This window comes from Eriocheir sinensis, chromosome 63, assembly GCF_024679095.1.
Source record: "Eriocheir sinensis breed Jianghai 21 chromosome 63, ASM2467909v1, whole genome shotgun sequence".
Classification (NCBI taxonomy): domain Eukaryota; kingdom Metazoa; phylum Arthropoda; class Malacostraca; order Decapoda; family Varunidae; genus Eriocheir; species Eriocheir sinensis.
The window spans coordinates 139,619-207,930 of NC_066571.1; the positions used below are offsets into that span (position 1 = coordinate 139,619).

Sequence of the window (68,312 nt, forward strand, 5' to 3'; positions counted from 1 at the left end):
CTCTGGCACGTGCCATGGAGTTTGAGTCCTTTGTTAGGTCTAGCTTGTCAAGCTTCAGGGACGACTCGACTTCTGGCTTTAGGGCACGAAAGGGCGCTGTCAGCGACACAGACAGGTTCCAAGGAACGTGCTGGTACTGCGAGAAGGTTGGGCACAAGGAGAACGAATGCTATAAGAGGAAGAAGGAATATGAAGGTGGCGCTAAGAAGAAGCCCAGGGAAGGACCCAAGTGCTGGACCTGTGGAGAAAAGGGGCACTGGAAGAATGAGTGTCGGAAGAATGTGCCCCCAACGAGGGACCAACACTCGGGAAACTAAGAAGGACTGGTTCACGGGGGCAACGACCAGTCTGTCCTGTACATGCCCCGAAGATATCAGTGTGCAGGAGAACCACCATGACAAGCTGCCAAGTGGAGGGCAAGGTTGACGGAGAATTGTGGCCTGTGGTCGTCGACACAGGCTCGGAACGCACATTGGTGCGGCCTGACGTGGTGAGTCATCGTCGGCTTCCTGAGACGCTGTATCGACTGTGCGGAGTCACAGGACACTACGCAGAGCTCAGAGGCCCAGTGGACGTGAAGTTTGAGCTCGGAGAAAAGGAAGAGTTCCTCTCTGTGTACGTGGCAGACATGGACGACCCCTGCATCCTAGGTATGGATTATCTTGTCTCCCACAGGTGCGAGCTGGACTTCCGCGCTAAGCATCTGACTGTAGGAGGAAGGAGGGTGCCACTGACGACTGTGAACAAGGAGGACCTGCCAGTGACGGTCAAGCGCACCACCATTATTCCTCCGAGGTCGGAGATGCTGTTACCCTGTCAAATTACGGGTGCCCCCCCGGCTAGCCTGTGTGTGGTAGAGAGTGGAAGTCGATGCCCGGTAGAAAACGGGGTGATTGTAGGCAGTACTTTGGTTGACCCTGCTGCAGCGGAAGTGCCTGTCGTCGTGGCCAATGTCTCCTTCAGCCCAAAGAAAAGAAAACAAGGGACCATGGTGGGGTTGTGCCAAGAGATCGACCAGAAACCAAGAACCTGTGTCTGCAGGAGAACCCTGACGAAGCTCCAGGAGGAGCTGCCCGACTACCTGCGCGACCTGTTTGACAGGAGCTCCAAGTGTCTAGAGGAGCCCCAAGTGGAACAGCTCAGGGAGCTTCTCGTGAGGAATGCATATGTGTTTTCCACAGGAGACCTGGACTTGGGGTGTACGGACCTGGTAGAGCACCACATCGACACAGGTAGCCACCGCCCAGTGAAGCAAGCTCCTCGAAGGATGGCACCAGCCCGTCGCAAGGAGATGGATGAGGTGATGGATGTTCTCCGTCAACAGGGGTTAATCGAGCGGTCCAGCAGCCCGTGTGCGTCTGCTGTAGTGCTCGTCAGGAAAAAGGACGGTTCCCTCAGGTGCTGCGTGGACTACCGAGCCCTCAACGATCTCACCATCAAGGATTCATACCCACTCCCACGGATCGACGACACGCTCGACGCTTTGGTGGGCTCCAAGTGGTTTTCAACACTGGATATGAAGTCTGGGTATCACCAAGTCAAAATGGCGGAACAGGACAAAGAGAAAACAGCCTTCTCCTACGGTCAAGGCCTGTGGCACCTCCTGACGAAGAAGGGGCGCAAGTTTGAGTGGACAGCGGAAACTCAGGTTGCCTTTGAGAAGTTCAAGGAGGCCCTCATCAGCTCGCCCGTACTCACCTACCCAGACCCCTCTAAGCCTTTTATACTGGATTGTGATGCCAGTGATGAGGGGATTGGTGGAGTGCTGTCCCAGGCATGTGCCGACATGGAACGGGTTGTGGCCTACTTCAGCAAGAAGCTCACCCCAGCCGAGAAAAACTATTGCGTGACCCGGAAAGAACTCCTGGCAGTAGTCAAGAGCCTTGACTTTTTCCATGCTTACCTGTACGGTGCAACTTTCACCATCCGCACGGATCACGCTGCATTGCGGTGGTTGAAGTCACTGAAAAACCCTGAGGGTCAGCTTGCTCGCTGGATTGGTAAACTAGAGCAACATCACTACACTATTGTGCATCGATCTGGGCTAACACACGGTAACACGGACAGCTTGAGCCGGCGCCCCTGCCAACCTGAGTGTCAACATTGCCTCCAGAGGGAAAGCGTCCAGAATATGTGCCGCCGCACTACAGTGGAACAGACAGCGGAGGTGCCATGGGAAGACTTATGAAAACTGCAGCGGGAGGACCGAGATTTGAGACCAATTATGGAGTGGCTGAGTCAATCGTCAACGCGACCTGGGTGGGAAGTAATCTCGAGAGAAAGCCCTACCACCAAGAATTACTGGACTCAGTGGGACACTCTTCGGATGGACAACGGGGTGTTGCAGCGACGCTGGGTCTCTCATGATGGTCTTGACCACTACTGGTCCACGGTGCTACCTATGAAGTCCCGGGAAGGCGTCTTGAAAGAAATGCACGACAGCATCACCAGCGGACACCGTGGGGTAAAGAAGACACTGAGTCGCCTGCGGCAAAGGTTCTACTGGGGTGGCATGAGGAAGGACGTGGAAGAATGGTGTCACACGTGTGAGGTGTACTGTGCAAAGAAGGGCCCCAAGAAGCGTCACCGTGCCCCATTGCAACTATACCAGGTTGGAGCCCCCATGGAACGGGTGGCAGTGGATATAGCAGGACCCTTGCCTCTGACGACGAACGGAAATAGGTACATCTGCGTCACAGTGGATTACTTCACCAAGTGGCCGGAAGCCTACGCCATCCCTGACCAGGAAGCCACTACCATCGCTAAGGTATTGGTGGAGGAATTTTTCTGTCGCTTCGGTGTGCCTAACGAGCTCCATTCCGACCAGGGAAGGAATTTTGAGTCAACAGTCCTTGCTGAGTGCTGCAAGCTCCTGGGTATCAAGAAGACCCGGACCACCCCTCTGCACCCACAGTCAGATGGAATGGTGGAGAGGTTTAATTGGACGTTGGGCCAGGAGTTGGCCAAGCAGTGCAACAATGATCAGTCTTCATGGGATCAGAAGCTGCCTGCGCTTTTCATGGCCTACAGGTCTGCCGCCCACGAGACTACGGGGTATTCACCGGCAAAGCTGATGTTTGGACGTGAGCTGCGATTGCCGGTGGACCTACTGACAGGAAGGCCTCCTGGGGAAAGCCTTCCAAGGGACGCCTCCAGTTTTGCCCGTCAACTAGAGGAACGGGTGGAAGAGGTGCACCATCAAGTCCGAGGTGCCTTGAAGTTCTCCGGGGAGGCCATGAAGCGCGGTTACAATATGAGGGCAAGCCACGTTGACTTCAAGGAAGGAGACCAAGTCTGGCTTTACAACCCGCAGAGGAAGAAAGGACAGTCTCCGAAGTTACAGAGCCCCTGGGAAGGCCCTTACACTGTGCTAGAACGCCTCTCCGACGTGACTTACCGAATCCGGAGAACGGAAAGGACCAAGCCGAAAGTTGTCCACGTCAACCGCCTATGGAGGTACCACGGTCCGGGAAACTACACCTGGAACAACTACAGACACCCAGCAGCCGACGAAAACGCAAGGGACGTCCAGGACCGAGAGGAGGTCGACGACGACATAGGCCTTCTGGACCTTTCAGCCGAGGGAGATAACCTCCCGGCTTCGGCAGATGTTCCAGGGACACCCCAAGAAGCGGACGACGACGAGGCGCACCAGGAGATAGACGCGCAGGAGACACCGAGCAGAAGACAGAGACAACGCAGGCGTCCACAGCGATACGACGATTATTATGTTTTTGATTAATTCTCTTATGTTTGTATATAGTTAAGTGTGTGATCGGGACGATCACAATTAAGAGGGGGGGATAGTGTTGTGCTGGAAGCTTCCCCCGGCGTCCATGGGGCTCTAGAAGGCTCCGGGAAGAGCGAGCAAGGGGGCGGGGAGCAAAGCCTCGTCCGCGCCCCGCGGGGCGCGGCCAGGCGCCAGGCGGGAAGTGTTGCCGACTCGCACATACTTTTGCTACATGATCTTGTATGATCTAAAATATACTGTAACATTCTAGACTGTACTGTTCTGGATATATATAGGAGAAGAGGGCGAGAGGAGAGCAGTCCCAGTCATAGTAAGCTAGTGGTAAGTGAAGAGTCAGAGTGAAGTGTACTACTGAGGAAGAATATTAAACTACGGGAGCGGTGCAAAGTGTTTACATATCTCCCTCCCACGGAGTCTCCTGACGGCGACACGGAACCCAAGTAACACGTTCGGCATAACAATATATACTCTTGAACATCGGCACGAATCACCAGCGACTGCGGGTTACGTCTCCAGGCAATGCTAGCCACTAGAAACATACACCACAACACGAAATCTCGGAGTAACACAAAGTTGGCGGCCTGCTGACTGCATCGTGACGTCACGACCAATCAGCACCCGTTTTCAGGTCACGTGATTTTTCCTCAACTCTTATCCATCTTTATCACATTTACTATTTTACATGAAGAAAAAAATAGCACCATAGCTGAATTTAGGGCCTATTTTATCCATACAGACAGAATTTGAAATAAATATGTTGACCGGAAACATGTCCATTCTGGCGAGAGGTACTTTTGGGGCAGGAGGCGTGAACGTGGCAACATCAGCTGCGTGCTGCTTTCAGATCAAAGCTGAAAACGTTGAGGACAACGTTGAGTGAACTCGGGGCAATACTCATATGATGATTGATATTCTGAAACAGCACCCCTGCATCTGGCAGGTGAAAAATAAACGTTACAAGAATAACAATGACTGGCGAGGCGGTGCAAGAGTCGCCTCGTGAGGCCTAGTGTGGACGCAGCTTTAGAGTCGATCGATTACGTCACTAAAGTAACATAGCCTAGTAAAATTCACATACATGAATTACTCTAGTTAGTAGGTAAAGCCTTTGATTATATAAAAAATGCGTTTGTCCCTCACCAGGTACAGCGGTTAGTCGGTTTAACTGGATTAATGGTGTGAGCGCCAAGTAAATAAAGCGACTTTGCGCCTGCGCGTTTCGTTCACGATACCTTACCAGGATTAAATAAATCAACGATCAATAATTATCGCTCAATATTATAAATAAATACGCTCATTGAAGAAACTATTTAGCAACTTGTATAAAAAAAAATTGTAAGAAGTGAGTAGTGAGGTTTCAAAATGTTTGTAGTCAGTTGTTGCCATGACAACGTTGAGCACAATTTTTTTTATATGATCGGTGATCGGAAGTTAGTTTGTGAAGTTCTGATCTCCACAGTCCGATTACCTTTTACAAAGATGATCCAGTCTTTGCATTCCGATCGCCAATTGCTGTACCGATCAGATCGGAAGATCGGACGATCGGATTGATGATCGGATATATATATATATATATATATATATATATATATATATATATATATATATATATATATATATATATATATATATATATATATATATATATACATATATACATATATATATATATATATATATATATATATATATATATATATATATATATATATATATATATATATATATAGAGAGAGAGAGAGAGAGAGAGAGAGAGAGAGAGAGAGAGAGAGTTCCTTTTGTTGGCTATAATAATTCCAAGATATTTTATTTCTTTTACTACTTTTTTTTCTTGCACTTGTTCTGGTTGTTCTTTCATGTTCCATATCAGTACGTTACTGGTTCTTTTCATTATTGTAAAACGATTTACTAATGGGGTAAAGAAAAATATATTTGTTTTTATGTTTTATTAGGTATTATCTACACTTTATCAATTTGTTATTTTAGAAAAAAAATAAGGTGTAGAAAGCAATTTCTAAGTATATATATATATATATATATGTATATATATATATATAGATAGAGAGAGAGAGAGAGAGAGAGAGAGAGAGAGAGAGAGAGAGAGAGACACTTAGAAAATGCTTTCTACACCTTATTTTTTTCTAAAATAACAAATTGATAAAGTGTAGATAATACCTAATAAAACATTAAAAAAAAAAAATCTTTACCCATTAGTTTTCTTAGGTATTATCTACACTCTATCAATTTGTTGGTTTAGAAAAATATATATATATATATATATATATATATATATATATATATATATATATATATATATATATATATATATATATATATATATATATATATATATATATATATATATATATATATATATATATATATATATATATATATATATATATATATATATATATATATATATATATATATATATATATATATATATATATATATCAGTGGTGGGGACCGATCACTTTTTTGCTGTTCCGATCCCTGATCATCCGATCAATTTGGGCAGCTGATCCGATTCCGATCATCCGATCATTTTTTTAAGTGCTAATGTTCCGATCACCATTCCGATCATCCGATCATTAAAACTTATAATAATTACTATTATTTTTTTAAATAATAATTACAAGAAACACCTATTTTAATCGTTCTGTAAGTAATAATTTCAAATAAGTAATAACTTAATTATTTGCTTATAAATATCTTTACTTTTCCTCTTTCTTTTTGGTATATAGGACATGGTAAAGAAAAATTGTTAACTTCTTATTTTAGGCGTTTATTTAAGTTTACTCTTTCTATTCAATTTCTGAAAGTTTGAGAAAGGACTTATGTGCGCTATTTTAACTTTTGTTTGAAGTTGATTTAGATTTTTGACAAACATTTTTCAACTTTTTAATATTTTATCATCGATATCTAGGAAATATTTTTTACTATTCAATAATAAACGAGCGTTTTGATCATTAATCTCCTATCCTTCCTGATTAAATAGCTTTCAGAATAAAATATATTGGTCCATAAATAAATTAGTTACCAGAAGAACATAAGCAACAAGGTTTTGATTTTAAGTGAGCCGGTGTTGTGTCATCTGCCATCCACGTATCCTAAGACATCCCATCTTGATCTGCGCATGCGTGGAACCCGATGTTTACAAACACAGTGTTGATATCGTAGTTTGTCCAGGCAAGATGGCTGCAAGACAACACGGCAGCTTTTATGGGAAAATGGCCAAATTCAAGAATGACATGGACCCCATAATTCAGATAGCCTACCATTAAATGGAGAGAATCTGAGAAACATGACCATCAATCAGAAGAGAGTGTAGGTTATCTCATTTATCACATTTACCGACATACAAGGGGTGTAAGTTATCTCATTTATCACATTTACCGACATACAAGGGGTGTAGGTTATCTCATTTATCACATTTACTGACATACAAGGGGTGTAGGTTATCTAATATATCACATATACCGACATACAAGGGGTGTAGGTTATCTCATTTATCGCATTTACCGACATACAAGGGGTGTAGGTTATCTCATTTATCACATTTACCGACATACAAGGGGTGTAGGTTATCTCATTTATCACATTTACCGACATACAAGGGGTGTAGATTATCTCATTTATCACTTTTACCGACATACAAAGGGTGCAAGTTATCTCATTTATCACATTTACTGACATACAAGGTTTCAGGTTAACTCATTTATCACATCTACCGACGTACAAGGGGTTTAGGGTATCTCATTTTTCACATTTACTGACATACAAGGATAGGCGGTGGCTGAGTGATTAGCGTGCGGGGCCAGCATTCATCACGCCATGGACAATGTCGATTCGAATCCCCACGCAACCACCTGGTATTTTTTAGTCACCGCCGAGTGGCTTAAGACTACTCACAGGCTGTCCAGAAGACCACCAATCATCCCGGATTCTAGAAGAAACCGTACAAGCGAATAAAAAATGAGTTCCAGGGGGCAGCATGAGCCGTGCATAACTAGCGCCACTATAAAAATGGCCTGCGCCATGGGTCGACCAACAGGCCACTGAAGAAAGCCTACCGGCGCTATAGGCTGAGATGTAAACAAAAAACAAAGTTACCTCAATTATCACATTTACCGACATACAACGGGTGTAGGGTACCTCATTTATCACATATACCAACATACAAGGGGTGTAGGGTACCTCATTTGTCACATTTACCGACACTCAATATGGGTGTATGGTATCTTATTAATCACATTTACCGAGATACGAGGGGTGTAGGTTATGTCATTTATCACATTTACCGACATACAAGGGGTGCAGGTTATCTCATAAATCACATTTACCGACATACAAGGGGTGTAGGTTATGTCATTTATCACATTTACCGACATACAAGGGGTGCAGGTTATCTCATAAATCACATTTACCGAGATACAAAGGTTGTAGGTTATCTCATAAATCACATTTACCGAGATACAAGGGGTGCAGGTTATCTCATTTATCACATCTACCGACATACAAGGGGTGTAAGTTATCTCATTTATCACATATACCGACATACAAGGGGTGCAGGTTATCTCATTTATCACATTTACCGACATACAAGGGGTGTAGGTTATCTCATTTATCACATTTACCGACATACAAGGGGTGCAGGTTATCTCATAAATCACATTTACCAAGATACAAGGGTTGTAGGTTATCTCTTTTATCACATTTACCGACATTTAAGGGGTGCAGGTTATCTCATTTATCACATCTACCTACATACAAGGGGTGTAAGTTATCTCATTTATCACATATACCGACATACAAGGGGTGCAGGTTATCTCATTTATCACATTTACCGACATACAAGGGCTGCAGGTTATATCATTTATCACATTTACCGACATACAAGGGGAGCAGGTTATCTCATTTATCACATATACCGACATACAAGGGGTGTAGGTTATCTCATTTATCACATTTATCGACATACAAGGGGTGTAGGTTATCTCATTTATCACATTTACCGACATACAAGGGGTGTAGGTTATCTCATTTATCACATTTACCGACATACAAGGGGTGTAGGTTATCTCATTTATCACATTTACCGACATACAAAGGGTGCAGGTTATCTCATTTATAACATATACCGACATACAAGGGGTGCAGGTTATCTCATTTATCACATTTACCGACATACAAGGGGTGTAGGTTATCTCATTTATGACATTTACCGACATACAAGGGGTGTAGGTTATCTCATTTATCACTTTTACCGACATACAAAGGGTGCAGGTTATCTCATTTATCACATATACCGACATACAAGGGGTGCAGGTTATCTCATTTATCACATCTACCGACATACAATGGGAGCAGGTTGTCTCATTTATCACATTTACCGACATACCTCATTTACCTCATTTACTGACATACATAGGGTGCAGGAAGAAACTTTCATATTTCAGCCAATTTTCAAATTCAAAACATACGTCGATATTTACTTTTAAAAAGAAAACCAAACAAACTCAGGTGGAACATATCGCGATAAGCAGTCGACAAAGACACGGTACCGTGTCGCAATTCATCCACCCTTTGTTTGTAAACAAATCCCGAGGCGGTGGCCGAACTGGTAGCGTACTGGGCCCACATTCACCGCGTGATGGACAACGCGGGTTCGAATCCCCACGCTACCACTCGGATTTTTCAGTCACCACCGAGTGGCTTAAAACTACCCACATGCTGTCCTGAAGACTACCCATCAACCCGGACTCTAGAGGAAGCCGTCCAAGCGAATCAAGAACGAGTTCCGGGGGGCAGCATGAGCCAATGCAAGATGGCGCCACTATAAACACTCGCCTGCGCCAGAACGGGCTGGGCCGACCATCAGGCCCCACCTGGAAGAAGCCTTGGGCCGACCATCAGGCCCCACCTGGAAGAAGCCTTGGGCCGACCGTCAGGCCCCACCGGGAAGATGCCTACCGGCGCAATAGGCAACAACGTAAAAAAAAAAAAAAAAAAAAAAAAATGCGTAGATTGGATGGGATGTCTTAGGATACGTGGATGGCAGATGACACCACACCGGTTAGGACACGTAGCAATGGGTTTAAGTTGGATAAGTTCAGGTTCAACAAAGACATAGGTAAGAATTGGTTTACCAACAGTGGTGGATGAGTAAAACTGACGTAGAAGTCATGTGGTGAGCGCCAACACGATAGATACATTCAAAAAGAGGTTAGATAAATTCATGGATGGGAGGGGTATGGGGCGTTAGTTTGGTGCCGTGGTATATATATATATATATATATATATATATATATATATATATATATATATATATATATATATATATATATATATATATATATATATATATATATATATATATATATATATATATATATATATATATATATATATATATATATATATATATATATATATATATATATATATATATATATATTTTAATCCAAAGCTGGATGTTGCGCCTACGTACTCAACGACATAACTTGCTCTCGTGCCCACGAACTTGACTCTTCAGAATTTTCCACCATCTGGGTAAGACTTCATTGTCATTCTACTACTAAATACATCTGTGCTGTTATCTCTCACCTAACTCTACTAACTATGTAAAATTCTTTGACTATTTGAACTCTTAAGTGGAGCACATCTTGACCCACTTTCCCTTTGCTGAAATCTCCATCTTGGGAGATTTTAATGTTCACCACCAGCTTTGGCTTTCATCCTCTTTCACTGACCAGCCTGGTGAACAAGCCTACAACTTTGCTTTCCTCAATGACCTAGAGCAGTTGGTTCAACACTCTACACGTATTCCCGACCGTCTTGGAGACCTGCCCAACATACTAGATCTCTTCCTTACCTCTAACCCTTCTACTCACTCTGTCAAACTGTTCTCTCCGTTGGGCTCCTCCGATCACAACCTTATTTCTGTATCTTGTCCTATCGCTCCTGTACACCCTCTGGACCCACCGAAGAGGCGATGCTTCTGGCATTTTGCTTCAGCTCGGTGGGACGACCTGAGGATGTACTTTTCCGATTTACCGTGGAATGATTACTGCTTCCAGGATAGAGACCCCTCTGTGTGTGCCCTGCGCATCACAGAGGTGACTGTCTCTGGAATGGAGACATACATTCCACGTATTTTCTCTACTCCTCATGCTAAAAAGCCTTGGTTTAATCACGCTTGTTCTCGTGCTGTCAAAGATAGAGAGGCAGCTCACAAAAGGTACCAGAGCCTTCGAACTCCCGCTAACCATGTCCTTTAGATTTCTGCCCGGAATCGTGCCAAATCTATTCTCCGACTTACCAAAAACTCCTTCATTGATAGAAAATGCCAACACCTTGCTTTTTCTAATTTTTCCCGTGACTTCTGGTATCTAGCCAAAAACATCTCCACCAGCTTCACTTCTTCATCTTTCCCTCCTCTCCTTAGTCCTGACGGCAACAATGCCGTCTCATCTATCTCTAAGGCTGAACTCTTCTCTCAAACTTTCTCTAAAAACTCCACTCTGGACTCATCCCCCCTCTGACTCCTTTATGCCTGTTATTAAGATTCTTAAGAGTGATGTTTTCTATGCTCCCTATGGCCTCAATCCTCAGAAGGCTTATGGACCTGATGGAGTGCCTCCTATTGTCCTTAAAAACTGTGCTTCCGTGCTGACACCCTGCCTGGTCAAACTCTTTCGCCTCTGCCTGTCAACATCTACCTTTCCTTCCTGCTGGAAGTATGCCTTCATACAGCCTGTGTCTAAGAAGGGTGACCGTTTCAATCCCTCAAACTACCGTCCTATAGCTTTGCTTTCTTGTCTATCTAAAGCTTTTGAATCTATCCTTAACCGGAAGATTCAAAAGCACCTTTCCACTTCTGACCTTCTATCTGATCGCCAGTATGGGTTCCGCAAGGGGCGTTCTACTGGTGATCTCCTTGCCTTCCTAACTGATTCTTGGTCATCCTTTCTTAGCCGTTTCGGTGAAACCTTTGCTATTGCGCTGGACAAATCAAAAGCCTTTGATAGGGTCTGGCACAAATCTTTGCTTTCCAAACTACCCTCCTACGGTTTCTATCCTTCTCTCTGTGCCTTTATCTCCAGTTTCCTCTCTGACCGTTCTATTTCTACTGTGGTAGACGGTCGCTGTTCTTCCCCTAAACCCATTAATAGTGGTGTTCCGCAGGGTTCTGTCCTATCTCCCACTCCCTTTCTGTTGTTCATTGATGATCTTCTTTCCAAAACAAACTGTCCTATCCATTCTTACGCCGATGACTCTACTCTGCATTATTCAACTTCTTTTAATAGAAGACCCACCCTACAGAAACTAAATGATTCCAGGCTGGAGGCGGCAGAACGCTTAGCCTCAGACCTTACTATTGTTTCCGATTGGGTCAAAAAGAACTTGGGGTCCTTCAATGCCTCAAAAACACAGTTTCTCCACCTATCCACTCGACACAGTCTTCCAAACAACTATCCCCTATTCTTTGACAACACTCAGCTATCATGCACCTTCTTCAACACTAAACATCCTCGGTCTATCCTTAACTCAAGATCTCAACTGGAAACTTCATATCTCTTCTCTTACTAAATCAGCTTCCTCGAGGCTAGGCGTTCTGTACCGTCTCCGCCAGTTCTTCTCCCCCGCACAGTTGCTATCCATTTACAGGGGCCTTGTCCGCCCTCGTATGGAGTATGCATCTCACGTGTGGGGGAGCTCCACTCACACAGCTCTCTTGGACAGAGTGGAGTCTAAAGCCTCGGTCACACATTCACGTATCAAGCCCACGTATGCTCACGTATGTGATTTTTGGCCCATACGTGGCCATACGCGGGGTTTGTTGCCGTTATCAACTGGATACGTGTCAGGAGCCGATGTACATAAAGCTTGCACGGTCAACATAGGGACGCCATAACGTAAGAACGAGGTAATGCGTATTAAGCCTACGCACTGCGCAAGCATGACGTGACGCATACCCGAATTGCCACGGCAAGAGGCCACACCCCCACAAGTAGTGCGTGGCAGAACACGTAACACCCACGTACGTATACTGTATGTGTAACGTGGTGCGTTACGACCCTGCGTCATCTTCACGTTATCCCCACGTACGTCGGTGGGTAAACGTGAGAGGTACGTACATAAGGGCCGTGCTGCACACCTGTGACTGCGGTTCCCGTCAACATCTACCTGCAGCAAGAAGTACTTCCCTCCTGCTGAATCAACATGGAGAACATTGAAGACATCCTTGCCCTTATAACACCAGCAAACAGCTATAACACATAATTAATGGAGGCCATCCTGGAATATGTGCACGCCATGGTACTGGTGTTAGTTGTGAAGGTCCACCTTGCAAGTGAAAAAACAGAAAAAAAGAGGAGGCCGAGGAGGGTTGGGCTTGGCCGTACCTGCAAAGAAGAGTGGAGCTAGGCCACTATGACAACCTGATGGAGGAGTTGGCAACCGAAAGTCCAGAACTGTACAGGAATTTTACCCGGATTGACAAGGACCTCTTCAGTGAAATAGCTGAACTTGTCACACCCCACATTCAGAAACAACGCACATTCTGAGAGAATCCCTTGAGCCAGGCCTGCGTGTGGCTACCACCCTACGTTTCTTCGCCACGGGTGACTCATACAAGAGTCTGTAATACTCATTCCGATTAGCCCACAACATCATTAGTTACATTGTACCAGAGACCTGCAGGGCTATTGTTGCTGTCTACGGAGATGAGGAACTGCAGGTGCCACAAACACCAGAGGCTTGGAAGCAGGTTGCCCGCGGGTTGTTGGAGGTTTGGGTGACCCTGAAGCTAAAGAAGCCCCCTTCCGTGATCTCTTGGTGGTGTTCTTAGGCATAGTTGAAAGCAGTGGCGATGAGGTCTACTGACGAGGGCGCCGGCGGGGGTGAGAGGCGGTGGTGGTGGCTTCGAGGTATATGCTGTTGCTAGTCCGAGAGAGGAACTGAAGCCGCAAGCCCGCCGCACGGCGTATATACATCATGCACAACGTTGCAACATCGTCGTGGGTACCCGAGGAGCGGTGCTGGTGCCACGGATGCTCCTGCACAGCTTGAGGACCCACGCATTGCGTTGCGGGAACAGGGGAGCAGCGTGGAACCACGTGTAAGCGCCCCGCAAGCATGCCGTAAGCGCCACGTATGCGCCACGTTGTACGTGTGGAGCCACGTAAAATGGCGGTTGACGTGAGCAGTCACGTATCTTTTGAACATGTCAAAAGATGCGTGGCTCCCCACGCACGCTCGGGTGGTGCGTAGCGACCCCCCGTCTCCGCCCCGTATGCCCACGTACGTAAATACGCATTACGGGACATTTACGTAGTACTTACGTAAGCGGTTACCGACTACCAATTTCTGTTTGTGCGTGGACGTACGTGGCTTGATACGTGAATGTGTGACCGAGGCATAAGGCTCTTCGTCTCATCAGATCTCCTCCTCCTACTAATAGTCTTCTACCTCTTAAATTTCGCCGCCATGTTGCCTCTCTTTCTATCTTCTATCGACATTTTCATGCTGACGGCTCTTCCGAACTTGCTAACTGGATGCCTCCCCCCCTTCCGCGGCCTCGTCACACACGACTTTCTACTCAAGCTCATCCCTTTACTGTCCAAATCCATTACGCAAGAGTTAACCAGCATCTTCACTCTTTCATCCCTCACGCTGGTAAACTTTGGAACAATCTTCCTTCATCTGTATTTCCTCCTGCCTACGACTTGAACTCTTTCAAGAGGAGGGTATCAGGACACCTCTCCTCCCGAAATTGACCTCTCTTTCGGCCACTCCTCTAACTCTTTTTAGGAGCAGTGAGTATCGGGCTTTTTTTTAACATTTGTTACCTTTTTTATGCCCTTGAACTGCCACCTCGGCTCTATAGATATATATATATATATATATATATATATATATATATATATATATATATATATATATATATATATATATATATATATATATATATATATATCCTTAGAAAATGCTTTCTACACCTTATTTTTTTTCTAAAATAACAAATTGATATAGTGTAGATAATACCTAATAAAACATAAAAACAAATATATTTTCTTTACCCCATTAGTAAATCATTTTACAATAATGAAAATAACCAGTAACGTACTGATATGGAACATGAAAGAAGAACCAGAACAAGTGCAAGAAATAAGAGTAGTAAAAGAAATAAAATATCTTGAAATTATTATAGAAAACAAAAGGAACATGTATGAAAGACAAATCTGTGAACATAAATAATTAAGGCTCAAAAGGTGTCCAACATAACATATTCCATCATCGCAAGAAGCTGTAATAAATTGTTAATTGGGAAAACTTTCTGGAAAAGTGTCGCTACCATCTGTGCTATATGGAAACAGAATTATAAACTACACAGAATCAGACATAGATCGAGAACCTATATAAAATAGAAAACAAAGTGTATAGACAGATCTTAAGCTCCAAATACACTGCCGAATTTTGGCCACGAACTTGACGCCGAATAAGTTCGTGAAAAAACTCGGCGACCGGTTCGCCTACATGACCAAGATTCTTACAGTTTGTGACCATTCGGCGACGTGTCGGCGAATGCTCAAGACAATTCGGGGACAATTCGGAGACATGTCGCCGACTATTCGGCGTCCATGTCGCCGAGCTCAAAATCTAAAATTTTAACGTTTTTTTTGTCGCGGAATAACTGGTGACATGTCTCCGAATTGTCTTTGCATGTCCCCGAAGTGTCGGCAACATGTCGGGGACAATTCTCCGACAATGCCAAGATTTCTGACAGCTGATCATCTGATGCTCATGTGGCATACAAAAGCACGGGAGTCCGCGCCTACCACATGGACTACTACAACCCCCGGGGAGCAGTGACCTGGCAGGACAGTATTGTGGGCGAGTAAATACCGTGTGTGATGATATGTGGTAATATGTATGATAGTATGTGTAATAAAATGTATAAATGTGACTTGTTTTTGTTTTGCCCTCCTACAAATATTTTAGAATGAATGAATGTTTACGTAATATTAATAAACAAACCAGTAACTGAAAGAAGAAATAAATTTAAATAACTGAAAATGAAACAAAGGTTAAATAATGGCTGAATAATGATATTAAGAAATAAATAAAGTAATAAATAGTAAATTAATTATGAAATAATTAATTATGATAGGTAGATAGATAGACCCCCGTGTACACCTCCCACCGCGACCCGTTTGCCGTGTCGTGATTAATTTGCCGAATATTCGGGGACATGTCCCCGAATAGTCTTGGCCATTCGGCGACATGTCGGAGACATGTCCCCAAATAGTCGGCGACATGTCGGCGACAAATTTGCCAATAAAATTAAAATTTCAACGGTCAAAATTCGGCGACAATTCGCCGAACACCGTAAATCGGACGCCGAATTGTCTGCGACATGTCGGCGACATTTCGGCGACAATTCGGCGTCCATTTTGCATTCGTGCACATTCGGCGAACGGCCACGAATTTTTCACGCAACATGAAACTTTCGTGGCGGTCGTGACCAACTGTCAAAAGTCGCGCGGTGGACGCAGACATGTCCCCTAACGGCCAAGAACAGGCAAGAAAGATGCCGAACTTGTCCGCGACACAGGATGACTTGCATATTCGCGTACATTCGTGAGCCAGAATTCGGCAGTGTATTTGGGGCTTTAGGAGGACAGAATTGTATACACATATGTGTGCACTGAGGGGAGAGATAGGAACATCACTGATGAAAACAAGAATTATGAAAGATAATTAAGTTATACTTATTAAAGCACATAAAAGATGGAAAAAAATGAGCTGAAAACTGTAGTAAGAAAAATGGAAGGAAAAGGAAAATATAAATGGATATATAGTAGGCTAACTAAATAAATATATAATGGAACTCAAATTAACAAATGGAATATAGACAATAACAAGAGAACAGGTAAAGGAACTGACAATTAAGGAAGTGGGACAACGAAAAATGGAATTTGGAAGTGGCAAATGAAACAAGTTTGAGTAGAGAGCCGGTATGATTCGGACAGTGGGATGGTCCGGCCATCACACTTATTGTAAAGTGTATGGGACTGAGTGCCGCGAGATTTTGTGTGAATGTGCAAAACTTTGTTGCCTTGGCCCACAAAGGGACAACCACGCCCTCAGAGCTGTTATTTTCGATGCAATTCCTATTTTATGTTTTTCTGCATCTCGTATGTAATATTTTCAGGGTGTATCATAAGCTCTCGCTTCAAAAACGTGCCAATTAGCGAGATGTAAATTATTTCGGTGACGGAGCGATGCACGGCGAAGGTATTGCCGTATAACATAATCACCCAGCTCTCGTGCTGGAAAAGGAGTGTGACCACACATTTGCTTTTTTATAGTCGTGATGATTCGGACGGTTGATTTTTTCATGATTTTTATAAAACTTATATGAATTTAAACATTATAGGTGTTGCAACGGTTATATAAAGGTTAATTTGGTTGATTTATATTCAGATATTATGCTTGTGAGAAGAGAAGGAAGCCATAATACCAAAAATTTTGAGATGTTTCTTGTAGTTCTCCTTTTATTTATTTCCCCTCTAAATATTGAGAGGATACTTTGTCCTTATATAAATGTTTTGTAGAAGATATAATCTTGTTTATTAGCTAATCAAACTTAAGTTATATTAATATTATGACGAGTATCATGAGTGTCCGTACCATCCCACCTCCCAGGCCGAACCATCACCACGGGTGGGGATGGTTCGGACGATTTAGAAACTTGTCTTTCACCACCTACATCTGAAAACTGGAAATAGCTACGAGTGTCATATTAGCAGCCTAAAGAGCCAAAGGATGGAGGAACATTTTGAGATCAACAAAATATATATATATTACACTATTACTTAAACTTCTTTTTCTAAAAATATTTTTCTAAAAAGTGTCCGAATCATACCGGCTCTCCTATATACATACAATTAATGGAAAGAATCAATTAATAGAAGAGGAAATATACGACAACTTCTTTCATCAGTGACATGCATTGTTGAAGGCAGACACACAAACAGACAGTCAGAGTGCAAGCTGTGGAGCAGAGATGGAGAACATTATTCATTTTGTGCTACGTACCCTGTATATGGTGCTCGTTTCTGCAAGACACAAGAAGAAGAGCGATAGAACTGCAACTTGCAACCGTACCAGGAAGCCGAATTAAGATGAAATAATTGAAAGATTTCTATTCGAAGACGATCGAAAGACTGAAGGAGAAAAAAAAAAATACTACACCGGCAAGAGAGAAAAGATTAGAAGAGTGATCTCTGCAGTATATTCTACTTTAAGGACTAGTATTTACTCTATCTCTATATTCATTTCCATCTAGTGCTTGGGCAATGTTCTCCGTCCCCACATTTTTTCTTATTGTCCAGGGGGAGGCCGACAGGTACCGCCCCCCTCCCTTGTTGTGCTTTCCTTCCTACCATTGTATCTTTTTAGTTTCATGGTGCTACCTACACATGTACTAATAGTTGTATAATCACACACTGTCCTGCCTGGGGATTGGGATGGCATGTTCCTCCCTTCTCCCTTGTTGTTTATCTGCAACAATAAACTATCAATCAATCAATCATCAATCAATAGGAGGTGCCGTTGTAAAGGCAATACCTCCGACACCATCACATCACATCAGTGTGACATGACTGTGAGTACCCTGGGGGCTGGGGGGAACCCCGGGGCCCTGCGTGGGGAGGGCGGTAGAGGAGGCACCGCAGGGCACGAAGGAGGGAACCTCAGGGAAGGTGGCACTGGGTGGCGGTGAGCCCCGACCCGCGGACAGTAGGGCACCCTTTCCGGGGCGCGGCCCACAGCTCGCTGCTGTCTCAATAATTACACCCAAGCTTGCACCGTGCACGTTTACCTATTACAAACTTACCGCTTACGTAGTGCCCGTTTACCTATTACAAGCTTACGTAGTGTAGGTTTACCTATTATAAGCTTAAGTAGTGCAGGTTTACCTTCTACAAGCTTACGTAGTGCAGTTTTACCTTTTACAAGCTTACGTAGTGCAGTTTTACCTAATACAAGCTTACATAGTGCAGGTTTACCTATTACAAGCTTATGTTGTGCAGGTTTACCTATTACAAGCTTATGTAGTGCAGGTTTACCTACTACAAGCTTATGTAGTGCAGGCTTACCTATTACAAGCTTATGTAGTGCAGGCTTACCTATTACAAGCTTATGTAGTACAGGTTTACCCAGTACAAGCTTACCTACTATAAGCTTATGCAGGTTTACCTATTACAAGCTTTTGGGGGTTCAGATGAAGGGTTGGTAATATTTCAGAATCACACACAAACTTAGTTATTAGCTTACCCATATAAGCTTTATGGGACTCGGGTGATGGCTTGGTATTATTTCAGAATCACATCCAAGCTCAACCATTTCAGGTTCACCTATATCAAGCTTTTTGTGACTCCGGTGACTGCTCAGGGATTGTTGAGGGAAGGGCAGCCTGCTAATTTTGAGACCCTGACTATTGCTGTATATGTTTTTTATTACGGAGAAAGTTTATTTTCCGGAAACCACTGAATGGTTGACTTTTCAATGCCTGATGTGCACCCGCCGCTGCCCCGTCCTGTCCCGGGCTGTGTATTTCCACCAGCCCACACCACATGCCTAATAAATGTAAATTAACCTAACTTAGCGTAACCTGCAAGGCCCCCCCTCACCCCCCACCCTGTGTTTTCACATTATACATCATTATATCAAAATTATTTCTGTTTTCTGAAAGTTATTCATTACTGCACTGCATTCAGGGAACAAAAGAATCCGTAATATAAGTACGTATTAGCTGCACAAGAGATGGCTACCCCTTCCTCAACATTAGCCCAAGCTTACCTGTTTTAAGCTTACTTATATCCATCTTACCTATAACAATCTTACCTATTGCAGTTGTGTGTTAGGTTAAGACTTCCCTCACCAATCATTCCAGTCACCACGCTGGCACTGTTACCGCCGTCCTGTTACCGCCAGTGACATCAGTGGCTCAGTGTGAAGCTTATCACACGTATTTATCCTTAAAAATTAAGCCTAACAAAAGTAACCAAAGTAAATCTTACCTAACCTGACCTGACCTGACTTTATTAGCTATGTGGTAAAATTTCAGAAGTACACCCGTCTCCCTGCAGTATACCTCCACCCGTGTCATTGCGAAGGACACCTTTGTGGTGTTCTTTTGCACTAATTGCCGCTGCCTGTTTTTTTTTTTTTTCATTTGATAGTTTTTCATTCCTGTGAGTGCTCTGAGGCATCATTTGGGTATTACTCCAGAAGTACATCCAAGCTTCCCTACTTCACTTGCATGGGAGTTAAGACTCAAATCAGCTGTCACATTCAGTTATTTGGGTCATGCTGTTACCGTTTTTTTCTTCCTCTTAATAGTAAATTTATGGCAGAATATTGTAAAAAATTAAACATAACAAAACTAACCCAAACTAATCGGTAAAATTCCAGAATAACACCCGTCCCACTATGAAGGATGTCTTTGTGTGGTATTTACATCCTCTATTGCTGCTTCCCATTTTTTATTTTATTGTTTTTTGGTTTGTTTGAGTGTTTTGATCCATCGTTTGTTGCAGAGATGAATAATAGCCATAGTAAGACCATGTTAATCTTGACCCTCGACTCTACGGCCACCATGTTGTGCGCAGGCCACTCTGGCCTGAATGTTGTCAAGTTAGGCTAGATTTCTTTTGGTTAGGTCAGGTTAGGTTTGATTTGGTTTGGTTAGTTTTGTTACGTTTAGTGTTTTCCGATAAATATGTGTGATAGGCTTCACGCTGTGCTGTTGTTGTCACTGGCGACGGCTGCGGTGGTGAGCCAGAGGGTTATGCCGCCTGCAGCTACGCGGGTTCCCACACACATTTCATGGCTCTTTTCACAGTTGCTTTTTCTTTCTCTTCACTCTTTCCTATTGTTTTCCAGGTGGTTTAAAGTTAAGTAGAAAATATGTATGACAGCAGATCAAGTAGGAAATGAGATATTGGCATGTGAATACAGTAATGCCAATCTTGACCACATTGTCATGGCCATGTTACGGTTATTATTCACACGACAGCAAACACTGCCTCAAAACACTCCCCTTAACTTGAAAAAACTACCAAATGGAAGAAAACTCTGAAAACAGGAAACTGCAGTAAAGGAAGTGTTTACCCTCGGTGCAAATTAAGAATTTTGGGCACTCAGCACACGGCCGTGTTGCTTGCCGTCTGAACCATAAGAACGTAAGGAGTTTGCAAGAGGCCAATTGGCTTACACAAGGAAGCTTCTGTAATCCTAACCCTACCTTACCTCACTATCCATGAATTTATCCAACCTCTTCTTGAATGCATCTATGGTATTGGGTCCTTGACTGAGTTGACCTGCCATCTGGTGGCCCTGCTGGAGCCTCTGCCAGAGCAAAGCGCTGCGGCGTGCTGGGGTCCAGCGAGGCTTAATTGGCATTTTTCTGTAACTAACAAAATATCAGAGTTGTAATGGTCACTCATGTTTACACCAATAAATCTGAGTGCTGTACATTATTCATGTCGTTGTAATGAACACTGTTGGCAAAATAAGAGCATTCATCAATATATCCTACAACACTCTATCCCGTGGTTAATAGGAATGTATCAGTGCAGCCTCTTGGGTAAATATTTCCGTCATGCAAGAAAGAGAAGTCAAACAAGTCTGGCATGGTGTCATGCTCTCAAAATTTTAAAGCACTAGTGGAAGGAAGTGTTGAAAATTTTGCCACTCAACATTCCTCCAGCTGGCATGCCACTGTCTTAACATGATGCATTCCTCTGTCCCTCCAATCAGAGCATGGGAGGTTGTTTGCACTGCTGATAAACATATCGTACGCTGCCAACAACAAATATTATATTTATTTCTTATTTTTAATTTAAATCATAATACATGTATCTTTAGCATCTTATAATATTACATTTACTATATGGAATTATAAAGGCACAACATAGAGCATGTGACGATTGTTTATGCGGGAAAAAATATATTTAAATTTCCTATTTCTTGCATTTCCCCCATTTCTTAACCCTTTCACTCCGGCGACGCCGACGTCGGCGTCCGACAGGCGTCCGACAACGTCACCGTATGGAAAGGGTTAGTCCTCTTCTAAATCTCTTAATCCTCTTCCATTTCCTCTTAATCCAGTAGGGGGTGGCTTGGATAAGCGGTGGCTGAGTGGTAGCGTGCTGGGCCCACGTTCACCATGTGATGGACGATGCGAGTTCGAATCCCCACGCTACCACCTTGGATTTTTCAGTCACCGCTGAGTGGCTTAAAACTACTCACATGCTGTCCTGAAGACCACCCATCAACCCAGACTCTAAAGGAAACTGTCCAAGTGAATCAAGAACGAGTTCCGGGGCCCAGCATGAGCCAAGAGAAAATGGCGTCACTATAAACACTTGCCTGCGCCATGACGGGCTGGGGCCGACTACCATCCAGGCCCCTCAAGCAAGTCTACCAGCGCTATAGGCATAGATGTAAAAGAAAAAAAAAACTTAAGAGGAAATGGAAGTGGATTAAGAGGAATCTAGAGGAGGATTGAGAGGTTTAGAAGAGGATTAATCCTCTTCCATTTCCTCTTGACCCTTTCCATACTGTGACACTGACGTCTGCATCATGGATGGAAAGGGTTAAATACTACTAGTAAGTCAAGTGTCTATATCGTAGCTATGAGAAAAATATGTGATATCTAAATAATAGCAAAAAACTATTAAGAAATTTTTTTTGAACGTACGTTGCATGCATATTAATTTTGGTATTTCCACCAGGCCCACCAGATGACAAGTAGTGTTGTTCAGTGAAAGACCCAATGGCACCCACAACATGACTGCAAAGTCTATTCCATTCATCCACCACTCTGTTGGTAAACCAATTCTTGCCTATGTCTTTGTTGAATCTGAATTTATCTAACTTAAAACCATTGCTAAGTGTCCTACCTGGATTTACAACCAAACCCTTTTTTTTACATCTCGGCCTGCAGCACCAGTAGGCTTTTTTTTTCAGGGGCCTGGTGGTCGGCCCAAGCCTGTCACGGCGCAGGCAATTTTTATAGTGGCACCAGTTGCCAGTTATGCTTGGCTCCTGCTGCCCTCCGGAACTCATTCTTGATTCACTTGGACAGTTTCTTCTAGAGTCCGGGTTGATGGATGGTCTTTTGGACAGCATGTGGGTAGTCTTAGGCCACTCAGCGGTGACTGAAAAATCCCAGGTGTTAGTGTGGGGATTCAAACTGACGTTGTCCATGGCGCTGTGAATGCTAGGCCCACACGCTAACCACTCAGCCACCGCCATCCCATTTAGCTACATCCCCTTTATTAAAGCCCTTCATCCATTAATAAACTTCAATCAGGTCTCCTCACAACCTCCGCCTTTCTAGAGAGTGTAGATTTGAATTCTTCAGTCTGTCCTCATAAGGCAAGTTTCTCACCCCTTGAATCATTTTTGTCATTCTTCTCTGTACAGATTCTAACATCTTGATGTCCATTCTATAGTAGGATGACAAAAGCTGAGCTGCATAATTGTGATGAGGTCTAACTAGTGTAAGTAAAGTTTGAGGATGATTTCAGCGCTCCTACTGCTTACGCTCCTTGAGATGAAACCCAGTACCCTGTTTGCACGATTTTTGCCTGAATGCATTGAGCCCTAGGATGTAGGTCAGCGCCACTAAGACTCCTAAGTCTCTCTCATACCCAGACCTGCTTAGAGGAGTGTCATTTAAGAAGTAATTGTGTGAATAGTTATTCCTACCTACACTCAGAATACTACACTTCCCAACATTAAATTCCATCTGCCACTTCCCTGCCCAATCATATAGTCTGTTAAGCTCACCCTGGAGAATGCTAGCGTCCTGGTCTGATTGAATTACTCTACCGATCTTGGTATCATCTGCAAACTTACTGACATCACTGCTAATTCCTGTGTCCAAATCATTGACGTAAATGATAAAAAGCAGTGGACTCAGCACTGACCCCTGCCGGACTCCACTCGTAACACTGCCCCATTCAGATTTTTTACCATTGATTAGCACTCTCTGCTTCCAACCACAAAGCCAAGCCCCAGTCCAATTCAAAACTGTCCCATCTATGCCGTGAGCCTGTAGTTTTAGTAATAGCCAGTGATAGGGACTTTGTGGAATGCTTTAATGCAGGGGTTCCCAAACCAGGGGTCGGGACCCCAAGTGGGGTCGGAATGCTCATTATGTGGGGTCATAAAGAGGTCATGGGGTTGATGGGGTCGCTGAGGTACCCCCAAGGCCTGGGAGTACGAAATATCCAAGTAGGGATTATGAGACCATGTCAAATTCATTGCTGTATAGTACTTTCATTGAGAAAAAATAACAAGTCATATAATAAATTATAATTGCTTCAAGCAGCCTTACACGAACCACGACTGACCGTTGAATCCCCCCTCTCCCTCACTCCCTTACAACCCTCCCCCGAGTCAACTGATATTACATCACAACCGCAACTTCTGATCTTCGGAAGATTTCTAAAGGAGAGCTCTGTCATTGAGGAACTGCTTGCTTGCAAATCACTCGAAACTACAACAAAACGTTAGGATATATTTAATGCTATAGATAAGTTCTTCACTGAAAACAACCTGGACTGGAGTAAAGTAATTGAATGTAGCATGGATGGTGCCCCATCAATGATGGGTAAGAATATTGAAGTGCGTGGAATTCTATCAAGAAAACACCCTCACATTAAAATAAACCACTGTATCATCCATCGTCAGAGTTTGGCTCCAAAAGACATGTCTCCGAACTTCGCTGATGTGATGCAGGTAGTCATTTCTATTGTCAATTATGTGAAGGTCAGGGACCTGAATTCTCGCATGTTCAAACAGTTGTGCATCACTGAAAATTCTAATCACCACACTCTGCTAATGCACACTGCTGTCAGGTGGCTGGCACGAGGAAAAACTTTGGAAAAGGTTTTCATTCTTTGCCGTGAAGTGGCCACATCCTTGCAAGATCAGGGGCACTAGAATTATTGTTATTTTCGTGATCCACACTTTCTTGCTCGCCTTGCACTTCTGACTGACGTTTTTGAGCACATTAATAAGTTCAACACTGAACTTCAAGGAACAGAGAAATGGGTGTTTGACCTTCAGGGTACAATAAAGGCTTTTGTCAGCAAACTGCAGATACTACAAGAAGCTGAAGCTGATAGTTACTCTCATTTCCATCACTACTTGGAATTTACAGCTACAAAGGATATTGACTTTGATGAAGCACTGGATCTCACAGTAGAGAAACAGGATTTACTTAATTATTTGCAGAATCTGAGAATGAATATGAATGCTAGATTCCCAAAGTTGCTAACCGAGTCTTTTGATTTTGTGCAATTTCCATTCAAAACTGATGCAAAACAGTGTGGTTCTATTGCACTTGAAATGGCAGAGTAGCATGTTATGTAGTGTTTTTAGTATCACCAGTTTGTAATTGCCAAATTTGAGAATTCCATTTTGATTACCTTTCTTTTGTAAGTAAAATCTAAATATGTTTTATGTGTTAATTTCTCCTTTACATAAATACCATCATGTGACCAAAAATTCACAATAGTGCTGTAAAAGTAGAAGTAAACATAAACACTTGGGATATTTATATATATATATATATATATATATATATATATATATATATATATATATATATATATATATATATATATATATATATATATATATATACATACTTGGGGTCGCACTGAACAGTTTAAAGTGCTGAATGGGGTCGTGCTAGGAAAAGCTTGGGAACCCCTGCTTTAATGAGATCTAGATATAGTATGTCATAGTTTTCATCTCTGTCAACTGCCTTGATTACTTTAGTGTAGAAGGCAAACAGGTTAGTAATGCAAGACCTACCTTCGGGAACCCATGCTGTGAGTCATGAATGGACATGTTTCCGGTTCTGGGAAGAGCCTAGAAATGCATTGTGCCACATACCAATGATAACCTTAATGCAGGATTCACTGGCACAGACAAAAATATCTTCCCTGGAGTATTTTTGTCCGTACTCCTGCACATTGGCATGAAGCACCAACGCCTTTGGGTTAGGTCTCCAGGCATTGCTAGCCACTAGAAACATACACCTAAAGTTGGCGCCGTGGCAGCCTTCTTCCGACTAGCTACCTCGTGACGTCATGACCAATCAGCACCCGTTTCCAAGCCACATGATTTTTCCTCAACTTAAATATTAACCATATTTTATACCACATTCACTATTTTACATGAAGAAAAAATATTACCATAGCTGAATTTAGGGCCTATTTTATCCATACAGACAGAATTTGAAATACAGTCGTCCCTCAAATAGTACGGTTTCCAATAGTACGGTTTCGGTTTTATACGGATTGTCATGGAAGATTTTTTTAGGATTTTTTAATTTCCCGCTCATCGCACCAAGTAGCATGGCGTGAGTGGCAACACTGCTCTACCAGACTGCCTCTCACCCCATGCACATTCCCTCAGTCCGTGTGTGTGCACAACATCAGGAACACTTGTTTTGCCAGATTGAAACCAATGCGCTTTCCCTAAGTCTGTGTGTGCACAACCTCAGCTACGCTTCTGCATTACCACATAACATGAACATGGGGCTCAAGATACAAGCCAAAACACCTACTGAATGCACCCCAAAGCGTTCGAGAAAGGTATTCACCTTGCAGAGGAATTCAGATTTAGAAGAAGTTACGTTTTGGTACGAGTTACGCTGCGGTAGGGAGAGCTTACCGCGTGGCTCAGCTTCTACTCGCCGGCCAAAATTGCCAGTTATGCATTTTCTGATGTAGTGTTTACACGCTGGGCAACGGAGCCATCCTGGCAGCGCTGCCTTCCACATTGCCAGCGAGCAAGCCATGTCATACACTCACTCTCTCATAAGCCCCAAATACACTGCCGAATTTTGTCTCACGAATGTGCGCGAATATGCAAGTCATCCTGTGTCGCGAACAAGTTCGGCATCTTTCTTGCCTGTTCTTGGCCGTTCGGGGACATGTCTGCGTCCACCATACGACTTTTGACAGTTGGTCACGACCGCCACGAAAGTTTCATGTTACATGAAAAATTCGCGGCCGTTCGCCGAATGTGCACGAATGCAAAATGGACGCCGAATTGTCGCCGACATGTCGCAGACAATTCGGCGTCCGATTCGCGGTGTTCGGCGAATTGTCGCCGAATTTTGACCGTTGAAATTTAAATTTTATTGGCAAATTTGTCGCCGACATGTCGCCGACTATTCGGGGACATGTCGCCGAATGGCCAAGACTATTCGGGGAGATGTCCCCGAATATTCGGCGAATTAATCACGACACGGCAAACGGGTCGCGGTGGGAGGTGTACACGGGGGTCTGTCTATCTATCTATCTATCTATCTATCTATCTATCTATTTATGTATTATCTTTCTATCTATCTATCTATCCATCTCTCTCTCTCTCTCTCTCTCTCTCTCTCTCTCTCTCTCTCTCTCTCTCTCTCTCTCTCTCTCTCTCTATATATATATATATATATACGGAATAAAATAATACTATAACAATAAATAGTAAACAAGAAAATATGAAAAACAAGAAGAATCATGAATATATAAAATAGGTATGGAACTAACATTTTCATTTATTTCATAACTAATTTACTATTTATTACTTTATTTATTTCTTAATATCATTATTCTGCCATTATTTAACCTTTGTTTCATTTTCAGTTATTTAGATTTATTTCTTCTTTCAGTTACTGGTTTGTTTACTGATATTACGTAAACATTCATTCATTCTAAAATATTTGTAAGAGAGCAAAACAAAAACAATCACATTTATACATTTTATTACACATACTATCATACATATTACCACATATTACCACACATGGTATTTACTCGCCCACAATTCTGTCCTGCCAGGCCACTGCTCCCCGGGTGTTGTAGTAGTCCATGAGGTAAGCGCGGATTCCCGTGCTTTTATATGCCACATGGGCATCAGATGATCAGCTGTCAGAAATCTTGGCACTGTCGGAGAATTGTCCCCGACATGTCGCCGACACTTCGGGGACATGCGAAGACAATTCGGAGACTTGTCGCCAGTTATTCCGCGACAGAAAAAACCGTTAAAATTTCAGATTTTGAGCTCGGCGACATGGAGGTCGACTAGTCGGCAACATGTCTCCGAACTGTCCCCGAATTGTCTTGAGCATTCGCCGACATGTCGCCGACATGTCGCCGAATGGTCACGAACTGTAAGAATCTTGGTCATGTCGGCGAACCGGTCGCCGAATTTTTCACGAAATGATTCGGCGTCAAGTTCGTGGCCAAAATTCGGCAGTGTATTTGGGGCTTTACTCTCTACCACAGTTGCTATTGCTCTCTAATTCATAACTGAAAATAAGATACGAAACGGTAATTATGGAGATTGACTCCGCGCCTCCAAAATACGACATTACGCCTCCATATTATAAAGTCAAGGGACGGATATTTAAACTACTACAACCGAATTTTAAATATCCTGACCTCTAATGGGGGGGAGGCTTCGCTCCCGTCGACCCCCCCCAGCGTGGTAACACTACAGTGACTGCAGCAGAAAATGCATAACTGTCAACTTGGGCCCGTGGGTAACAGCTGAGCTAGGCGGGACTCGGATTCCGTAGGAGTACCCAGGAGTGTTTCAAGGGGGGCACTAATTTTATACGGATTTTCGAATAGTATGGGAGTCCTGGGTATTATTTGAGGGACGACTGTAAATATGTTGACTGGAAATATGTCCATTAAACTATATTTATCTAGAGTCTAGATGGTCCCGAATGCTCCTGGCTATAATTGTCTCCAGCATCTTGCCTACAACTGATGTTAAGGAGAAAATCTGCTGTGGATTAAAATTGCATCTATGGTCATGAATAATTTGTATGTTGTATATACACTTGACCCTCGATTTAATGGACCCTGATTTAACGGATTTCGGATTTAACGGACCACAAAATCTCAACGGACCCCGGCTATAGAAACATCAGAATCCTAGACAGAAAGCCATCGGGCTGTGTCTTGAGGCCGCGCCGCACAAATTACACCCACACACACTGTCTCATGGCCTCTAGCTCCGCCCACTTTTCGGCTGCTGGACAGGACGCATTGTATAGTGTGTGTCCGCTTTTATGGGGAAAATTAGAAACTGTAGACATCTTGTGCTTGTGCACACGCGTGCAGACAGCCCTGGTCGTGCGCCGGGTCCGGCCCCGAACAGCTGACGGGCGGCTGATGGCGATGACGAGCGTTGGCGGCGAGGCCCTCGCATCAGCGTCACCCACATGGCATCCCCATTGGGGCCCGCGCTAGTGTGGCTGCGTTTATTATGGGTTTGGGCCTCTCAATTTGCCAATTCCCATCCTCCACATGTTGCACATGACTCCTTTCCTTTCTTCCATCTCTTCTTTTTCAAAAAGAAGAGATGGAAGAAAAGAAAGAAGTCCCACACAACATGTGGAAAATAAGAATTAGCAAATTGAGGAGCCCGGGCCCACAATAAACACAGCCACACACACACACACACACACGGGCCCCAACGAAAGCACCACTCGGGCAGCGCCAATCAGGGTTGGCAGGTTATCGGGTTTCCCGCCAAATGTGGCGTTTTTTTTATCTTCGCTGGCGGGCAAATTTTTATGCTGGCGGGCTGGCGTTTTTTTGGCGGATTTCTGTCCTGCTTGGCGATTTTTTGGCGTCCTTTTGTCATTTTGTCCAGTAAATTTCAAATTATCCTTACTTTCAAAATTATCTTCGAGGTCATATGATTCATAAAACATGTAGCCTAGTTGACTGGTGAGCGACGAGAAGAATGTTCGCACTCAGCTGCTAATGATGATCCCTGCCCGCCCTCACACCCTGGGTCAGGGTCACTCCCTGCCCGCGACCTCTCCCCACTAGTTACCCTTCCCTCTCCGTGTCTCTTCCCTTTCCCTGGTCACGTACATCAGGTCAAGAGGGGATCAGATCAGATGAAATGAACATTAAGAAAATAATTTTTTGTTGTTTTATGAAAATTTTGAATTAATTTTTCTCCGCCATTTTTTTACTGACTTTCTTGTGACATGCACATCTGATAATTCACTGTTATTCTAACAATTTGTCAAGATGTGTTTTTGAAAACTGTAAAAACTGTAAAAATATTTTTTTTACTTATGAAATTGTTTTTGGAAAATTTTCCCATATATCGAAACTATGCTGTTTTACAAAAAAACATCTTGACAAATTCTACTACGATACACGATCTTGTATTTCCTAAAGTTTCATGAAAATCGTGCTGAAAGTAAAACCAAAAAATAATTTTATGTTCATTTTGTACTAGTTCTGAGAAAAATGTGATTAAAGTTTTGCTGAAGTTCTTCGGCCCAATGAAAGTACTATACTGTCAATGCTACTTTCATATGAATTTTATGGGATCAGTAATCACATATCAGTGAGTGCATAAAAAGATTTGTTGATGCATGAAAGGTTTTGTGGATGCACAAATCTCACCCATGGACATGTGCAATGATATGAATGTGGAGGCTGTTCTCCAGCAAAAAAACCAAGATCCACGAAGCAACACTTTTTCTATGAGTCCCCTGATGAGCCCATCAATGATGCTCTTAAAAAAATTGGAGGTGAACTTCTTCAATGTGGTAGCGGATGCTGCTATCTCATCACTACAGAAAAGAATGCAGACCTTGAGAGAAGTGAGAGACAGGTTTGGTGTGCTCACAAGCTTCTAAAACTTGTCAAATAAGGAGCTGATAAAGCAATCAGTAACCCTCAGTAACACCTTAAGTTATGGAGGACAATCTGATGTAGATGGAAAAGAGTTGGCACAAGAGCTAAAGAATATGCCTGAACTGCTATCTAAAAACATGACAGCACTTGAGCTGCTGACTCATCCATTAAAAGCAACTTACAGAGATCTATCCTAACCTCTGGGTTGCCCTCAGAGTAGCTGTTACCTTGCCAGTGACAGTGGCTGGAGCAGAGAGAGTTTTCCCAAGCTCAAGCTAATAAAAAACTTACCTGAGGTCCACCATGATGCAAGACCGCCTCAGTGGACTTTCTGTCATTAGTATTAATCATGTCGCGTCTGAAAAGATTTCTTATGATGACATCATTGATGATTTTGCCTTAAGAAAAGTCAGGATGATTAGGTATTAATAATAAAACTGCTACATACTCTTAAAGCTTCTAAGTATTTTTTTTTATTTTGCTATTTGCTAGTTGGCAATCATATTTCTTTATATAGCTAGATTGTGTGATGTATTTTCTGTTCAGTATATTTTTGTATATATTTTGTTTGCAATTTGTTTTGGAATCATATTATTATTCATAAATGATAAGATTTATTTGTGGTTTCTGTTGCAAAGAAAGTTTATTCATCCCTGAATCACAGAACAATAAATGAAGGGGTACTTAATTTGCATATTTTAAAGATCTCCTATGGTCTCAATGTGCGCCTAAAAGTAAAAGTGATACAGGCGATACAGGGGCAGGGCAGGTGTGGCATGTGACGATAATCAAAATATTAATACTAAGAACTGCCACTGAAGTATTCCTGCTTGTTTTCCTGCTTGACTTTCTGGCATGTCACTCCATCATCACCAGTCTCTTCCTCTAATTCTCCCCCCCCTCCTCCTCCTCCTCTGCCGTCAACAACTGGAGCCACCAGTGAGGGGCAGCGAGGCAAGGCCGCCTCGCTGTCTCCCTGGGGACCAACAGCAGGAAACGTCAAAACTCTTCCATCACTAAATCCTTTCCATTTTTCACTCAGGAGTGGACAGAGTACTGGAGCACCCGATGGCACTTAGACAGAAGAGGGCGTGGCATTAACAGCCCATCTCATGCACCCCAGGATGTGGTGTTGGCCATGCTGGGAGGAGCACAGTGCCAGGAGACAGTTGCTGAAGTGAGGGTCTGAGGCAGACGCTGTGCTCAGCACTCTCTGTGTCCACGCTGCCATAACCTCAGGACTCCTTGGTGCATCCCTTGCCTCGCCTGCCGCTTGGTCCCTGGGTATGGCGTCGGGGGAACCTTGCTGCCTGCTGCAGCTTCCCTGAGGTTCCTGCAAGACCCTCACCCCAGGAGTGGTGGGCAGGGGAGGCTGCAAGGCTGGGCAGCAGCCTGAGTGGTGGGACCAGCAGGAACACTGCCACTGCTGTGAGGACCAGAACCACCACCACCACCAACAACAACAACAACAGTAACACCACCATCACCTTGCTGCTGGTATCTCCAGAAAGGAAAGGGAAAGTTTGAGTGTGACAAGATTTGAGACTGGGGGAAAGTTCAGCAGACACAGCCTTGCACACACTGGTGAGGGAAACCATGAGTGGCCAGCGTGTGGGGAAAGACTCCCTGGGAAGGCTGACCTCAGCAAATACACCCACACACTCTGCTGAAAGACCTCAAGAATGCCATCACTGTGGCAAAAGGTTCAGTTTGAAGGGTGACCTTAAGAGACACAGCCTTACACACACTGGTGAAAGACCTCATGAATGTGAAGTTTGTGGAAAAAGGTTTACACAGAAGGGTAACCTCGACAAACACACCCTCAGACACACTGGTGAAAGACCTCATGAATGTGAAGTTTGTGGAAAAAGGTTTATACAGAAGGGTAACCTTAACACACACACCCTCACACACACTGGTGAAAGACCTCATGAATGCCATGACTGTGGCAAAAGGTTCAATATAAAAAGTCACCTCAAGAAACACACCCTTACCCACACTGGTGAAAGACTTCATGAATGTCAAGTTTGTGGAAGAAGGTTTACACAGAAGAGTGACCTGAACAAACACTCCCTTACACACACTGGTGAAAGGCCTCATGAATGCCAACACTGTGGCCAAAGGTTCACCGAGAAGGGTGTCCTCAAGAAACACACCCTTACACACACTGGTGAAAGGCCTCATGAGTGTGAGGTTTGTGGTGACACATTCATAATGAAGAGCCAGCTCAAGGTACACACTTATAAACACACTGGTGAAAGGCCTCATGAGTGTCTGGAATGTGGGAAAAGGTTCACTTGCAAGCAAACCCTGGAGCGTCACATCTTCAGACACTCTGGCCTGAGAGAGTTCAAGTGTGATGTGTGTGGGAAGCACTTCAAAACAAAGAAGGACATTGCCCAGCACATGAAGACCCATTTCTGAGGTGCTGTGTTGTGCTGCAGTGCTGCTGTGTGAGGGACCATCTTGACAGGGAACCAGTCATCAATACCACCTGGAGAGGACTGGCACCGTGCTGTGGCTGACTGCTAAGAGATGCACCAACAAGCCGCACCCTAGTGAACAAGTCTGCCACGAGCTAGAGTGGTGACAACTCTGTCATCTTGCCCCGGCACAGTGCAGCAGCGGTGACTTGGGCCGCCAGAACAGACCATCAACAGGATTATCAAGGAGACGCTCTGTGAAGGTTTGTCAAGTTTCCCTGCGCTCCACAAGAAACCCGGCCAAGCAGAGACTACTGGTGCAGACTGCCGGCCTGGGAGCTGTGATAGACGGAGCGCTTGTTTGGTTTGCTGCCCCAAGGGAATTGCAGGCAGAATATGTAATCGTGCAAGGCATGCACACCATGAACACTCCAGTGGTGTTTGTCAAGCCCTATATTGTTGGCCAGTGGCCGGGGTGAGTGCATGATGGACAGACAAATGGCTCCAGCTGGGAAGGAGGGGGAGGCAGGGGGATGAGCACTGTGCTGGGACTAGGGGGAGATAAAGGCACAGGCAGTACAACAGTGTGCCATGTGGAACACCGAGAGAAAAATAACTGAAGAATACAGAAGAAGGAAGACCAGAGAGGGATGAAGGAAGCAATGCTAGGCATCAGAGGTCTGAAGAAGAAGAGGAAGAAGATGCAAGGAACTGAAGAATACAAAAGAAGGTAGACCAGAGAGGGAGGAAGGAATGCTAGGATACAGAGGTCTGGAGAAGAGGAATGAATGAAGAGTGAGCGTAGAATGAATGAAGAGGAATGAAGAATGAAGATGAAGGAAGAAGGAAGAGGAAGAAGAAGGTGCAGGCACTCTGTGGGTGAGTGCCCTGCTCACAGGCCATGAAAGGGGCCGTGTGCCTGCTGGACGCCGCCTGCTAGGGAACCGCGGCCACCCTTGTCTGAGGCAGCTGCTGACCTCCTGCCTGCACCCTCGGCCAGGCCCACAGACACACCACAGCGGGTAAGTGATGTGGCTGCTCTATAGTCTGCACACACACACACACACACACACACACACACAGAAGGTAGTGAAAGTAATCAAAGAAAATGAGGCACTGGTAAGAGGCACGGTTGAGAAAAAGAAAGTGTGTCATTGTGTTCGGTGTCAAGGACGAGAAAACCCCAAGCAAATCTGTGAGGGAAAACAACTTGAAAGATGTAGTGAAGAAAATCGTGCAGAGGGTACAAGAAGAGGGAAGAGACCTGGTGAAAGAAATAGATGACTGTCATAGGATTGGAAAATACAATGGCGAAAGAGATAGACCAATTAGGGTACGATTTAAGGCACAGAGCGAAACAGAAGAGGCCCTGGCAGGAGCTTGGAAGCTAGCGGGAGAAGAAGACACCAAAATGATGTGGCTGAGAAAAGATGTGAATGAACAGACGCAGGGAACAGAAGAGTCGTGGGGAGGAAGACTCCTGCAACTGGCAATGGAACATGTACAGTTACGCTACGAAGTGTTGAGACAGTTTGCAATGACTTTCGTTCAAATAATGCATAATATTATTCGAAGGAAAGGGATGTTTAGGAGTGATTTTCTTATAGATACACAAAATATAATATTGAGAAAGAAAATAAATTCAATAGAGTGGAAGGTTTTACCTTATAACTATATATTAGGCAGCTTTGCCGAAACATTTTGATACAGATTTCGTTCAAGACATTAAGAGTCAAATGAGTTCTATGTTAAGACTAAATATATATATATATATATATATATATATATATATATATATATATATATATATATATATATATATATATATATATATATATATATATATATATAACTGCACAAATATATTGCTCTTTCTTTCAATGTAGTGATAGACCCTATAGTATAAAATAATAGGAAAACATAATTAGCTGCACTTCATTTGATGAAATGCGAAATAAATACTACATAATGAACTCGCATTTGATGATGACGTCATCGGGAACGACATTCATGCATGACTATATAAATCTTGTGTGTGTAAAATCAAAGAGATTCTGAAAAATAAATCACAAAATCAATTATCTATATTTCTGATTAACGGTAAAATCCAAGGAGAAGTATCGACAAGTGGCCAGACATATAATTCAAAACTGCACAAGACACACGACAGACGATGCGATATAGCTTATTGTCCGGGTAGAGGAGAGACGACGCTTGGCCAGCTCTGCATTGCTAGCCTAGCACTTTCTTCCATTCATCACTCGAGTTAATTATATACATCTGATCAAAAATATTATTTATAACTTGTAGGTATGAATAGTGAAGTGACCTCTACTCCGCTCCCGCGGACTGTAAAAGTGTAAATGAATGTGGCTACATAGCCTATCATTCCAATATGTTTCTCTTTGCCACATTCAAGGCGAGGCATCAAGACTAGACCTGGTAGTTAGCAAGGAGCCGGAAGTAATAGAAAATCTTATAGTAGATTGTCCAATAGCAAAGAGCGACCATGCGGTTGTGGAAATTGAAGTAAAAGAAAAGAGAACGATTGACCGAAAAGAGGATCACAAAATTGTGAGAAGTAACTACTGTAAGGCAGACTTTGTTAGCATGAGAACTTTTTTTGAAAATGCAAATTGGAGTGGGCTGTACAAAGCCAAGAGTACACAGGATAAGTGGGAAGAGTTTTTAAAACAATACAAGGAAGCCAAAAATAGATATGTCCCTAAGGTAACCAAAAAGGATGTTGGTAAAAGGAGTGGTTTAACAAAAGATGCAAGGCAGCTAGAAAGAGAAAGGAGGAAGCTTGGAAGGGATGGAGGAGACGAAGAAGAATCAACTCGTGGAACGATTTAAAAAAAGCAAGGAATGAATATACAAAGATTAGAAGAGAAGCAAAACGGAAATATGAAAAAGATATAATCGACAAGTGCAAAGACCAACCCAAGCTATTCTATAGACATGTGAACGGCAAATTAAAGAATAGAGAAACAATCGATAAACTGAAAATGGATGGAACTACATATGAGTACCCAGCAGAGATAGCAGAAATGATGAACAACAGCTGCCATAGCGTTTTCACAAAAGAAAACGAATTTGCACAACCACCATGCCAGGAAAGAGGAAGGGTTGTGCAGGAGATACAGTTAACCCTTTCTTTGGTAAGCGCTCGCAACGAGACTATCCCCTCAGGCGCGCTCGGGCACCCCAGCGGGGGAAGGGGATTTCTTTTAACCGCTGTATCTCAAAAACTATTCATCACAGCTATAAAATAAAAACACTATTGGAAAGAGGAGGCCAAGATCTATAAGATTCAGTTATGTAAGCCTCTCCTGAGAACGTACAGGCACGTTCAGGAGATGTTTTTTGCTCTGAGTGCGACTGGCGCTCGCCGCGAGCTTTTAGCACCACCAGCAAGTGACACTAGTGCTCGCTCTTTTAGCCTCTGTATCTCAAAAACTATTTATCACAGCTAAAAAACAAAACTCCATTGGAAAGAGGAGGCCAAGATCTATACGATTCAGTAATGTAATCCTCTCCTGCAAATGTACAGGCACATTCAGGGGGTGTTGCCTGTGAAGACGTACATTTATACGTGCGTGACGGTCAGCCGCAAGGCAACTACTGAGTTAGATCTCTTGATGATGGGGTGCTGGCAGGGCAGTATTGCCAACTGCAAAATATACAACTATTTGGTCAAAATATCAGTCATGTGATAGGTGAAGCTATGCAAAAATGTCGCTATATTGGTCAACAACATCCACCAGTTGCTCGTCCATATATTTTCCGCGCTGGGCTGATATGATTTTCCACCATATTTAGTGTAGAACTCACTCAATTGGCAATCCTGTGTTGTGAGAAATAGTGTTGGAACACTCTCATACGTGTGAGATTTGAGTGCAGCTGGATTTCGCAGCGAGCGTTTAGCACCACCAGCAAATATGCAATGAAAGGGTTAATGGTGCAGGAGGTCATGGAAAGCTTGAACAAGCTGGATGTAAGAAAGGTGATGGGGCCGGGTGGAGTATCAGGGTGGATCTTGAAAGAATGTAGTGAGCAACTTGCAGAGAAACTGCACTCCATAATGAGTCCCTCCCTGAGTGAAGGAAGGGTACCACAAGACTGGAAGAGAGCAAACGTATTACTAATTTTTAAGGGAGGAAAGAGAGAGGATGGTTGTGAAGATATGCGAGAGGCTGGTTAAAAAGAGGTGGTCGGATTTCTTAGAAAGTGAGAAAATGATCTCGGATTACCAGTTTGGATTCAGGAGAGGGAGATCTTGTGTCACCAACTTGTTGTGTTATTACTCAAGGGTGACAGATTTAATACAAGAGAGAGAGAGAAGGCTGGGGTGATGGAGTGTACCTGGATTTAAGAGGCATTGAAGCCTACAACTAACCAATTTAAATGTTCACTTAGATTTAGGTAAAACGATACCTTCACTACACCACTTCATTTCACTATTTATGACTTAATATTATAATTTGAGATGCAAATACATGTTCATTAACAATATTAAGGCACGCAGGGTTAGAAATAGAAACTAACCTAACCCGACATAACCAAACTGAAGTTAACCTAAAGCAGTTTACCTGAGCTAACCTCTATCTAGCTGAAACCTCCAATACATTATAAACTATAACCATGGTTATGTCATATTAGTTTTTTGGGGGAGGTTAGATTGCCTTCTGTTATGTCTGGCTAGGTCAAGCTAGTTTCCAAACCTGTTTGACTTCATAATACGTATAGTTAAGGAGCAGGTATTCTTATCCCTAGGGTAAAGTGTGAAGACGTGAATGATATATATATATATATATATATATATATATATATATATATATATATATATATATATATATATATATATATATATATATATATATAGGTTGTGTTTGGGACGAAAATAGCCTAGTCAGGTCCTCGGCCATGTGTATTTTGGCATAGTCTACTCTGAGCAATGAGAGCCACACGCGACCTTATTATTTGTTCACATAGGTCAACCCTGTCATTAAACAGCTAAAAACTAACATTATGACAGGGAAATGTACTCACCTGCTCCAATAATGGGATGAAAATAGCCATAGTCTGGGCCTCATCCATGTGTATTTTGGCATAGTCTACTCTGAGCAATGAGGGCCACACACGACCTTTTTACTTGTTCACATAGGTCAACCCTGTCATTAACCCTAGAATGCTAAGGACGCGTTTACACCTATTAATGCCAATTCAGGTGGATTTTACCCGTTTTGGAAAATTAAACAAAAATAGTTTAAATCATTTTTTTTATTTATTCTCAAAACACAAATAAGCTTTAACACTTTACCTTCTAGATGACATGAGGAAAATTCCTTTTTTGGGTAAAAATAAACATGTAATGGGTAATTGAAAACAGTAACCAAAAACACTGTAAATTTGCATATGCCTAATAAAAAAAAAGTAATGTATTTTCTGATATTGAGAGAAAACAGTTCAGCTACTGCAGACTTGCACTTGAGTCCTGAGAGCTCTACTCCCAATCAAGTATAGAGAGGTATTGTCACTCATAGAACGTGAAGAACCAAATTTTGGAATGAGCTTTTTTATTAGGACCTCTCGGAGGTTTTTTATGTTATAAACTACTACAATAAAATAAAATAAGATGTGGATTTTTTGTTATATACCCTATGAAGCAATTGTCGGTGAATAAAAAATATAAATAGAAATGTTCATGGCATCTCATCCTGGACGATGATTGGCTGGCGTCTCGATAAGCTCCGCCCCTTCCTCGAGCTTTAATTAGCCATTGTCTTTCATTCAACCGACGACTTCACCATCATCTTCCTGAGAAAATTCTGCATCACACGAGCATAAAATTGTAACCATAATGTAAAATCGCCTCTGAACATAAGCCGGGCCATGACAGCGTTCATGCGCATCGGCAATTGTTTACTCAAGTCAGGCTCGCCACTCACGCACAGCCCCAAGGCCAAGGCCTGAGGTGAGCGGCGAGCCTGACTTGAGTAATCAATTGCCGATGCGAATGAACACGGCGCGGCTTATGTCAATGTTTCTGAACACAAGCCGGCCATGACAGTACTATAGCATCGGCATTCATTTACGTCAGGCTCGCCACTCACGCACAGCCCCAAGGCCAAGGCCTGAGGTGAGCGGCGAGCCTGACTTGAGTAATCAATTGCCGATGCGAATGAACACGGCGCGGCTTATGTTCGGAGGCGATTTTGACCCTATGCATATTTTTACCTCGGAACGTACCCTACACCATCAGAAGCAGAAAAGCATGCAGATTTAGGATCTGTGCTTAAAAAAGTGATGCGATGAAAACCAGCTGAGTACTAAGGAGTTGAAGGGAAATAAGTGCAAAAATTATTTATTCCCTACTTCATTTAACTCTGATTTTCGTATGTGTAATTTTACATTATGGTTACAATTTTATGCTAGTGTGATGCAGAATTTTCTCAGGAAGATGATGGTGGTCTCAGTTTTTCGTAAAAATGAATGTTGGGGTCAAGAAACAGGGTGGGAGTGAGGTGTGTGAAGTCGTCGGTTTGGGCAGACAACGAGGATGGGGCGGGGCTAAGCGTGAAGGCTATAGGAGTTGCCAACGAGTGATTTCCTCCAGCTTGTATGACGATACCTTCTCTATACTTGCCTTGCTCTACTCCAGCCAGCCACAGCTTCCTGGGACACTTGGTTTACCGTAGGGGATGGCGTAAAATAATGGTAAATTTCTGGTCAAAGTTGTTTTGTATTATATATTTTTATATGATGTTTTATGTTGTTATATGTTGTTTGTTATGTTTTTATATATGTAGTTATATGTTGTGTTTTTTATGTATTGATGTTTATATGCTTGTTATATGTTTTCTATGTCGTTTTATTATGTAAATATTTTAATATTAAACAAAAAAAAATTATATATTTTTTAGCCCCTGTAAATTGTTTTTATCATCATTGAGACTTCTTCAAAACTAATATCAGTTACCTTCATGTGCACACACTCAGTGCACACAGGATAGTAGTGCCTCGGGTATATGCTTTTCTTGCACATGTGGCACCTGTGGCGGGTCTTCCGGTCACTTCTCTTGGGACAGTACTGGCACCTCACAAGAGTATTGGCACTTTCGGCTGCTACTGGGCCTGCAGAGTCTGCAGCTCTGCCATGTGAGGGGATTTTGAAGATTAGAACAATGAGAAGCTTGAGTTCCTGCCTCAGGTGTGGTGTGCATACCCTGCTTAACACCCAGGGTGTGATGAGTTCAATAACCAATTCCTGCATGAATTTCTGCCTAAAAAGGGGTTTCTCATTTTTACTTTTCTTGTTGGCTGTATGAATCACCCAGGAGCTCAAAGTTGCTTCATTGATAATGCCATACATGAGACAAAGAGACCACCTTCTTGTTTTTCTTGAAGAACTGTAGACGGAGGTCATTTGGTTGAAGACGTTGACTCCTCCTTTAGTTTTATTGTAGTACTCAATTATTTCAGATTTTCCTTCATCTGGTACTCTTCCTGTGTTGTGCATTGTTGACAATAGGAGTACTGGTTTACTTGAGGTTTTGGTTATTGGTGACGCACAAGAAAGGAGAGTCATGTCTTTTGTGTACAAGAAGGCAGATGATCCTGGAGACTGATTTTCTTTTGTCTTCATGACTGCTGGTATTTCCCTTTTCACCCCTTTTACAGTACCAACCAGAGTTAGGCCACAGTTTTCAAGCAGGTCAGTGGCAAGGGGAACTGAAGTAAACCAGTTGTCACAGGTTACATTTCGATTTGTGTGGTGGTAACAAAAAAAATGAACATAATAAATCACACGTATATACCATTGTCGGGTATACATCACCCGAAAACAACAAAAAAGTTGCATAAATGCTAACCTTGGGTAATTATCACCCACGCGATAAATAGTACATTATTATTTTTTTTTTTACAACAAAGGAGACTGCTCAAGGGCACAAAAAAGTAAACAACAATAAAAAAAAAGCCCGCTACTCGCTGCTCACAAAAAGAAACCAAAGAGGTGGCAAAAAGAGAGGTCAATTTTGGGAGGTGTCCAAATACCCTTCTCTTGAAAGAGTTCAAGTCGTAGGCAGGAGGAAATACAGAAGAAGGAAGATTATTCCAGAGTTTCCCAGCGTGACGGATGAAAGAGTGAAAATGCTATTTAACTCTTGCAGAAGGGGTTTGGACAGTATAGGGATGAGCATGAGTATAAAGTCGCGTGCAGCGGGGCCGCGGGAGGGGGGAGGCATGCAGTTAGCAAGTTCAGAAGAGCAGTCAGCATGAAAATATCGATAGAAGATAGAGAGGCAACATAGGGGCAGAAATTAAGAGGTAGAAGACTATCAGTAAGAGGAGGAGAGATGATGAGACGAAGAGCCTTAGACACCACTCTGTCCAAGAGAGCTGTGTGAGTGGAGCCCCCCCACACGTGAGATGCATACTCCATACGAGAGCGGACAATGCCCCTGTATATGGATAGCAACTGTGCGGGAGAGAAGAACTATCGGAGACGATACAGAACGCCCAACCTCGGGGAAGCTGATTTAGTGAGAGACGAGATGTGAAGTTTCCAGTTAAGATTTTGAGTTAAGGATAGACCGAAGATGTTTAGTGTTGAAGATGGTGACAGCTGAGTGTGGTTGAAGAATAGGTGATAGGTGTTTGGAAGATTGTGTCGAGTTGATAGGTGGAGAAATTGGGTTTTTGAGGCATTGAAGGACACAAGGTTCCTTTTACCCCCATCGGAAATGATAGTAAGGTCTGAGGTTAAGCGTGCTGCAGCCTCCAGCCTGGAGTCATGTAATTCCTGTTGAGAGGGTCTTCTGTTGAAAGAAGTTGAATAATGCAGAGTGGAGTCATCAGCGTATGAGTGGATAGGACAGTTTGTTATGGAAAGAAGATCATTGATGAATAACAGGAAGAGAGTGGGTGATAGGACAGAGCCCTGTGGAACACCACTGTTAATAGGTTTATGAGAAGAACAGTGATCGTCTACCACAGCAGAGCTAGAACGGCCGGGAAGGAAACTGGAGAAAAAGGAACAGAGAGGGATAGAATCCGAAAGGGGGCAGTTTAGAAAGCAAAGACTTGTGCCAGACTCTATCGAAGGCTTTCGATATGTCTAGTGCAACTGAGAAAGTTTCACCGAAATGGCTAAGAGAGGATGACCAAGAGTCAGTTAAGAGAGCAAGAAGATCGCCAGTAGAACGCCCCTTGCGGAACCAATACTGGCGATCAGATAGAAGGTTAGAAGAGGAAAGGTGCTTTTGAATCTTCCGGTTAAGGATTGATTCAAAAGTTTTAGATAGACAGGAAAGTAAAGCTATAGGGCGGTAGTTTGAGGGATTGGAACGGTCACCCTTCTTAGGCACAGGCTGTACGAAGGCGTACTTCCAGCAGGAAGGAAAGGTAGATGTTAATAGGCAGAGGCGAAAGAGTTTGACCAGGCAGGGTGTCAGCAAGGAAGCACAGTTTTTAAGGACAATAGGAGGCACTCCATCAGGTCCATAAGCCTTCTGAGAGTTGAGGCCAGAGAGGGCATAGAAAACATCATTAGGAAGAATCTTAATAACAGGCATAAAGGAGTCGGAGGGGGGATGAGTAAGAGGAATATGCCCAGAATCGTCCAGAGTGGAGTTGTTACATAAAGTGTGAGCGAAGAGTTCAGCCTTAGAGATAGAAGAGACGGCAGTGCTGCCGTCTGGGTTAAGAAGAGGCGGGAAAGAGGAAGAAGTGAAATTGGAGGAGATATTTTTTGGCTAAGTGCCAGAAGTCTCTGGAAGAATTAGAAAAAGCAAGGTGTTGACATTTGCTATGGATAAAGGAGTTTTTGGTAAGTCGAAGAATAGATTTGGCACGATTCCGGGCGGAAATGTAAAGAAATTTAAAGGACATGGTTAGCGGGAGTTTGAAGGCTCTGGTACCTTGTGTGAGCTGCCTCTCTATCTTTGACAGCACGAGAAGAAGCGTGATTAAACCAAGGCTTTTTAGCATGGGAAGTAGAGAAAGTACATGGAATGTATGCCTCCATTCCTGAGACAATCACCTCTGTGATGCGCTGGGCACACACAGAGGGATCTCTATCCTGGAAGCAGTAATCATTCCACGGGAAATCGGAAAAGTACATCCTCAGGTCGTCCCACCGAGCTGAAGCAAAATGCCAGAAGCATCGCCTCTTCGGTGGGTCCAGAGGGTGTACTGGAGCGATAGGACAGAATACAAAAATAAGGTTGTGATCGGAGGAGCCCAACTGAGAGAACAGTTTGACAGAGTAAGCAGAAGGGTTAGAGGTAAGGAAGTGGTCTAGTATGTTGGGCCGGTCTCCAAGACGGTCGGGAATACGTGTAGGGTGCTGAATTAACTGTTCCAGGTCACTGAGGAGAGCAAAGTTGTAGGCTTGTTCACCAGGATGAAAGCCAAAGCTGGTGGTGAACATTGAAATCTCCAAGGATGGAGATTTCAGCGAAGGGAGAGTGGGTCAAGATGTGCTTCACTTAAGTGTTCAGGTAGTCAAAGAATTTTACCTAGTTAGTAGAATTAGGTGAAAGATAAACAGCATAAATGTATTTAGTAAAAGAATGACAATGAATTTTTAGCCAGATGGTGGAAAATTCAGAAGAGTCAAGGTCGTGGGCACGAGAGCAAGTGATGTCGTTGCGTACGTAGACTGAACATCCAGCTTTGGATTGAAATTTAAGATAGAGATAGTAGGAGGGAACAGAGTAAAGAGTGCTGTCAGTAGCCTTAGAAACCTGTGTTTCGGTGAGGAAGAGAAGGTGAGGTTTAGAGGAAGAGAGATGGTGTTCCACAGAATGAAAATTAGAACGAAGACCGCGAAAGTTGCAGAAATTGATTAGAAAAAGGTTCAAGGAGTTATCAAGACACCTCTCAGGTTGGCAGCCAGAAGGGGAGTCCTCCCTGGGGAATTTGTGGTCCCCCCCCAGGCGGGGACTCCGAGGCTCTGTTATGGTACGCCATTTTGAATTTTGAATTTTGGGAAAAGGTGTGAGTGTTGTGTGAATGTAGTGTGGTGTGGATGGAGAGAGGATCTGTCTTTTGAGAGCATGCTGAACTACTCTCTGGTGTAGATGAGACAATAAGGAAACGGTTAATGAGGTAATTGGAAGGGTCTATGGAGGGCTTCAGCACCCTCCTTACTTCCCATATATACCTCACCGGGAGTGACTTGCGCCCGTTCGGTAGGTGTCTTCCTACCTACTCCTACTAATACTAATACTAAACATGGGTAAAAAAACACCCTAAATCCAAAATGGCGGCGAATTCGCTGCGTCACGACTGACGCTACTACTACAACCAGAAAAAGGGAAAAACATGGACTAGCAGGCAGCAGAAAGCCTGTTGGCTCATTACTAGGCTGGCTGCTTTCAGTGATTTAATCAATCCGTTTGCCATAGGAGTGGCATGCAGGGAAGGATTAAAGCACTTGTGCACCCACTCTTGGATACGTTCATTTCACTCCCGATGCAACAAAGTGACGATCAATGCGTTTCTTGAAGGAGTTGATGCTCTCTGCGCTAACCACTTCTGCAGAAAGGCTGCTCCAGTGGCGAAGAACTCTATTCGAGAAATAACTCCTGCCGATGTCGGTATTGCATCGCTTTGCTTGAACTGTTTTTCCGTTGTTTCTTGTTCTCAGGTTAGTTTGTAGCGTGAAGAGATTGTAGTGATCAACGTTGCTGAGCTTGTTCAGGTACTTAAAGACTTGTATCATGTCTCCCCGCAGTCGTCTCTTTTCCAAAGTGAAGAGGTTGAGTCGCTCGAGTCGCTCTTCATAGGGCTTCGTCCTCAGTGATGGTATCATCTTCGTGGCGCGGCGCTGTACTCTCTCAAGTAATTCAATGTCTTTCCTATAATTTGGAGACCAGAATTGCACGGCGTATCCCAGGTGGGGCCTTACCAGCGAACTGTACAAGGATAACGTAACTCCCGGCGTCTTGTATTCGAAGTTCCTCGCTATGAACCCAAGCATTGTATTGGCTTTCTTACAGGCGGACTTGCAGTGTTTTGTTTGTTTCAAGTCACTGCTGATGGTGAGCCCGAGGTCTCTTTCCTCCTGCACTACATGTAGTGGTTCGCCACCCATGTGGTATGTGTGGTTGCTGTTTCTGGATCCGATATGCATTACTTTACATTTGGTAGTGTTGAAGGACATCTGCCATTTTTCTGACCACCGAGTGATCTGGTCCAGGTCTCTAGATAATTTCGCAGTCTGCCGTCGTGAGGGCCTTCCCACCCACCTTTGTGTCGTCGGCAAATTTTTAAAGATTGGATTTTAATCCTAGTTTTAGGTCGTTGATGTATATGATGAAGAGTATGGGTCAGCACTGACCCCTGTGGCACTCCACTTGTGACCGGGAGCCACTCGGAGGCCTGTCCGTTGAGTACAACTCGTTGTTTTCTTCCAGTGAGCCAGTCTTTGATTCACGCTGTCAGATTGTCGCCTAACCCCGCCGACTTGAGTTTCTTGAGGAGTCTTTCGTGTGGCACTTTGTCAAAGGCTTTTTGAAAGTCTAGATATATAACATCACTGGGGATATGATTATCCCAGTTTTCATAGATACCTTGGAAGAAGTCCAATAAATTGGTTAAGCATGAGCGCTTATTCCTGAAACCGTGCTGAGCATCGGAAATGATGTTGTCTTCAAGGAACCTAACGAATTTGTCTCTGATGATCTCGAGGATTTTTCCCGCCACTGAGGTCAAGCTGATTGGTCTGTAGTTTAGGGCCACGCTTTTGTCTCCCTTTTTGTAGATCGGTGTTACGTTCGCTTGTTTCCAGTCTTTCGGGACTTTGTTTTGTTGTAGTGACAGATTGTAGATGGCGGTGAGTGGCTTGAGGATTTGCTGCTTCAGTTCCTTGATCATCCTGGGTGACAAGTCGTCGGGTCCGGTGGAGTTGTTTGTCTCGTGTTTGTCTAGAGTGAAATTCTATTGTGATAAACAGTCACAAATTCGTGTCACTAGTAAAAATGAAACTGATAATTTAAGTTTTGCCACCATGAAATATACACAAATAGATAAATATGAAAGCTCACGAAGTCATAATAAGTGACATCACCTGCTTTGCGCAGTAAAAGTATGCTATTTTAGGTATCTGACACCCGCAATATGGCAGGCTGCTGCTGCCTCGGCCACAGATTATTGCCAGATTGTCATACTCAGCCTATTATATTTCCCGACTTCCTGCCCCAAAACTGTCTTTTGGGCTCCAAAAACGAAACTAATTTATAGTTATCGTTAAAAGAGTAAGATCCTGATGTTTCTTGGCAATAGTTAGGCGTCAAAAACCGTTAAATACTATGCTCTGAGTACGACAATCTGGCAACGGTAGCTATACGTATTTTCATATTATTGTTCTGTTGTTTATTGAATGTTGTGTTCAAGAAAAAGAATTCTCATAATTTTAGTTAGTTTTTGGTTATAAGGATTCTTTAAGAAATACAAGTGTAACATTACCTTCTTCAACTTAGGAAACGTCCTGAATCCTGGATCGGCTATGGTATTATTAGGTGCGCCTATTAGGTGATAGTCGCAACCACTTAATTTTTCGCCGACCTGACAGTCACGTGTGAGATCGGAATCACTCACGAGTTCTAGGTCTAATAAGTTTCGCGACTTCTCTCGAGAGGAGCCAGAACAAAGCGCTGCGGCATATCCTCGGAGCGCCCAGGTAGACAAAGCTAGAGGCTCTGCGAGCCGAGGCTGAGCTCCCTCCCCTAATGCTCCGGATCGAGCAGGTGGCAGCCGCGTGGGCAGCCAAAACAGTCGTCAGACTGTCCGACACCCCTGCGAGACGGAGGTTATTAACATCTCTAGCACAGGACGCCAGGCTTTTCACCGACAGGACGTGGGCACGAGGGTTAGCGAGAGCGACCCGACTCTCACTCCCGAACGTGGACCTGGCGGGAAGAGGACCGGACGAGAAAGCAGAGGGCTACGTTGACCCGCCGCCATGGGCTGCGGATGTGGCTCGCTTCCACATGGAGCCCCTGCCTTTCAGCAAGCAGCAGTGCCCACGCGAGACCTTACTCGCCCACGCAAGAGGAACCCCTGCCCGCACATCTACGGATGGGGCAAGTGTTTACTACACGGACGGATCCGTCGACCGAGAGAGGCAGAACAGCGGCGGCCTTCGTGAGCGGCGAGGAGACACACGGGTGGCCGACCGGCGACCACTGCTCTACCCTTCAGGCAAAGGTAGTGGCTCTCCTGACAGCGCTCCAGCACGCCCTACGCACCGACAACGAGGACATCATCGTCTACACCGACTCTATGACAGCACTACAGACACTCAGACGAGACAGGGTACTAGACAACGTCAGACTGGTGACTATGACGCTAGACACTCTGGCGCGCCTGCGACGCGACGAGCGAGCCGTTACGCTCGCCTGGATACCTAGTCACGTGGGTGTCCCGGGCAACGAGGCGGCAGATGCAGCAGCCAAGCAGGCGTTGGACTAGGACCGGATCGCGATCGAGGTCCCTGTTGGCCTACAGTAGCTAAAACGCACAGCGAAGAGGACCACAGGAAGGCGCGCGCTTGCGCTAGTGAAGGACGCGGAGGCAACCTCAGCGTCCCTTCAATGGTACGCCAACGCCACTGGCTACGAGACCGTTCCCCTCCCCTCCTCCTTGACGAGGAGGGATAGGGTAATGATTCACCGACTGCGACTCGGCTACCCGACCGTTCGCTCCCTCATAGCGGACTACGAGGGCGAGTTGTGCCAGCACTGCCTGGAGGATACGGACGGGCCTCTCGTCCACTACCTCCTAGACTGCGCAGACAGGCCCACTAAGGATGATGGCGGCCAGGAGGGGTTACACCCCTTGCAGTAAGAGAAGGACAGCTGCAGCAAGGATGGTAAGGTACCTGACGGACGACCTCGGGACACTCACGAGGTTCCTCAGACAGACAGAGCCACCACGGTAACTGACGAGACAGCATGACCTTTTTTTATTTATTTATTTATTTTTTATTATATTTTTATTTATTTATTTATTTATTTATTTTTTATTAATTTTTTGTTTATTTATTTATTTTTTGCTTTTCTTTTTCTTATTTTTATTTATTTATTTTATATTTTTTTCCACTATTTTTCTCTATCTTTTAGTTTAATTATTTATTATCATTTATTTTTATTTATCAAGTTTTTTCTTTTTTTTCTTTCTTAAATAAAATATTTATTTTTATTTATTTGTTTATTTTTATTTTGTTTATTTTACTTTATTTATTTATATTTTTATTTATTTATTAATTTGTTTATCTTTTTTTTTTTCTCTTTCTTCTCTCTCCAACACCTCCGACTCTACTTGCGTGGTTCGAATGACCCACTTCAAACAAATGATCCCTTTGCTATACAAAGGACCCTTCCACCTGTCACTTTACTGCTCATCCTACCGATCTCCTGCAGTCCCCTCCGTTCCGCTCACCTTCTCTGGCTGGACCCCACCAAAAAGGTCTGTTTCTAATGCGTCCCACTTTACTTGCGTGGTTCGAACGACCCACTTTAAATAAATGATCCTTTTGCTTTACAAAGGTCTCTTCCTACTGTCATCTAACTGTATCGCCTGTTACCCTCATGGAATCCCCTCCGTTCCACTCGCCTCCCTCCTACTATCTGGACTGGATCCCACCAAAAATGTCCTTCTGCTATACGGAGTACTGCTCATACCATCCACTCTGCAAATAAACGTACAAACCACTATCGCCCTCCGACTTCCTTATTTTCAATTATTCACACCTTTCCTTCCTTGGGACCTGGAGTGGGGTCGGTCGCTCATGGTGCGCTTAGAGAGATTCACGAGAGGCGGGCCAGCCTAAGGCACACATCCCGCGAGGGATCAAGCCCCTCAAAACTAGAAGGAAGGAAGAAAGGAAGGAGCTCCAGTCATTCACCTCTCCACAACAGAGATGAGAAGAACCAACTCCACAGCCACTGAAGAAGAGTCTAGGACCCGAAATCCACGATGACGTATGGACAAGTCATCTCACTCCTCAACAAAGAAAAAAAGACTTTAGTACGGGAAAGAGAGAATGTACTGAAGAAAATAATCAACGCTAAATTAGCCATCACCTTTAACGAAATATATATATATATATATATATATATATATATATATATATATATATATATATATATATATATATATATATATATATATATATATATATAAGTAATAACAAATGTACGGAAGTGGGGGTATTTTTTTCGGGGGGTGTCGGATGTGGGGGTTGAGGGGGTCAGCGGGGGGGTGACGCGAGAGGGGGGAGCTGGACCCCCCCTACCCCCACCCCTCCAATCTTTCACTTTTTCACGTGCCCTACTCCCCCCCCCTTCTCGGGCCAGCTTACGGAAGCGGGGGATACTGGAGCGGGGGTAGGACGGTCAGCGGGGGGAGGTGACGGAAGAAAGGGTGGTCAGCGGGGGGGAGACGGAAGTGGGGGTAGGACGGTCAGAGGGCGGTCAGCGGGGGGATGACGGAAGTGGGGGGCATACACAAAGTGAGGGTAATTGCTATTGTTGTTGTTCTTGTTGTATACACACACACACACACACACGCACATATTCTGTGCTATATAAGCATCATACTTTAATAATTACCATCATTAATAGAGTTTCTGCTATGGCTGAGACATATTCAGAGAACCTTCTCGATATTTTCCAATACCCTGCGCGCATAATAGTTGTAGAATATAGCAACTCCGGAAAATCGGAACTTGTACAGCAGCTTATACTGAAGTATCATGAAAAGTTTAAAAAAATTGTCATATGTGGCTTAACGTCTCATCCTCTTCAAAGAAATAAAGAAATAGGACCTAAAGTTATAGTGTCGTCTGAAATAGTTGATCCAATTGCCAACGAGGATACGTTTGATCAGAGAGGGACATTGTATGTACTTGACGATATTTTCATTGATGCTGTAAGGAACAAAATTGTGGTTGATGCTTTTACTCGCGGACGGCATAAGACTATTTCATGCATATTTATCACTCAAAATCTATATATGGGTGGAAAGCATGCAAGGAATATTAGCCTGAACTGTTCTCATTTCCTCTTGTTAAGACAGTGCGATTTATCTCAAATTCACAATCTGGGCAGACAAATATCCGGGAAAGAGAAGGCAAACCAGTTTGTAGATATATATATAAATATGCTGTATATTCACGTCCTTATGGATATCTTCTTGTTGATTTGGGTATAAATACTCCTGAGTCCCTACAGTTTCGCTCAAACATTGTTGGAGAACCCCCAGGTGAACGCGTATTCCAATGGTGAACTCCAGGAAGAAGGAACTCTTACACGCTGTATACTCCCAACATAACGAACCCTATGGTTTAAGCTCTCAGGCGAAATTATGGGAGAAATCAAAAAGTATAAATCCGGCAATAACACATGATGACGTATTCAACTTTTTGAGAAGCAATAAAACATATACCTTGCATAAGCTACAGACTAAAAAATTTCCCCGGCAAAAGATAATAGCCTCAAAACCCAAAGTAATCATGGCTGCCGATTTAGCAGACGTGAGACATATAAGAAAGGAAAATAATAACATAGGCTACTTGTTAGTATGCATAGACGTGTTTTCTAGATATATGCAAGTTGTCCCGTGTCGGAATAAAGACGCAAATACTATGCTCGTGGCCTTTAAACAAGTGGTGGAAAATAAAGATTCTGAAGGCTTACGAAGATTAAACACCGACTTGGACACAGAATTCTGGAATCGAAAAGTAAGAAACTATTTATGTTCCCGGGGCATTAAGCTGTACAGTGTGTACTCAAGGGAGATCAAAGCAGCCTTGGCAGAGCGGGCCATTCGTACACTTAAAGCACGCATCTACAAGTTCATCACGTCTCAAAATTCTTCAAGATATATTGATCAGCTGCAAAACATGGTCAGTGCCTATAACCGCTCGCCCCATCCTGGACTGAAGAACAAGCAAACTCCCATTGATATTCATAACTTAAAAGACCCATTTGGAATCAAACGGCAAATCCACGCAATGTATAAAAACCCGAAGCAACCAGCGTCTTAGAGTGGAACGCCAGCACTCCTCGGGCGAGCAGCTGGGTGGCCTTTCTACGGAGGCGAGGTGGACCCGTGGGGTCATCCTCGCTTAGGGCCACCCCTCCGTGGTCAAGTCGACCAGTCGGCTGCTCGCACGAGTACCGCTACGGGTGTCTGCTGGGCGCCTGCCCAGAGAGCCCGTGCCTCCGTCGCTGCTCGCCGGCTTTTACCCGTGGCTGTGGCGGCGGCGGAGGCTTCCCTACACCCGCCGCACGCCAGCGGCGGGTTCCCCCCTGCGACGGGCCGTCGCATAGACAAAGGCCCGTTCCCCCTTTTTAGGGGGTAAATCCTAAAAGAAGAAGAAGAAGAAGCGTCTTCCATTTGTCCTCAACTGGCAGTTGGGGAAATAGTTCGCCTTGTTGGAAATGCTCGTTCCTCTTTATTTCATAAAGGATACACGCAGCAAAATACTCACGAGCTCTTTCGCATAAAATCAATTAAACACAAGAACCGCCCAAGAACTTATCTCTTAGAAGATTTGTCTGGAGAACCAATACAGGGGATATTCTACGCGCCAGAGCTCGTCTTAAGCGCTCTGCCTGAGTCATACGATATTAAAATACTGCGTTCACGAAAAATTAAAGGAAAAAAGCAGTATTTTGTATCGTGGTTGGGATACCCTATTTCATTCAACAGCTGGATTGACGCTAATGATATTGTAGAAAATGCGTAAAAAGACACCACTCCTCAGTGCACACAAAAACTTTGTCTTACTTTTGAAGACATTAAAAGTAAAAGATAGAAACCGTGCTATTAAGCAAGCAGCTCGAGAACAATTGAACTGTATATCTGAAATATTTCCCAATTTGTTAAGAAGCACTTTACCCTCAATAACAAAGTTATCAAGAAATTACGTAACTATCGAGAAGACATACGTGCCATAGCTAGAAAGAAAACTCCTCTCCATAAGAAAAGACTTATATTGACATCGAGACGGGGTGGTAATATATTAGCTGCTATACTACCTATTGCCGCTTCCTTGATCGGAAAATTATTTGGATAATGCGCACGTATTATCTTGTTCCCGAGTCTACCGCTGGGCGTGTTTCAACGGGTTTTAAACCTAAATGCGCCAACTCCACGAGTCCGGGGCCCGTATCCTCGACAACTATTAATACTAAACTTGGTATTAACTTTCGACTTTGGTATTAACTTCACTCTCAAAGTGTATCCTCAACAACTATTAGCCTAATACCTACTCTTAACTTTGGTATTAACTTGAGAGTGCTGGCGAGGACTTCTAAACACTTAATAGTAAAGTTAATAGTGAAACCCAGACCCAGACCCATATCAACATGGCCCCCGGACTTCCTCGTCCAGCCCGCCTCCGCAATTTAGAGTTTGATAGGGCGCTTTGGAACTGTATAACGATGGTGAACTTGTCAAGAGATACATATTAGACCGTTCAGGAATGGAGTATGTGACTGATTTGGTGAGAAGAGAGCTACAAGATCCAGTTCAAAGGGAGCATTCCCTCACCCCGGGGTTGAAAGTGATTTTGACTAAAGGTACTTAGCTACAGGAAAAATGCTGCAGTGTTCAAGTGATGAGTTAGGGGGTAAGCCAGAGTAGTGTAAGCAGGGTGATTGTGGAAACTCTGGCCGCCCTCAGTGACCCGTAGGTAGTCGGGAGGTTTATCCAGTCTCCCCTTGACAGGGTGGAGATCCGTGTAAAGCAAGCAGAATTCTACCAACTTGCCGGTGTTGTGGGAGTGATAGACTGCACCCATGTGAAAATAATGGCACCAAAGGAAAACGATGTAGTTTATGTCAACAGAAAAAAAAAAAAAACATAGCTTGAACATACAATTAGTGTTTGATGTCTTTGTTATTGATTAAAATGTGGAATATTCGAGTTAAGGAAAACAAAACATGGGAAAAAAACTTTTATTTGTAGCAGAAAGGTACACACATGCAAATGAAAAAGATGACATTAAAATTGCATTAAAATGTCATTTAGAATATGATTTATAATTATTGTTGCTTTAAAATCAAGTTAGAAACCAAATTACTCCTGCCGGGTATTCGTATTGAGATAATGGTGGTAAGAAAGCTTGTTAGAGACGTCTGCCAGTGTGAGGGAGGAGGAACGAAAGGTCGAGGTGACCACATCGCGAACATCATGACTTATGAGTGAAGTAAAACGAGGTTACTTGGTTTCTGTTTACAAAGTTCCAAGTGGAAAAACAACTTGATTGTGAATTCAGTGTATACTTTTCTGGAGTATTGTGTTTACTGAGTGAATTGGTGACCAATCTGTTGCTATTTGTGTCTTGCTTGAAGATATTCATCATTGGATTCAAAGCTTTGGTATTAATGTGCAATAGTCATCATAACAAAATACGTAGTAATTAATTATATATGTCAACCTATTTATTTTCATGAGATCATGGTATGACCACTGAAAAACATAGCTTTTTATTTTGGCTCCATTACAAATTCGGTATATAATTACTCTATTAGTGGAATCTAGTTTTCAGCATCTTTTATTATTATGCCAATATTCTAAGCACTCAGCTTGCAAACATGCTTAGGTTTTTGTTGTCAGTTTGGGTCGGACTTATGTGAACACTTTACCAAGTGACCTAAGATTACTCAATGCTCGCAAAGCTATGGTATTAACGTGCAATGGTCATCATACCAAAATACGTAGTAATTAATTATATATGTCAACCTAATTATTTTCATGAGATCATGGTATGACTGCTGAAAACATAGCTTTTTTTATCTTAGCTCCATTACAAATTCAGTATATAATTATTCATATATTCAATAAAGTAGTGGAATCCAGTTTTCAGCATCTTTTATTATTATGCCAATATTCTAAACACTCAGCTTGCAAACACGCTTAGGTTTATGTTGTCAGCTTGGGTCGGACTTAGGTGAACACTTTACCAAGTGACCTAAGATTACTCAATGCTACCATATAGGTATACTACGTACATCTTTGATTGTGAGTTCATCAGAGAGCACTGGAGAGCAGCATGAGTCTAATTAGGTGCTAATGAATATCCTGCCTGCATCACAGACTACATAAAATGCAAATATGATCAGTGCCTAAAGGTGTTATAAGCTAATATATATATATATATATATATATATATATATATATATATATATATATATATATATATATATATATATATATATATATATATATATATATATATATATATATATATATATATATATATATATATATATATATATATATATATATATATATATATATATATATATATATAAAACTGTCTGCCCTAATGTCCCTCCCACTTTTGAAGGCCAAATGACGCCCCTGATTGTAACAACGCATCTTGTAACACCCATGACTGGGTGCCGGTGCAAATCTCCTCATTTAACACCGAGAAAATAATCTAGGCTCTAGGGAACTCGGAAAAATCCAAGTTAGAGAGTGCTGGCTGTGGAGATTGAACCAGTGACCTTCGACATACAAAGCCATGTCTGTTAGTCGAGCCAATAAAGGTAAAGGTAAAGTTGGGGCATACGCTATAGCAGCGCGTGGCCTCGGTGCTCATCTCCGTAACATTGGGCCTTGAGCCTGTGGTGAGAGGGAGCCCATTACCCCGGGACACAGGGCCAGTGTGACATCCGGGCTACCACAGTTTCCCCAGGTAGTCATTTATCGACCAGCCCGAGAGGGAGGATGATCAGCTGGGTGAGCTGCACGCCGACTGCCCAGGCCGGGATTCGAACCGGGGTCCGCGTAGAAGCCAGGCATGCTGACCACTAGACCACGGAGGCGTATTGGAGCCCAATCTCAAGTGAACCCACTCACAATGGCACACAATTTTTTTTCCGGTAAATTTTGTGCTTTGAATGAATTTGCTAATCATTTCTGTCGAAAAACAGCACAAATTATTTTTCACCCCTTCCACCCTAACCTCCTCAGTAATAAAAAAAAAAAGTGACAAAATCATAGCCTTGAGGCAGTAATATTCAGCCCCAGCATCAAAAAATTATACTGCTGCCCTATGAAAGGCATCTCTTAACTCCGATGAAGTAGGTGGTGACTGGTGGAGCAGCTTCATTGTCATCCCTTGCAGTGGCAGGTGTCATTGGGCCAGCAGATGATGAAACAGTGGCTGGTGTCATAGGGCCAGCAGATGATGAAGCAGTGGCTGGTGTCATAGGGCCAGCAGATATTGAAGCAGTAGCTGTTGCCGGAGCAGCTAATGGTATCTTTTCCACAAGTAATGAACAATGTGCTGGGATGGTCTCTAGCAATACTGATAAAGTGTGTATCTACAAAGAATATGAATTTAAGGGTAATTAATAAATTGTTTTAATAAGAATATAAAAGTTTTTGCCAAAAACATACAGGCCAGTCAGTATTTCACTGCTGCTTGACTGTTGCTGCTGTCCTATCCCTAGCACATCATGTCAATGCTGAATGGCTCTGGTACCCCTTCAAATACATGAGACGAGCAGCCTATGATGTCATACACCAGTTTATCTACCACAGTTAATGTCATAGTTATATAGGCAGGCGCCTGCGTATCTGTGGTGCCACACGTGTGGGCACTCAGGTGCTGGGGAAATGTCATTGTTATGAAGGGCAGGAGGAAACCAGTGTATGCTGTGAGGCCTTGGTGTGGAAGTTCCCTGTCTGAACTGTGCAGCTAATCCCCCATACAGTGAGGGCCTTTTTTACTCCCTCAGGGGCTGTGCAGCTGAGAGAGTGGTGTACATGAGTGTGAGTGTGTGAGTAGGTGTGTGCCTGTCTTGGCTAAAACCCTTCACTGGGGGAAGACAACCAAGGTATTTAGATAGATTGATAGTCATTGACAGATGAACATTAAAAACATTTCTATATCAAATATGCAGTTCACTGCTATGAACTTATTAACTTTAAGCTGAAATAAAGGGATTGTGGCCAGTATAGCTGCATTCTGTGAGCACATAAAAAAAACTAACTAATATAAGTTTTACATTTAAAGACATAACAACTAAAAAAAATTACCAGTCTGCCGCTGCTCATTCTTGCACTTGGCAATGCAAGGCTTTGATTTTTGTTGTACGTTGTACCAACGCCTCTCACAGTCATCCTGCGTACGGGGTCCACTCCCAGGGAAGGCACTGTCAGGGTATAAATGTGAAGCAAGTTTCTTAATCGTTTCACTATGGCATGCTTTTTATTTCCCATAACTTCTCCAATAACATTTAATACATGCTGTGATGGAAAGCTAAATCAGTACCAATATTTTATTTACATGCATCATAAGACTAACTTTTTAGTTGTTATGAACATGGCCATAAATACTACTTTTCATTACCTACTTTTCTAAAATGCTTTTCTCTAAGTAGGAGGATATTACACAATACAGCTATACAAAAAAATTCAAAGCATTAATCTTAATTCCATTCTTTTGAGTACTTCTAACCTAACATTATATCACCAGAAACTGTTTGACCAATGCTATCAAAATAATATTTTAATCTTACTTTACCATTCTCATCAAATCTACCTATTCCGGTATAGTTTTAACATAAAATATTTGTAAAAGTGTTGAGAGCCTGGCATGCCCAACCCACCCACCCCCCCAAAAAAAATCTAAATAAGGAATAAATAAACTAACAGGTAAATATGACTTGACTCTCTTATACTAACCCCCTTTCCACCCTAACAAACTTGGGGACCTACCATATTAGGTTAGGACGTGTTTGGTAGGACATGTTTAGCAGGAGTTGGTTTAGTTATGTTAGATTGTTGAGGGAGTGGGGGTTGCACCAGAAATGGTCATGATGATGCTATTCACATGGAGCAGTAGGAAAAAGTATGTCCTGTTTGGAAACTCTGTGGTTGTGTTTGTATACAAAAATACCCATTTGACGAGGTTAGGTTAGTTTGCAAGTTACTTGAATCATGGATATGTGAATATGTAACAAAAAAAATAAAAGCGTTAACCTTAATTTCATTATCTTGAGTACATTCCAATCTAACATTATATCACCATAATCTGTTTGGCCAATGCTATAAATATACTATTTTAATCTTACTTTACCGTTCTCACGAAACCTACCTATTCCCATATAGTCTCGACATAAAGTACTGGTAAAAGTGTCCATAGTCTGGCATGCCTAGCATCCCCCCCCAATAAAAATAAATAATAAACAAATAATAATAAGTAAAGAATCAAAATTGGGCAAATCTGCCTTAACTATCTATACCAACCCCCTCTTCCCCCCCAACAAACTTGGCATGTTAAGTTAGGATGTGTTCGGTAGGACGGGGCAGGTTTGGCACTTGGGGACCTACCATGTTAGGTTAGGATGTGTCAGGTAGGACAGGTTTAGCAGGAGTTGGTTTAGTTATGTTAGATTGTTGAGGAGTGGGGTTGCAGCCGAAATGGTCATGATGATGCTATTCACGTGAAGCAGTAGGAAAAAGTATGTTCTGTTTGGAAACTCTGTGGCTGTGTTTGTATACAAAAATACCCATTTGACGAGGTTAGGTTAGTTTGCAAGTTACTTGAATCATGAATATGTGAATATGTAACAAAAAAATAAAAGCATTAACCTTAATTTCATTATCTTGAGTACATTCCAATCTAACATTATATCACCATAATCTGTTTGACCAATGCTATAAATATACTATTTTAATCTTACTTTACCATTCTCACAAAACCTACCCATTCCCATATAGTCTTGACATAAAGTACTTGTAAAAGTGTCCATAGTCTGGCATGCCTAGCCTCACCCCCCCAATAAAAAAATAATAAAAAAATAAAAATAAATAAAGAATGAAAACAGGGCAAATATGCCTTAACTATCTATACCAACCCCCTCTTCCCCCCCAACAAACTTGGCATGTTAAGTTAGGATGTGTTCGGTAGGACAGGGCAGGTTTGGCATGGTTAGGTTTAGTTATGTTAGGTTGTTGAGGGAGAGGGGGTTGTGGCAGAAATGGTCATAATGAAACTATTCAGATACAGAATGAAAAGGTATGTTCTGTTTGGAAGGTCAGTGGTGTTATTATGCAAAAAATACCCTATTGATTAGGTTAGGTTAGTTTGTAAGCTGATTGAACCATGAATATGTGATTACCAACCTTGTTACAGCTTCTGCCACTTCAGTCCACGCTCTCTTCTTATCCTCAGGGGTGATACTCTTCCCATAACACCCTCTGATTATACGTATTTGTTCTTGAATTTGATGTAAGAAGACCGTTTCATCTGGCGACCAATTAAACTTACTCCTTTTCTGCGCTGGTTCTCCGGCCCGTAGATCATTGGGGCAGATGACGTGGTTATGGTGCGGTAATTTCAGCAGAGAAAGTCGTGACGCAGGAGGGGAGAGAAGGGTATTGACGAGTGACGGAGTAAAAACAGCCTTTGAGGCTGCTTCTATCTGCCACAAAACTCAGTATTTTCTTGTGTTTGCCATTTATTATGTTTCTGTTGTACATTTATACATCTTTTCGTTATTTTTCTTTTGAAATATATACTTAATTCATGTCGGATGTTTACGTTTTGCACGGAGGCGTCCTTAGCAACGAGCCCGCCATAAAGAAGAAGAAGAAGAAGATAATAGTAGCCAGGATTTTCTAATACCTACACTCAAAGTTGACGAGGATAGCTTTTACTCTTAATAATTTGAAACTATTAACTTTGATAGTAACTTTAAGAGTAAAAGTTAATAGCTCTCGAGGATACGGGCCCAGGCGTCTCAGGCCTCAGCGAAGAAACCACGTGGAAATATTAACGAGGAGATAGTTATAATAATAATAATAATAATAATAATAATAATAATAATAATAATAATAATAATAATAATAATTAATAATAATATTAATAATAATAATAATAATAATGATAAATTATTACTATTATTATTATTATTATCATTATTATTATTATTATTATTATTATTATTATTATTATTATTATTATCATAATCAAACAATATTGATCTTGGTTACATTGAGAGAGAGAGAGAGAGAGAGAGAGAGAGAGAGAGAGAGAGAGAGAGAGAGAGAGAGAGAGAGAGAGAGAGAGAGAATGATAAAATAGAGAAGTTACAATGAATCTAAAAACAGATATAGTATGTACTATGGTCTATGTTATGCATCAAAGAAAAAAATGTATGGGACATGAGATTGAGCGGCGATCATGTTAGTGTTTGCTTGTACTTGCCATTGACAGTCATCGTCAGAGGCAGTCATGGCGCGCCGCCCTGGGTTGAGTGACGAACAGATTTATTCTGAGTTATTCATTTAGTATCTAATTTTGAAAAATAACTGAAAAGTCAGAATTATTGAATTACTGATTCTGATGACTGATACCGATTGATTGAGTCCGATTCACTGTAAAAAACAACAACTTATGTGAGCATGCCGCGCTGCAAATGTGTTCGATAGTTTTCTAAGTACCGCAAAAAGTACCACAGGGTTTCTTAGTGCGGTCCGCGGTAGTGTGGTAATTTCAAAAAGTTTGCGGTAGTGCGGTACTTTTTTTAGTGATACGGTGCTACCGCACTACCTCACTAAGTACACACACACACACACACACACACACACACACACACACAAAATGATGTAAGATAGATCTGCAGACAAGCCAAAAGACTAAGAGAAAGGAAAAATAAAAGGTGGAGGACAAAAAACGTATAATGGTTGGGGACTGAGAACCAAATGAGTGACGTGACATTTGGAAATCTTGAAAAGAAAAAGAAAATATCCAAAGACAATATAATTTACTTTGAACTAAGCTAAAACAAGACAATGGAAAATTGTAGGTCTGTATCAATTACTCATGCTTTCAGTGGGGGAGCAATGACATTACCAATCAAATGACATCAATATATTCCTGCAATGTACCATATACATTTGGTTGCAGTACGACTAAGCTCGGTTACACGGTAATATTATAAATATCTTAAGTATCATGTATATATGTAAATAAATATTATAACTACGACAACAACAACAACAACAACAATAATAATATTAATAATAATAATAATAATAATAATAATAATAATAATAATAATAATAATAATAAAAATAATAATAATAACAAAAATAATAATTGTACGTTATAATTATAATTATGATAATGTTAATCATAAATATAATTTTGATAATAATAATAATAATAATAATAATAATAATAATAATAACAAAAATAATCATAATGATGATAATAATAATATAATAACAATGATAATAATAATAATAATAATAATAATAATAATAATAATAATAATAATAACGGGGAGGCGGTGGAAGAGTGGTTAGCGTGCGGGCTCTGCATTAACCGCGTTCTGGACGACGCGGGTTCGTATCCGCAGCTACCACCTGGGATTTTTCCGTCACCGCCGAGTGGCCTAAGACTATCTACATGCTGTCCTGAAGACCATCAATCAACCCGGACTCTAGAGGAAACCGTCCAAGTAAATCAAGAACGAGTTCCGGGGGGCAGCATGAGCCAAGAAAAGATGGCACCACTATAAAACATTTGCCTGCGCCATGACGGGCTGGGGCCGATCACCAACAAGGCCCCTAAAGAAAGGGTACCGGCGCCATAGGCTGGCACGTAAATATAAATAAATAAATAAATAAAATAATAATATTAAAAATAACGTTTTCAATAATATAGATAGATAATAAATCATTAATTATGCTGACGATAACAATAACGACAATTAGACTACGACTATTAATATCATTACTACTACTACTACTACTACTATTACTACCACCACTTCTACTACTACTTCTATTACTACTACTTCTACAACTACTACTACTACTTCTCTTCGCTCCACGCCTCGGTCGAGACAGGACCCTCGCTCCTACCTGCTTTCTTCATTCCCTTGTTGGCTGCTCTGTATAGCTGCACCGGGTGAACAGTACAATGATCTAACACAAGACAATAATCAGTGAAAACAAAAAAAAAATGATATAGACAGAGACTATTACAACAATGAAAATGAAAGTGAGACTATTACAAGTGATTGTGACCATACCGTGAGTAACTGAATCTGTTAACAGTGGTCATTAAATACTAATTACCAAGTGTCCCATATGTGAATGTAGTGAAGTGGACAAACTAAACAGTGACCAAAAGCAGTTCAGAGCACACACAAACATCACCAGTGCAACACTTAGCAAACTACATCTTAAGAAGAAGTGTGTGTGAACTCAACTACCATGGCCAATACCAGACGGGGAACGGCTCAAGGTCTCCAACAAGTACGACCCAACTCACAAACAACACCGAAACAGACAACATTGAGCCGTTCCACCATAACATCTGCCGCTGGCGCCCAGCCTAACCTTGAGGAGAGTGAACTAAGTGACATGCTGGCTGGCCTTTCTGAAGAGTCTAAGGCGTTGGTCAGAATTCTTAAAGTGATCATCACAAAACAATTTAAAACAGAATTAGAAATAATAAAAGAAGAAATGATAAAGAAAGACACAGAAATTACCAATTTGGAAAATGAAGTAAAAGACCTAAAAGACAAACTACACAGTTTTGAAACATATATTGATGACATCGAACAATATGAACGAAATGACACAGTGGTTGTTAATGGTCCCTCACTTCCCACAGAAACAGCACCTGAAAAAGCAAAAAGTCTCGTGGTGTCCACCTTCAGAGATCAGTTAAAAATAAATGTCAGAGAAGAAGACATAATTTCGGCACACAGACTTGGCCCCGTTCACCAAAACAGAAACAGGCCCATAATCGTCAAATTGGTGAACAGGTCCCTGAAGTATGTCCTTGTGGGGGCCTGCATAAACCTAAAATCTGATTTCTACATCAACAAAAGCTTGACCCCCAAAAGATACAACATACTGAAACGGGTCCTAGCAGTGAGGAATGTCCACAGACAAATTCCAACAGTGCAACCCAAAGGATGGAAAGATCATCATAAAACTTAAAAACTCCACAGTACGGAACACAATTATTGTCGACGAGCAATCCTTGTTGGTCTTCCTAGATAAGTACCCTGCGATGATGGACGCATATCAAGAAATCGCCTCTTCCGACTAGATTGCAATCAAACTACGGCTGCTACCACTTCGACTACTACTACTACTTCGACTACTACTATCACTTCTCTGTCAAACAACTTTTATATCAATAAGTACTATCAGATCACCACTTACACTAATACTGCCAATTAGAACAATATATCGGTAATCTTTACAACTACTACTACTACTACTACTACTACTACTACTACTACTACTACTACTACTACTACTATAACTGTAACTACTATAACCACTAATACTACTATTTCTACTACTACTACTACTACTACTACTACTACTACTACTACTACTACTACTACTACTTTATCAACAACTTTTTTTTTTTTTACATCAAAAGATGCGGCTCAAGGGCAACAAAAAGAGTACAAAAAAAAAAAAACGCTACTCACCGCTCCCACAAAAGTAGAAAGTAAAGAGTACCCAATAGAGAGGTCAATTTCGGATCTTGATACACTCTTCTTGCAAGAGGTCAAGTCATAGGCAAGAGGAAATCCAGACGAAGGAAGACTGTTTCAGAGTTTACCAGTGAAGGTGATGAAAGAATGGAAATGCTGGTTAACTCTTGCATGAGGGGTTTGGACAGTATAGGGATGAGCATGAGTAGAAAATCGTGTGCAGCGGGGCCGTGGGAGGGGGGAGGCATGCAGTTAGCAAGTTCAGAAGAGCAGTCAGCGTGAAAATATCGATAGAAGATAGAATGAGAAGCATCATGGCGGCGGAATTTAAGAGGTAGAAGGTTGTCAGTAAGAGGAGGAGAGCTGATGAGACGTCCAGGAGAGCTGTGTAAGTGGAGCCTATCCCCACATGTGAGATGCATATTCCATACGAAGGGGGACAAAGCCCCTATATATGAAAAGCCTCTGTGCGGGGGAGATGAACTGGCGGAGTCGATACAGAACGCCCAACCTCGAGGAAGCTGATTTAGAAAGAGAGGAGATGTGAAGTTTCCAGTTGAGATTTTGCGCTAAGGATGGACTGAGGATATTTAGTGTTGAAGAAGGTGACAGCTGGGTGTTGTCGAAGAATAGGGGATAGGTGGAGAAACTGGGTTTTTGAGGCATTGAAGGACACAAGGTTTCTTTTACCCCAATCGAAAATGATAGCAAGGTCTGAGGTTAAGGATTCTGCAGCCTTCAGTCTGGAGTCTTGTAATTCCTGTAGAAGACCCTTCTGTTGAAAGTAGTTGAATAATGCAGAGTGGAGTCATCAGCGTATGAGTAGATAGAACAATTTGTTATGGAAAGAAAATCATTGATGAATAGCAGGAAGAGAGTGGTTATTATTATTATTCTTATTAATATTACCTATTATTATTATTATTATTATTATTATTATTATTATTATTATTATTATTATTATTATTATTATTATTATTATTACTATTATTGTTATTATTATTGTTATTGTTATTGTCATTATTATTATTATTATTATTATTATTATTATTATTATTATTATTATTATTATATTTATGATCATGTTATGTTATTACTATTATTATTGTCGTTATAACTTATGATTATTACAACTATTATTATTGTTATTATCATTATTGCAAGTATTTTCATTATAAGTATTATTACCTCCGCCAACGAAGTTGGGAGGAGGTTATATTTTCGGTCCGGTCAGTATGTTTATTTATTTATCTATTTGTTTGTTTATTTGTTCGTGTACAGTCTCCTGTGCACAAATTTGCAGATATCTCAACCAATTTTTCAGGGAAGCTTCGTGTCCATCCAGAATAGAACTCATTAAATTTTTGATGTCAAAGGTCAAAGGTCAAGGTCAAGGTCGGACAAAACGTCAGATTGGCTATAACTTCGGTTCTCTTTAATGAAGATAATTCAGACTTGGTTCTTATTTTAGCTCATGGAAAGATGCACCTTGCATGGCCTTGACCTTGACCTTTGACCTTGACCTCAAAAAGTTCGCCCAAGGTCAAAGTTTCCAAAAATATAGAATTTCATCAAATTTCGAAACAAATTCTTCCATATGATGCGTAACAGTATCCAGCATAAAGCCCATTATTTTTTTTATGTCAAAGGTCAAAGGTCAAGGTCATGGTCGAACAAAACATCAGATTGACCATAACTTTGGTTCTTTTCATCGTAGAGACTTCAGACTTGGTTCATGTTTTAGCTCATGGAAAGACGCACCTTGCATGTCCTTAACCCTAACTTTTGACCTTGACCTCGAAAAGTTCGCCCACGGTCAAAGTTTCCCCCCAAAATAAATTTCATCAACTTTCGAAACTAATGCTTCCATATGATGCAACTTGCATGGCCTTCACCTTGACCTCTGACCTTGACCTCGAAAAAATCGCCCAAGGTCCAAAAAAAAAAAAAAATAGAATTTCATCAAATTTCGAGACAAATGCTTCCATATGATGCATATGATCACAGTTGATGCTCATACCAATTTTCAGGACGATCTTTGGCGGATGTGTGCACTCTCCTAGTGCTATGCGTCTAGTTAACAGTACAATTATTATTATTCATCATTTTTATTATTAGTATTAGTATTTATTATTATTATTATGTTTTTATGATTATTTGAGGTACTAGTCTTATTCACCACTTTTACTTATGTACTAGGATTACTATCTATTATCTCGAATGTTATTTTATTGATATTCAATGTTACTGTTATTGCTCATATTTTTATTATCATCATTATTATTACTATTATTATCACTATTATTGATATTATTATTATTATTATTATTATTATTATTATTATTATTATTATTGTAATTAGTATTAATATTAGTATTTAGTATTACTATTATTAATGTTGTATTATTTCTATCATTAATGTTATTATTATTATTATTATTATTATTATTATTATTATTATTATTATTATTATTATTATTATTATTATGTTATTATTTTACTAAATACTACTACTATCTATATGCAACACACATCAATTACTGATTTCCCTTACTATACATACCATTGCTCATGTTCTGTGTACAGTCTGTCTAAATTATCTTGGCCAATTTGCACCGATAAGTCCCTCCCCCATACTGGCTAAGCCCGGCCCCCCTTTCACCCGATTGGCTGTTTATGACATCATGTATTGTTTCAAAGACACATAGCAAATATATATGATTGAGATAATCTAGCAAGTTTCATGATTAAACAATATTCGTAATTTAATTGAATGACGGCACTCTAATTTAACAATCAATGACATCACCTAAAAAACAAAGTACAATCATAATACTGCCAGTTTTCAAGGGAGAACGGGCCCTTCAGAGCAATACGGCAGTAGCATTGAAGGCCATGATAGTAGGGTACCTATAAAGTAATGCACTCTTTCCGTCATTATTTCCTACATAGCTCATTCACATAGGCATAATAAATAAAATATCATAAAAGTATCTTCTACAGTAACTTCATACAGATAGGAATCATTGTATTAGGGAGTTAGTTTTGTATTTGTGGCTTGGAGGGACGAGTGCGTCGTCTGCCGCGTTCTCCGTCACTCGCTTTCCCGCCGAGCGTACATACATACCCGTCCCTCCAAGCCACATATACAAAACTTACTCATTAATACAATGATTCATACCTGTATGAAGTTACTGTAGAAGATAGTTCTTATGTGATTATATTTAAGGCCCATCACACTGGCTCTACGACCTACTGCCGACCTCCAGCGACCTGCAGGACGCGGGAGGTCTCACATGGTCGACGATTGGTCGTGCGTGCGATCGTCATGTGTCTTCGTTTGCCCTGCGATCGATGGAGGTTTTAGGTCATGCTCTAAAAGCTCCAGCCGACCTCTCAGGTCGCAGCCGGTCGTAAAAAAGGTTGCCGTCCGGTGGCCGAATGGACTGCGTCTATACGGCAAGCGGACTGCCACCGGTGGCCGACAGGTGACCATTAACTGTTGAACGGCGACCGGATGGCAAGCGGACACCGTCTGGTTGCCGTCAGATAGTAGGAGGTCGCTGATGGTCGCCGTCCACTTTTCATCTGTCATTGGCCGTGGTCGACGTCCGGCCTTCCACCACACGGCGAGTTGTGCGGTGACCGGCGGTTGATCAAACCACCCTTGCCCGGAAATAAGGTACATTCCTGAGCAGTGACATCCCACGCCCCTCAGCCCGCCCAAGTTCTGTCCCATCTCAACCTGCTCCACAGGTCAAGCACACGGCCAAATGTGTATGGGTCACCTCTGCCTGACCAAAATAAATCATTGCAGGACGTCATGATGTGCACAGCAGTAACAATAAGAGTCTGTGGAGCTAATGGCTTTTATCCATTTAAAAAAGAACCGTTAATTTCTTTATCTGCTCTGCCCAGGGTGATGGAAATGCTTTAGAACGAATATAATGTTACATACATACTAACAACAGGTTAAACCAAGATTGCTTGGAGCATTTTTTGCTTGTCTGCGGCACATAGGGAGGGGGGGGTCACAAATATCCGTCTTTTGCTGCAGTGAAGCACAGAATATTTTCATTACCTTTATAAGTAACTATTTTTTTACAAATAATTTACCGAAATAGGAATGAGGAATGTGTAATATAGCTGGATGAAAATATTATATACTTACTATAGAATGGATATCAAAATGTTAGAATCGGTGCAGAGGAGGATGACCAAGATGATTCAGGGGTTGAGAAACTTGCCATACGAGGAAAGACTCAAACAGTTAAACTTGCATTCACTAGAAAGGCGAAGGGTGCGTGGAGACATGATCGAGGTTTATAAATGGATGAAGGGCTTTAATAAGGGAGATATTCATAAGGTTTTGTTGGTAAGAGAACCGGGTAGGACACGAAGTAATGGGTTTAAACTGGATAAATTCAGATTCAACAGGGACACAGGCAAAAATTGGTTTACTAACAGGGTGGTGGATGAGTAGAATAGGCTTAGCAGTCATGTGGTGAGTGCCAATACAATTGTCACATTCAAAAATAGATTAGATAAATTCATGGACAGCGATATTAGGTGGGGTTAGATACACGTGAGCTACACGGGAGCTTAGGTTCAAAGGAGCTGCCTTGTACAGGCCTACCGTTCTCTTGCAGACTCCTATGTTCTTATGTTCTTATATAACACGTCAGCAGCAAGTCATTAAGGGAGGTCGCCGTCTTCATTGCGACAGAACGCGCACTGGTCTTTGCCTGTCGGTCATCGGTCGGCGTATGGGGGATATCTTGGCCTGACTCCAGGTGTGAGGTCAAGGTGTGAATCTTACCATGGTCGCCGTCCGGCCACCCACTGGACGGACACTGGGCGGACACTAAACGACCGCCGGTCGCACGACTACTTTGCCACCTATGTGGTCGGGGAGCGGTGGGTGTGACTCGCAGCATTTTGAGGTCGGAGATAGTCGTTAGCAGGTCGTAAAGTCAGTGTGACTGTAGCTTTAGTATGCCTATGTGAATGAGCTGTGTATGAAATAATGACGGAAAGTGGTGCATTACTTTATAGGTACCCTACTATCATCGCCTTCAATGCTAGTGATGTATTTTTTGAAGGGCCCGTTCTTCCTTGAAAACTGGCCGTATTATGATTGTATTTTCTTTTTTAGGTGATGTTATTGATTGTTAAATTAGAGTGCCGTCATTCAATTAAAATACGAATATTATTTTAATCATGAAACTAGCTAAATTATCTCAATCATATATATTTGCTACGTGTCTCTGAAACAATACATGATATCATGATCAGCCGATCGGGTGAAAGGGGGGCGGAGCTTAGCCAGTATGGGGGAGGGGCTTCTCGGTGCCAATTTTTTTTTTTTTTTACAACAAATGAGACAGCTCAAGGGCAAAAAAAAAAAAAAAAAAAAAAAAAAAGCCCGCTACTCGCTGCTCCCCCCCAAAAATTAAAAGAGGTGGCCGAAAGAAAGGTCAATTTCGGGAGGAGAGGTGTCCTGATACTTTCCTCTTGAAAGAGTTCAAGTCGTAGGCAGGAGGAAATACAGATGAAGGAAGATTGTCCCAGAGTTTACCAGCGTGAGGGATGAAAGAGTGAAGATATTGGTTAACTCTTGCATAAGGGGTTTGGACAGTATAGGGATGAGCATGAGTAGAAAGTCGTGTGCAGCCAGCCCGCGGGAGGGGGGGAGGCATGCAGTTTAGCAAGTTCAGAAGAGCAGTCAGCGTGGATATATCGATAGAAGATAGAAAGAGAGGCAACATCGCGGCGGAATTTAAGAGGTAGAAGACTATCAGTAGGAGGAGGAGAGCTGATGAGACGAAGAGCCTTAGACTCCACTCTGTCCAGAAGA

At 42.4% G+C, this 68,312-nt stretch overlaps 2 long non-coding RNA genes across 2 annotated transcripts; both read left to right on the forward strand.

The window, feature by feature from the left end:
- Positions 1-17,818: 17,818 nt before the first annotated feature.
- Positions 17,819-38,584, forward strand: LOC126986801 (uncharacterized). The gene is made up of 2 exons (XR_007739975.1): positions 17,819-18,428; positions 31,565-38,584. It is a non-coding gene; the product is annotated as an uncharacterized LOC126986801 (long non-coding RNA).
- A 174-nt stretch (positions 38,585-38,758) lies between these two features.
- On the forward strand, positions 38,759-39,875 carry LOC126986802 (uncharacterized). Its single transcript, XR_007739976.1, has 2 exons — positions 38,759-38,922; positions 39,088-39,875. It is a non-coding gene; the product is annotated as an uncharacterized LOC126986802 (long non-coding RNA).
- Positions 39,876-68,312: the final 28,437 nt, after the last annotated feature.